This window comes from Mercenaria mercenaria, chromosome 1 (genome assembly GCF_021730395.1).
Source record: "Mercenaria mercenaria strain notata chromosome 1, MADL_Memer_1, whole genome shotgun sequence".
Classification (NCBI taxonomy): Eukaryota; Metazoa; Mollusca; class Bivalvia; order Venerida; family Veneridae; genus Mercenaria; species Mercenaria mercenaria.
In genome coordinates, this window is record NC_069361.1 from 48355367 (window position 1) to 48416314 (window position 60948).

At 34.2% G+C, this 60948-nt stretch overlaps 2 protein-coding genes and 2 long non-coding RNA genes across 4 annotated transcripts; 2 read left to right on the forward strand and 2 right to left on the reverse strand.

Annotated features, from left to right (window-relative positions):
* Positions 1-6889: 6889 nt before the first annotated feature.
* Positions 6890-8260, reverse strand: LOC123545622 (uncharacterized). Its single transcript, XR_006685399.2, has 3 exons — positions 8167-8260; positions 7675-7735; positions 6890-7247 (listed from the first exon to the last, which is right to left on the reverse strand). It is a non-coding gene; the product is annotated as an uncharacterized LOC123545622 (long non-coding RNA).
* A 17273-nt stretch (positions 8261-25533) lies between these two features.
* LOC123539250 (uncharacterized) lies at positions 25534-34424 on the reverse strand. Its single transcript, XM_045323812.2, has 3 exons — positions 34116-34424; positions 27060-27349; positions 25534-26690 (listed from the first exon to the last, which is right to left on the reverse strand). The coding sequence occupies exons 2-3, from the start codon at positions 27330-27332 to the stop codon at positions 26109-26111; spliced, it is 855 nt and encodes a 284-aa protein (XP_045179747.2). The 5' UTR covers positions 27333-27349; positions 34116-34424; the 3' UTR covers positions 25534-26108.
* Positions 34425-44600: 10176 nt separating this feature from the next.
* LOC128555203 (uncharacterized) lies at positions 44601-46845 on the forward strand. Its single transcript, XM_053536848.1, has 2 exons — positions 44601-44888; positions 45283-46845. The coding sequence occupies exons 1-2, from the start codon at positions 44616-44618 to the stop codon at positions 45847-45849; spliced, it is 840 nt and encodes a 279-aa protein (XP_053392823.1). The 5' UTR covers positions 44601-44615; the 3' UTR covers positions 45850-46845.
* A 10553-nt stretch (positions 46846-57398) lies between these two features.
* Positions 57399-59609, forward strand: LOC128555204 (uncharacterized). Its single transcript, XR_008369869.1, has 3 exons — positions 57399-57638; positions 58094-58166; positions 59261-59609. It is a non-coding gene; the product is annotated as an uncharacterized LOC128555204 (long non-coding RNA).
* The last annotated feature ends 1339 nt before the right edge of the window (positions 59610-60948 follow it).

Genomic DNA, 60948 nt, shown 5'->3' on the forward strand with positions numbered 1-60948 from the left:
TTTTAATGGCATGATTCATGGTCAAAAATGGGTGTTATAATGGTATTTTAACATGTAATCCATTAATATTGTGAAACCTGTTAAATAAAGTGATGCAATAACTAATGGGGTTAATTAATGGTTTTTCCTATTTTAATGGATATTTTACAGGGTTTTAAACCATGTTTAATGGTATGTGCATCCAGTAGTGTATGACACATACACATTCACAGTTCTGGAAAACAAACACTGTCATGTCCATACATCAACATATGAAAACTGCCAATATTCCATGTAAAGCTGTAACGACTGAAGGCAAGGAAGGTGTAGGCTGAACTTGAACACATAAGATGTACCTTGAATTATAAAGAAAAAGGAGAGCACAAGCAAAATAAGGGGAGTGGAGGGTGGGATATTAAACATCAGCAAGTTTAAACAATCGCGGATTCCTTCGATAAGAAGCAAAATCAACCCTCGCATCTATTTGCAAACGACCTTCTTCTTCCATGTGCAAAACTGAAAGGACCCAAAAGGAGATTAAATCGCAACAAGTATGTAAATATACAAAAATACATAAGCTAAACGGGCCCTTACAACAAGATAAGAGCTCCTTCAGTAACAGGTTTTGAATGGTAATCATTAAAAACACATTACTGAAGATAGCTTGGCACAGAAATAATAATACTAAAAAGAACAACCCAAGACAGTTGTATGAATACAATACTTTTACTATTAACAATTTAACTATAGCAAGCAAAAAAAAATTAATATCTAATTTCATTTAAATTAATGGTTGGCAGAAATTGGTCACATCTTCACATAAATGTCAATATACAAATACATATGATATAAAGTATATGTTTAAAATGCGGATGTGGAGGCCCTGTGAACAGAGGCCTGATACAGTATACTTGAAACAAACAAACTTCTTATTACACAACGTTAAGATATACTGGTGGAGGCTGACCTAACCGCCACACCGCCGAATAGTAACATAATTTTCATGTTCAACTACGGAATCCTGTTTCCGCCATCGACTTTTCAACTAGACAGATACGCGAAAACTTGAAATTAAGCATCTAATTTCAACTTTTCGTGCTATAAATTAACCGCGAAAAGTCGAAATCTGGAAGTTTTTGACCCGACAATTGTCGTGCAAACGTCAACTTTTCGACCTAGAATCAAGCGCAAAAAGTAGAAATTTAAAAGCACTCCTCGCGCAAAGATGTCCCGCGAAAAGTAAAATTTTGATATAGATTGTTTAAAAATCCATACATCTATCAAACGCAAATATAAAACAACAAAAATCGTATTGAAATAAAAATAATTAATGGGTTTTCAAGTAGTTTCATTTGAAAGTGGGTAAATACAAAATTTTGTACAAATTAATAAATATGTCATTTGTTAAGGGATCTTACGCTATGTTATGGGTCTTCATGTTCCTAAAGTAAATCTCTAACAAAATATACGAAAAGTGAAAAATGTCATAAAATGTTGCTTAAATGATAACTAGCCGCCGTTAAGGACAAACAACAAAGTCTACCAAGACATAACATAAAAACGCGGCCAAAAATATTCCCACTTGAAAATACAATCATATAAATATCTAGTTTTGAATCGAAACGGATCTGTTCACTTACACAAATCCAATATAGGACACGTTGAGCAGCATTTTAATCAAGTCGTGAATAGATAAATCTATATAATAATACCATTTGGAAGCAAAGAACGAAACCAAGAAAGATAATTTAAATATGGTTTGACTGAGTCTGTTCTTGAGAAGTCAATGAAGATTGCAACAACCCTTATGCACAACTAGTTCCAGCTTAAAAAATTAAACGGATTTTTATGTATAATTATTGAATGTGTGATTGTAAGAAATTATTTGAAAGCATAGAACGAAACGCAACCAAGTCACAATAAAACCGTAGTACACGACATTGAAGAAAATGCATTTAATTTACAAAGATATATTTTTTGTTTTGTCACAAAGATGTTTAGTTAAAATGCACAAAATCTACTCATTGTTGCTGGTAATCGACTCATCTTCCAAACTGGTAACATTTGTCTAGAGCTCAGCTGGGAAATAATATTCAAATTATTATTAAATGAATTACTAATTTCCAGTTTTAAACACTTTCGATGCGATAAAACAGTTATGAGACAAAAACTTTTTATTTATAAACATCGTCGCAGGATTGCTCCCAACGGCCGTTTTTGCGATAACGCGCTCTTCTCTGTCCTTTTAACTATTAAATAATGGCTGAACATTTGTAATGTAAAGAGTGTACCATTCCGGCAATACCCAAGAAAGTTGGTCTGGAATTACTTCTGGAGTGATTTATTGTGCCAATTTTCAAAAACAAAGGTAGTCGTTGTGACCCAGATAATCATAGACGTACAATTTATTAGGGATTTATTAAGTTGTACAGTCAAACCTGTATTAAAGACCACCTCTGAACAAAACATCCTGGCTCTACAGACCATATGTTTTGTTTCCCATTTTAACATTTACAGTGTATTTTAACCTGTGAATAAAGACAACCTCCAAATAAACCCCACATTTTGGCTCTCCCTATGTTTATTTATATACAGGTTTGACTGTATGTGAAAACAATTAAATGATATACGCAAGGTTCATATAAATTAATGTTAGTGGAGAACAAGCAGGCCTTAGGAGAAATAATTGTATCGCAGACAATTTAAATATCTGGTGATATATACATACTTGTGTTATGAAGGAAAAACAGGCTTTTATCGACTGTAAGAAAATATTCGACAAACTTAAAAGATCTGTCCTCTCGATGAAATTACTAAGTTTAATCTCGGTTAAAATATGCACATTATATGTATCATTTGCCATGCCGGGTATATACGCACTTGTTTTGTGTTATATAAGTTTCGCATTTATGTAAGGGATTAACTGAACAAAAACTCGAACTAGGGAAAGCCTGCGTTATTCTTTCATTTTCATGCTTTCGAAATTTTTGTTTGTCAATATTACGCCGATGCATTCTCCTACTCAGTGGCCTCCCCTTACATCAAATCCAAGATTTTGATAGATCGCAATTTTTTCATCATTTATCATTAGATGTTTTTTTTTTTTTTACTTTGAAATTGTTTAGATTACATTTCGAAGATTTCAGGATAATGTATGTGATGAAATGAAATGTAAGGTCTAAAATAACAAAACAATATTTGAATTTCTTTCCATATGTCATACGATTTCCGCGATAATCTGGTATTTGTCACAGTAATGATTAATGTAGAGCTAATCGCTACATGGAGTGTGTACATACTGCTGTTGCGTTTCCCTTCACTTCCAGTGCTGCCGAGTAGATTTTTAAAAATTTCTTTTAATCATTCTTATATATTATTACCGATTTTTTGTATGTTTTGAGAAGAAAAGGGACACGATTTTGCAAAATTTGAATAGCCTCAGGGGTTATCGCCTGTGATTAAAACAAACGGTCTGAACACAAACTTACTTTGAGACTACATGTACGTGGATATCTCTGCTACGTTGTATTTGCTCCGCATACATATTACTGAAGAGTAACCGGGATGAATCATTGATGGGAGGGGTGAATAAGTAATTAAACGAATAATTTTAGTCTATATAAGGATTTTGATTTGAATCTATAGCGGTTCCTAACTTCTGACCTAGATAAGACGTTTAAAGATTTAATCTATCTGGTATCCTCTCGTCGGCAAATTTCATCTAGGTCTAAGTCTACAGTAGTCAAATTTATTAATTTCGAAGAGTTTTGGAAAGATGCTTCACAGGTTATGGCCCGACTATTTCGAGACACAGCGCATGTTTGATACGAAGTTCAGCTGAACGAAATTCTTTCCTTTTTTATTGTCTTACTCTGTGCCTAGACAGGTGGAAGTCTCAATGATACACCTTAAAGTCCACTTGGATTGACATGTTTTGACATTTGTCTTCGTTTCTGTGTTATTTGACCCTTAAAGGTAATTGGATTTTGGCCAAGTCATGTAATTGTTCAAAACTTTAGCGTCAAACTATTTAAAAATTATTGCTTAACCGAGACAGAAGTGGGTTTTTTTTAGCAAAAGTAAAAATTTGACGGCCTAGGGTATGATACGAACATTATAGTCAATTTTGTTTTTATATTAAAGGGAGGTTACTACAGAAGTTTATAAAGTAATGAAGTGTAAATTTCTTATGGGGATCTAACCACATGTAATGGATCTGTTTGTTCCTTAGATAAGTCTCCAATCGCAAACACGAAAAGCAAGAAATGCCATTCAATGTCACTTAAATTTGATTAACAACTTTAAATGGTGTTGCCACTGTTGCTCTGATTTCTGCGAACGCATGGAGTATATGCGTATTTGGTTCTTCGGGGATTTCTTAATATTTTACAAGAACATTTTTTGAGCTTTAATAGTAACAATTTTGTTACCAGTCCGTATGCAAGAGATTCATCCGGCGGAGATATTTTCATTTTGTCTTTCCTGTAACTTTTTATCATGATAAAGATAGAGTTTGCACAAAATATCAAGTGGTATTATTAAAATGATTCAAGCTATATTAAAAATCAAAGGTCAATGTCACTATTACCTCAATACTACAAAATGGATTCCCCGCAGTTACGGTCCTGAAACTTGTAAAGTGGTGAGGATAGAGTGAATGTTTGCGCACAATTAACTGGTATAAACTGCCAAGCGGTGTTTTGAAAATGATTTAAGTTCTTTTCTTTTAAAGATCAGTAAATCAATTGCAAAGGTCACAGTGACCCCGACACTTTAAATATTGTCCACTGGAGAACGCTTGAGCCTGTAGCAGCCAATTTCATATGACAATGTATACAACTATCACGAGGCAAAGTGACATTGACATTGGAAATGATTGCCGCACAATCACTGGAGAAGTCAAACTGGAAAAGATTAAGACATGTGATCAGAAAATAATTTCAAATATCTCCTTTTTCACAGTGACCCCTCAATTCTTCCTCCGAAGGCCCACATATCCAAAATGTCAACATTTATAGAAGATCCGCCTAGATATCCGAATGCTCCTCGGCGGTCTGAATAACTATGGACCGGAAGTAAACATTCAAATTGAATGAAATAATGAGTTTGCTGCATAATAACGTCAAACATCGCCAAAAAAAAAATTAAATTAAAACTATCGCTAATTATCATATAAGCCATTGAAAACATAGCTGCCATATGACAATAAAAGTTAATAAAACAATTTCATGTTCAGATTTTATAATAAACTACCAGTCTGTTTTAAAAAAGGATTAGAAATAATGTCAACACAAACTGTGTCAAACAATCTCTCAAATAAATTTTGACTTGCTTTTCCTGTTTCAGTCATGATAATATTGTAATATCGTAATTAATTTCATCTGTTACCTCAATGAATGTTTGAGAAGTCAGCTTTCAAAACATTAAAAATAGTTCAAACTATTTTCGCATAACTTATCAAAGCTATTTTTAAGACGATGTGATAAGGCAACTCTTTATTTGATTAGGAAACACGTAATGAAACCGAAACTTCTAAATCTTTACGACAGGAAATTAAACATTTTATCAGGTGGGTGAAGTACAATTAAATGAACAATAAAACTAAGGCTTTTAATGCCATGCTCTGGTTTTGAGTCATAAAATATTTAAGAAAATTTTATTGTATGATGCGTCTTAAAAAATTCACTATATTGTTAAAAATACCCGGTTCTGGCTTAAAGCGTACATGTTAACATAGCTCAATATATACATTAAGTAAATGAAAATTATGATATATGATAAGAAAAACCTTTCGGAAGCACAAAATACAATCAAACAATATAACAATAGATTTTGTACATGAGAGGTAATGAAACGTGAAATATTCCTCACATATCGTGTGAAATACCTACATTGAATGACTCCCTGGTCCAAAAGGTCAAGAAAATGTTTCGACACTGAATCCAAGTACGGGGAGATATTTTACGGACTTAAGTTGAGATTCTTAATAAATTTTGGTTGTTGTTGTTGTTTCACTTTTTTTTAATATCACACCGATACGATTACAGATCCAGACTTTTGTAGTGGAGGAAGAGCCCAGGTACCCCTCCATGCATTATTTCATCACGAACGGGCACTTGGGTAGAACCATCGACCTTTCGTAAGCTATCTGGATAGAAAAAAAATCGGTTTGATTGAGTACCATACCAACTGTTACCATAGTGTGTAACGTACAAATAGTATTTAAAATTTTAGATTATGAAAAACAATAATTATTAAAGAAATAAGGCTGGTTGCTGATCTGTAACATTTAAGACTGAATATAATAAGTCTTAATTTGATCATTTTGAAGCATATTATTTAAGATTTTCTGAGACTTTCATTTCCTTGCAGCTGCTCTTGCAGATAGTCCTACATGTACCTATCAAGTCAATGACAAATATTTAATCCCCAATTACACCAAAAACTTATCTCAATATAAAAATGTTGTCAAATACGTTTTTATTGTGACATGAGAAAAGTCCAATAAAATAAATTCAGATCCAATATTTAAGTTGAAATTTAGAAATTATATTATTTGTACCACTACACGCATTAAATATAAAAACAAGAAAAACTTTTCAGTTTTTAGTTACTATTTACCATGAAAATTGATATTACAATGTAATGATTTATCACTAAGTTTTTAACCATACCTTTACTCCATTATGCCTATTAACTTGTGCTATGTAAGTGTTCAGGTAAATGCACTATGTCTATGTAACGGAATAACCTGACTAGGATTACTTCTATTTATAATTGGAATCCCAACAGCAAATTATATTAAAGGAATAAGAATATACGTAGTGTTTTTATTACCAGTATAACCCAGTCATTAATGCCCGGCATTCAAACGATGTCGTTATTTAGACATAGAATTAACAAGCAGATTAAGATCTAATTTATTCAGAGTAGGCATACAGTTAACAAACGCTTTGATTAACTTTTGTAAGCAAGTACTCATTAACAAAAAGTAAAGAAATGTTTAATTACACCTTTAGATAGAACTAGAATGCTACTAAATAAATGTTTGAAACTGTATAAATTTTTGAAAACGAAATCCTCCAGTTCCACCGCACTACTGTTCAACCAGTTCGATCGTTTTGGCACAGGAAAGTATGGATTTATTCATGGATTCAATGAGACACATGTACAGCTATCGGCACTTTTTGCAAATATACCAGACGGCGCTCAAAAAGATGACTACTCCAAAAATAGCGACCAAGTATATCCACCATGTACCATCAGAGCTGAAAATAAATAATTGGATATAAATATTTAACCAAATGATGTGAAGTAATTGAATTTTGATAACAATGAAATAATGAAATAACCTCATTTTGCCTCTTAAATGTAAGTTACTTTCTGTATGAACTTTACTTGTGAGCAAACTCTTATTTTACTTTAATTTAAGTTTTAATTCTGGGCTAATCAAGATCTTATTCATCATTACGTGTTTGTTATTATCTTCAAAAAAGTCAATAATTGTGAATAAAAAGTTTTTAAAAGGGAATTGGTATGATGATGTACGGTTATATTTATCCCCGATAGTTATTGTGAATGTCATTTATTCATCTTAAAGAAAAGTCCTGTACTGTTGCATACTCGCAAAAATTAATTCCTTGAAATATTTTCATGTAATTATAAAATGTCTTACGAAGATAATAAGATACTTACGCACTTGACCCCCCTCCACTTCTCACTTTGAACCGCCCACGTCGGCATTCAATTTGATAATCTAAAATTCAACATTAAAATATATACTGTGTAAACATATACAAGAGATATGGCGTGAACTATCATTGATGTTTTAGTACAATAGTAAGTCGGCCTATTTCAAATTGATCAAATGCCATGAAGAAATACTACCGATTTGAGGTAAGACGACATAAACAGGTCAGTAAAGAGATTCATAGAATCTTTTGTACTATCACTATAAAACATGGAAAGCTGCCGTATAATACCAGTAAACATTTACAAAATACAGTTTTATAAGTATTTTCAAGCACATTTGTTATAAAGCATTTTCGAAAAGCATCTGTACAAATTCGAATCAAAATTCATTTGTTTAACATAAAGGGAAAATAAATTAACAAATGATTCTTCATATTATCTACGATTTTTTTAATGTCCCTAACTTTCAGAGTATTCGGTAAATATCACACTTACCTTGAAGCAATTCAGAGAATATCGCAATGAAAACCAAGATGTTTCCAAAACTAAGTGCTAATCTCATTTCTAACTATTTAAGCTGTACACTCTTGAGATTTGGGTGACATGACTGTACAGTTTTGCACACTGAGATTAAAAGTGACTTTCAGTGACCATGAATGTAACCTACTGACCTACTTTCTTAATGTTTTAGCATCAGTTTGACATTTGATACGTGCAGCTCATATAACTCAGGCGAGCGCTCCAGGGTCGTTATGACCCTCTTGTGTACCATATTTGCATTTTGAAAATGGGATGTCCACATAACTGGCCCTTACTTTGCATAATGCGTAAAAACGAATATATTTAAGCAGTAAATGATGTCATTTTTAATTATAGACTGACATAGCATGAAAATGATTTATCCTTTTGAAACAAAATACTGTAGCTTATCAGACCCCTTTTCATTAAATATGTTCGTGAAAAGTAATGAAAAATTCATTGCGCCTCATACACGTGGCTCTATTATAAAATACATCCAACCCACTCCATGATCTTAAAGTTCCAGATATGACACGGATTTCATATAAGAAATATATCTGAGAATCGAATCGCTATAATAATTTTTAATCTTTATATGGGTATAAGGTACACTGCCGTGATCAGTGCGTCGAGATCAAAGGCCATTACGTTAAGCAAAACAGAACCAAACGATATAGCATTACTAAAACTGCAATTCATATCATTCTTACAGTTGCTGCATGTTTTTATAATCCTTTACTTATATGCTCCTTGCCGATTTTAGGGATATGTTGATCGTACAACAGCTGTACGCCCGGGGGTATGCAAAATGACTATGATAATGGTCAATATTTTATACAGTATAATGATTCTCCGGTCTTAATATTATGACTCTTCCACGTGAAGTTAAATGACTCCTTTATATGCAGTATTTTGACCACCATAGAAAATGACATGGTCGTTTTTTTACAGAATAATATTACTCCCCGGTCAATATTTTATATAATATAGTCCCTGGTCATAATATTCTGACTCCCCACAAGAAGTAAAATAACCTCATTTGTAATATAATGTTTACTAAACGGTCTTAGGTATAAAGAAATGATGGTGTTTGAGTAGTACGTGCAATGTATTTAATTACTTCTTTTGCATCGTAGTGTCACCCGCGTAAAAATGCACGTATATATATATTCGTGTTAACATATCTATTAGAGATAGCAAAAATATTCGTGTGTATATATATGGATTACTTAAGTTTGGTTCATTTTAGGATGGTAGTCTTCTAGGCACTATACTTTCAAAGTTACCCTTCAACATATTTAAGATGCTACAACCTAATTTATCACAATCATCTCCATTAGAACTATAGTACCTTTTGATAACCATGGCCCATTAATATGGACATGTAACTTAGTGAGCGTAAAGTAAATACTCATAAACAGAGTCCATATTCTACAGAAATAAACTACCTTCTTGGAATATGTCTCAATTGCACCATCGTTTCCTCATTGTAAGAAGCGATTATATACATCTTAAAAAATCGGTGTATTTTAGTACAATCTACAATTTTATTGGGGATAATCACAGTGTAATATTGACACGTAAGAACAGGGTTCAATCCCGAGATGTGTCAGACTTAATTTTCGTGTCTTACAGTGCTTACTTTATTTATTTTTTTGATATTGGTGCCCAGCTGATAACCCCGTTTATTCTCGCCCATAAGTGGGTACACAGGGGTCGGGGAACAATCCCCTATGTCCCTTACAATGCAATTCATGACACAAATGATAATTCACTTAAGTTATTACATATAATCCAAGTATAAATACATGAGTTATTGAACCTCAAATCAATCAATAAATGAATAATAAAAAGAAAAAAAACAAGAAAAAAAGACAATCATATCCTACTATAGTAGTCTGAAGATGTTTCAAAAAGGTGGTTATGTTATTTTTTAAAAATAATTGTTTCACTTTCTTTCTTGTCAGAGAAATCTAACCAAATGCTAAATCTTTCACATAGCCTGGACCAATTATCACTGAGATACTTGTATTTCGCTATGTATGTTTTTGTTTTAAATTTCTGTTTTTGTTTTAAATATATAACAAAAGATGGAATCGAAGGGTAAAATATACAATGTTCTCTAAGTTTTGATTATTAAGTTCAGTAGCAAAGATACCAAATTTTCTTTTATGATAATCTTTATCGGATGAAACAGGAATTGTTTTTTCTGCGTATTAATATTAATATATAATTATACTCTAAACACATCCGTTTCTCTATATTTGTTAAAAATATGTGTCTATAGTTTCCCTGTCATTTTTACAGTATTAAAGAACATACAAACTCTTTATTTGATTTGTGTAAATCGTTAGGAAACAGGTAATGAAACCGAAACTTCTGTTTCTTTACGGCAGGTGGGCGCAGTACAATTAGATAAACGATGGAAGTTTTTCGTCATAAAGTTAATAAGAAGATATCTTTATTTGATACGTCATAAAATTCCACTATGTTTTTAAAGTAACCGGTGTCTGGCTAAAAGCAAATATTTTAAGGTATTAGAGCACTAATAGTAATGTTTACAAAATGGCCTTTGCTTGGTATATTCTGAAAAATAACCGTGTTTTGCACTATTTTGCAATTATTAAACAACTTTTACCGTGCCGTTTTTTATAAATTTTGTATAACTTATGGTATCTCCTCAAGCTCAAGTAGAGACAAATTTCAAAGTGATAGCCACTATCCAAAACGTTTGCAGAGAACTCATTTTACCATTAATTTTAATAAAAGAAACATCAAACTACAGTGTATTGGTAAACAATTATAAAACACAAAATAAAAATGTCAATATCATTTTTTCTATGGTGCCTCAAGTAAACGGATTTAATGAGACATAATTCATACTTCAACATTGAAAAAATTAGGTTGAATGCTGTGTTTCTGTTTTGAATTTTGCTTACTCCATTTAAAAATAACATTAGGGCAGATGTAAAACCTACCTGAATTTCTTCCACAATATATAATCTAAGAGTGAAAGCAAAATAGAGAACTTTCACCGCGTGTAACTCAATATTTTTAAATATGTGTAACTCTACCCCTTCTGTTTAAGTAGTAAATTCACTTTGAACACCAAGAAATCGCTTATAAGATTCATCTTTTTCCATTTTTGTACAAGAAATCAATAATAAGTCTTCAAAGAAGTAAAAGCTTACTAGAAAAAAAAAGGAAAATAAGGAAAATAAGGGGAAAAGAACTGGTCCCAGTAGGGCTTGAACCTACGCCCCCTAAGAATTGCAGTAAAAGTAGGTTTATGGTAGGAATTGAATACTCTTCAAAAAGGAGGTTTTCTATTACTGATCTAATACCTTAACACACCTTTATATTAATACACAAATTGAACAAAATTATGGTAAATGTTAAGAAAATCTTTTCGGAAGAATAGAACACAGCCAAACAATATATTAACAGATTGTGTTCATGAAAGGTAATGAAATGTGAAATATCTTTCAAATAATTATCCCTGGCATCGACTAAAGCATAATCTAATTATACCTACATTGAATGACTCCATGATTCAATAGGACGAGAATTCCTATTTCGGGGAGATATTTTACGGACTCAAGTTGAGACTCTTAATAATCTAATTGTTGTTTTTGTTTTGTTCTTTTTTGTGGGTGTTTTATGTCACACCAATGCGATTACAGATCAAGCGCTTTGTAGTGGATGAAGAATCCTCCGTGCATTATTTCATCACGAGTGGGCACTTGGGTGGAATCATCGGCCTGGATAGAAGACGATTTGGTTTGATCGAGAACCATACCAGCTGCTACATAGTGTGCAACGGATTAACCTGGTGAGGATTGCTTCTTTTTATTATTGGTATCCCAACAGCAAATGATATTAAAGGAAGTGTATTTATCACCCGTATACCCGATCAGTAATGTCCGGCATTCAAACGCTGTAGCTATGTAGACGTAGAATTAACAAGCAGATTAAGATCTTATTTATTCAGACTAGGCAAAAGATTATACAGTTAACACACGCTTTGAGGAACTTTCCTAAGCATTTTCCATGATACCATGGTTAAATTTTAAAAGTAATTTTTGTAGCACGTGTGCTTTTGAAAACAACTGTACAAAATCTGTTTAACATAAAGGAAACCGGAAACAAATAATTCTCCAAATTATGTATCATTTTTAGCTCATCTGATTTTTTGAAAAAAAAAAGATGATGAGTTATTGTCATCACTTGATCGGCGTCGGCGTCGGCGTCGGCGTCGTCGTCGGCGTTGGTGTTGCCTGGTTCCGTTTTATGTTTAGGTCAGCTTTTCTCCTAAACTATCAAAGGTATTGCTTTGAACTTGCAAGAATTGTTCACCATCAATAGCTGAAGCACAACTCCATCCTGCATTTTGCAAGAATTATGGCCTCTTTTGGACTTAGAAAAAAAAGATTTCTTGGTTAAGTTCTGTGTTTAGGTCAGCTTTTCTCCTAAACTATCAAAGCTATTGCTTTGAAACTCGCAACACCTGTTCACCATCATAAGTTGACCCTGTACAGCTAGAAACGTAATTCTTTCCTGCTTTTTGCAAGAATTATGGCCCCTTTTGGACTTAGGAAATATCAGATTTATTGGTTAAGTTTTATAGTTTTATGTTTAGGTAAACATTTCTCCTAGACTATCAAAGCTATTGCTTTGAAAGTTGCAACAGTTGATTACCATCATAAGCTGACTCTGTACAGCAAGAAACATAACTTCATCCTGCTTTATGCAAGAATTATGGCCCTTTGTGGACTTAGAAATCATGGGTAGGACAATATTTCTATTATACAGAGACAAAAAAAATCAGATGAGCGTCTGCTCCCGCAAGGCGGTGCTCTTGTTTGAAAATGTCCCTCATTTTGTAGCGTTTTCGATGAATTTACACATACCTTGAAGTAATTCAGAGAATATTGCAATGAAAAACAAGAAGATACTAAAACCAATTCGTAAACCCATTTCTAACAATTTAAGCTGCACACTGTTTTCTCCGTTTGTTTTTATCAAATTTCATTGTTGTCTTCTCTATTCGAAATTTAACTTAAAACGAACTAAATAAATTTCCGGTAACTGCGTGATTGATGCGTGTTAATGATATTTGTATTTTGATGATATTTGCATTTATTTTTTTTATTATATTTGCATTTTGAAATTGAGGTGGCCACAAAGCTGGAACTTGCGTAACGCGTTAAAACGAAGTCCTTTTTATGTCTTGCATATCTTGACCAGGTTCGTCCAAACACTGTACAGAAACCTTCGTCATCGTGGGAAGTTATCTAATCGTGTTTTCGCATGACACGTTGCAATATGTATGGGAAAAGTTAACCCCCTTTAATGGGAAAGCTAAACAAGGTTTTAGAGATGAAACTGAGATATCGACAGACAGACGACACTTCCAAAAGTTTATGCTCTGTATTTCTTTCATTAATATCTACCAATATTTATTGCTAGTTTATTTTTTGCTGATTGTCTGTAACAGTGTCACTGCTTTTTGTGTGAAACACCTTTAAAAGTTCAGCAAAGCGTGTATATCTCTCAAGTCACGAAAAAGAATAAATTCTTCGCGTCTTCACCAAGAAACAGTCCTCCTTAATCATCAATATTGTATCTCCGATTTGTGAATGTTCTTTGTCATAGACATCCGTTACCCATTTGTCTCTTTCCCTCTACAATTCTTCCCTATGACTATTAACCAAAGCTCCGTCTAAGATTTTGGCGCTTAAGAACCTGTAGTACTTTGCTGGAAATAAGTTGCGACTTCTAGTATACGGTATTCTTAGAAATCCCTAGCCCACAATATCTAAAACTGTGATACAATGCTAAACCGTGTTTTGCATGAATACTGCCCAGGAGTTGCCACTCTCTTCCGACAATGGTTTATATGCAAACCACTTCAAGCTATCTCGGTATCTCCACCAAACAAGATGTAACTGAAAGTTTTAAACAGATAATTACCATATCCACGCTTAGAAACAGTACGTGCTTGTTTTTACGACAAACGATTCTTGTAAGGACAATCGTCTCTTAAAATGTACTGTGCATATATAGAATTTGAACTGAATTAAAGAGCCATACCTTGTTAATACAAAAGCGGTGGTATAAACAAAAACAAGAACACTATCGTTTTCAGACAATTAAAGGTATGGCATCCTTAAAGGTATGGCATCCTTCTTACGAGGTACAAATGCAAGTCATAATATTATGTAACTCATATAACTCTAGAAACTAGAAAATTTATACAGAAACGATGTTGTAAAAATCAAACAGTCTAGGAGGCTTGGTTCCATTTTATGTATTTGTCAATGAGTAGTTCCATAGTAGTATTTGATCACTTTTTTCTTTGGAACTGAAAACACAAATTGTCTAAAATATCTAAAGGTACGTCTAAGGATAATTTATAAAATCTAAGAATCATTCGGGTAATTTGGTCAAGATGTGAGTCTCACGGCTTCACATGTATCTCTCAGATATCAGGACAAACTTGTTGAGGACATCAACTAGGATTGGTTTTACTTCTACTTTAAGCAGTTATTCTCTGTTTGTCTTAAGAAATTTCTGGTTGAAGCATATATGCTTTGTTCTTTGGAAGAGTTGTGTTCATGGATAGTCTTGCAGGTAATGATCAACTGCCTCAGGTACATCTGCAGTATTCAACAATACATCCTTGTGAGACATTCCTTTGTAAATGCATGATAAGCCGGAATACTTTTCAGTGACATCATATTTAGTATTCAGTTTCCATGTGTGTCAGATAAAAGTGCTTCGTCTTTCATTTTCTCTTCTTCTAGTGATGCTGTATTTGCCAGGTGGACTGCTGGTTTTTTTTCCAAGTATATGGGCATTTTCTGGTGTTCACACAATTTCAATGTGGCAAACTGTCTTGGAGTTCTTGAATGCACATTTTGATATATGTATAGTAGTTGTGTGTCTCCCGGCTAAGTTGAAGTAAACCATAAGCTGACTATCACACAGAGACTTAATCCAAGCTGGGTCCATATATACCACTCATCTTTTCAAAGAAACGCAGGAGCGAGATTAGCTTACAGTTCTCAAAAAAGGCGGTAAATAATAGTGACCATTATTGATAGCAGTTTCCACAATGATGTGAAGACGTCCTGGAGCGTCATGCTTGCGTTTAACCAGCACTACATATACTTTTCAATAAATTAAATGCAGGATGTCCACCATAATCTAAGAGAATTCTTAAAATGCCCTACTTTTTCCCCTAAATTCCTGCTTTTTGATATAAAATTGGAGTTTGGAAAGTATTTTATGGTAAATAGGTTTTAATGTAGTTTTGTAGGTCTTCTTACTCAGTGCAACAGTTTTATCATAATTATAGACAACTGACCAGTAGTTCCATTGGTTCAGTGCATGTTGTTGACTGTAACAATATGATAGAAACGTGGAAAACGTGAATTCTGAATTAGGTTTATACTTTAGTAAAAGTTCTTCATTTTAGCCAGAATATATCCGAGAAATCATAATAAAGTCCTAATTTTTGCCCTAATTTTGGTTCAAAATTGCCCTTATGCCCTAATTTTATGTTAGAATGTGCTGGACAGCCTGAATATTGAGATATCCATCGGTAAGGCTGCAGTTAAAAGTTTTCTATGATGGTCACTTTGAAGAAAGATTCTTTATGTACAATGTCTTCTTGGTTACAATTGTTTCATTCTTGACATTTACTTATGCAAGAACACACCTTATGCCTCCATCTTAACAGGACATTGTTTTAATATTGGTTGGAGTTGTGGGGTGGGGGCAGCTATTGACTATTTGTTTTGAACATGAAACGTTTCTGGTGCCCCTTTGCGAATTATTTCATGCACTGTCAGACATTTGAGTAGAACCACCGACTTTCCATAAGCTTTCAGGATGCTTCCTTAGGTGAAGAATTCTACATGCCAAGCGAGGTTTTGAACCTACATTGGTGACTGTTTATGGTGGTGGGATGGGGATTGGGTGTGTGTGGGTGGGAAAGGGGAGGTAAGTGAGTTAATGTAAGCAACGTTAACCACTCGACTAAGGAAGTTCTTATTCCAAATTAATTTGTCTTCCTTATTTTAATGTCTCTATTTCTATACTGTATCTTCTTTTTTCTTTTGTCGCTGACAGATCTTAATTTGTTTTGACAAGTTGAATTACTTCTGCAGTTGTTTAAAATCATATCAGGCCAGGGCACAGCAGTTCATATGTTTTTTACGTTCAGCAGGGTATACTTCAAGACAGAAATATTAAACATAACTTCTGCATTGTATTGATTGTTTCTTGGTGATATTTATATCTACAATGTCAAATCATGTGACCTTGAAGAACAAAACAGACTTGACCAAACCAAGTATGCAATGAAAAGAATATTTTCAAAAGTGCTTAGAGGCAGGTGTAAAATGTCTCCCAACACGGTTATATTTTCTGTTCCGTTTTAATCAAAGAGTCCATTCAATTATTATGTATGATAGAGATCCACTTTAGTTTGATCTGTCAGGCGTGATGCACATTTCATTTTCTCATTAAGAAACTCAGTCACATGTCCTGTTATTTTGCTTTGTTCCTTGTGCTTTCATAAGATCTTTTATTGAGTCTATTAATAAAGCAATAATAACAGATTGAATATAGATATCAACTTCAATTGTGTGTCATACATTGTATGTCAGTTAATGTCAGTTATAAACACATATTCATAATAGTTAGAGACAGACGATTGAGTAAAGACAGGGCCAAACTGTAAACTGTTGAATGTAAAAGTTGAGTCTGAGTTGAATACACGCCATTTATGTTGACAAAGAGTGCAGTGTGTAAATGCATTCCCATAGGACAATACTGGTTATTTGCTGAAGGAAGTTTAACATTGTCAGTTTGTCTACGAAGTCTTGAAACAAAAATCTTATTCACTTTGGCAGCCATCATGAACACTATTTAGGATATTAGTAATGTTCCATAAAAATAACCCTTTTATCATCCTCTTGACAACATAATATACGTTTAAGTGTATTTCAGTAAGATATATACAATTTAGCACTCCTGTATATCCAACTATCTCCGTATACAGAACTTTTAACAATTTTCGCCGGCCATGCAGTTTTGTAATCTAGAGAGTGAAATGTGTAAATGCATTTCCAAAGAACAGTATCGATTATTTTCTAAAGGAATTAAAACATTGCCAGTTTGTCCATGAAGTCTTGAAACAAAAGTGTTACTCAATTTGGTAGCCATCTTGAACGCCATTTTGGATATTAGTAATGTTCCATAAAAACAACCCCATTTATCATCCACTTGACAACATAACATACATTTAAGTGTATTTCAATAATAAGATTTATACAATTTAGCACTCCCGTATATCCATAAGTCTCCGTATACAGAACTTTTAACAATTTTCGGTGGTCATTTTGGATGCCATCTTGAATATCAGTTATCTACCACACATGATGCAACTGCATCATATAGTTCTGTAATCTAGAGTTCCTAACAAACATTTTGGTGTACAGAAACCTTTGTTTACTGAGATAGACCGGTACCTTGTCAGATATGCTTAGGTATTTGCTGCAGTGAATTATTCACCTTCGCTTGAAAAACGTTGGACATTGTTACTGTCTTACCTTATCCACTAGCCTGAATTACAACGATACTTACATCACCAACATCAGAAAGCTTTCTCTTTTTAATAGGGAATTTTGACGCTCATCCTTACTTTCTGTATTAACAATTTGCTCTTCACACCCAAAATCATGCTTCATTACCGTCACAAACTCATTCTTAGAATCTCTTTCTGTTGCACTTCTATCATCTTCGTCCTCGTCTATCCTGGAAATCGTAAGTCTGCTGCCACTTACATATGAGGGACCTCCGTAGCCTCACTCGGGGCGTTGAAATCTTTATGTGAGGAGGGCATCCAGCTGGCTTACGGAAGATCGGTGGTTCTATCCAGGTGCCCGCCCGTGATGAAATAATGCAGCTGGGGTCTTCCTCCACCATCAAAGCTCGAAAGTCGCCATATGACATTAACTGTGTCGGTGCGACGTTAACCCAACAAAACAAACAAACAATAATCCCTTCCAAGATGTATGTTCCTTTCCCTCTAACTTTTGTCACATGATATAGTTCTGTCTAGCGTCCCTCCTTTTCGAGATGTCTTTCGCGTGTTTTTCACTAGAACCTGGTTGCCGACACAAATCATGTCACTCGTTATAGAAGAATCATAATACTACTTCCGTTAAGCTTATGCCGTTTTCATGCTTGGTGATACATTTTCTCTTCCACATGCTACGAAAGATTCATATCTTTGCCTGCGTAATGTTTTTAGTACCGACCTTCATCTCCTTCCGTTTGTGGAATGTTTATTTCAACCGGCAACTACGATTGTCTATCATTCACAAGATAAAAGGGTGTTTCTTCTTTGCGTTCTTTGAACTTCTGTATGCAAATAATACATATGATAACTTCACATCCCAGTCATTATGTGTTGAGTTGACGGTATGTATAAGCATGCTACATAAAGTTCTAATATAACATTCATTGCGACAATCATACGTATTCGGTTTTTCAGGTCGTTGCAAACTTCCCTTCCTTGGGTCATTATCAGAACTGTCGGCATCTTTGACTAAAGACGCTCATATCCTGTTCTGCTGATATGTCCCGAATTGCCTCTGCTTGTTTATGAAATAGCCTGCAATAACCACGTTGTACTTGTTAACTGAAAAGCAGATTAGATACAAGTTTTCAACTTATCTCCAACTTTTACCAACAACATTTATTTTAGTATTATGCGCATAATTCTTACTAAGGTGAGCCATATTTCTTATTCCAATTCAACATCACATTGACTTTAACTTGGCAATACAACAATACACATCCATGCACATTACTACACACAAACACACACTAATGCATACAAAAACGCACCATATACAACCACCCTACAACCATCCATACATGCATACGTTAACCACAAATTTGAAATAAATATTTTAAATGGACACGAAATATGACGGACAGATTTCACCTTGGCCTAAATTTAACCTTTAAACTATTTAGTATGTGGTCTACATATTTTCTCATCGCCACCTACTTAAATACCAAGTTTAAAGAAATTACCTTGAATAGTTATTAAGTTGTACTTGAGACACGAAATATGATGGACGGCCAGACGGACGGACGGACAAGAGCGTACAAAAAGAAAATGACATCAATATATCATACAAATATGAACATACACTTAAATATTCAAAATGGGTGCACTTTGGACAACTTAAATTGCTTCTTGATGTATTATACATTGTCAGAACTAATCTGCTTACTTTAGGAAAATTTGTGTTTTTTCATAGAGGCGTAGGGTTACACAAAATGTAAGAGGAACTACATGTTATGCAGCCAGTTCAACAAGGAAGTCACTTTTTCCGAATATGTAGACATGTTCACTTTTCGGAGTATTTTAAGGGTTGAATCACATAGCATCTAGATGTAATTCAAATGAATTTGAATAGGCATTTTTGTTAAATCCACCCTGCGGTCGATGTTTTTGTCTCCTAGCGACTTTTTATGATTTTAAACTTGAACGGACACCGGTTTCAGATTTTCTGTGCGAACAGAAGTGTGTCTTGCCAGAATCTGATCAGTATTATATCAAAACATTGATCCCAAATGGTAATTTCTGACTGTTTTTTTTATACTTGAAACATGCGTACCGCTAACGAAGATTATCTTTAATGAATGCACTACAGATTTAGGCAGAGAATCAAATGCCTTTGCTCCTGAGATACTTGGAGGATCCAGCTGTTTATTAAACGTGGCCAAGGATAATATGCCCGTAGACATTGTGAACATGTTTGGTGAACATTGGGTTAGAACTGCTTAAGTTGATATAACAACTCCTGACGTTTAAGAGCAGACACTGTCAATTTTCAAGATTATGAGTAATTCAAGGGCCATTACTCCAGAAAGACATAAAAGAACCAGCTTTTTCCAGCACAGCTTTTTTGAATATCCAGTACCCTAACAAGAGTTTCTGCTGCTTCCATTTTCTACTCGTGTTCAATTCTGTTTCTTTGTTGGGTTAACAAAGTTAATTGTTGTACAGTCTAAAATACCTTTCAACATGGCTTTCAATTAGACAAATTTGAAAGTATCAAGAACACAAATATGAATATATTGATTGCAATTTCATTTTATTCACTGTTGACATCAAAGGTTTGTCTTTGTAATCGTTGCATATTTAGTACCGCAAGACAATTGACAAACCTACATTAGTCATTTTGTTAAAGCAGTACATGAACAAGAAAATATATACTGATGAATTTTATTTTCTGGCTGAAAGACTGGCAATTTCTGAAGCAATATCAACATACAATGCTATAACAGATGCTCCAATACTAAAAGTGGCAGTATGGGTTAGATAGAACAAAAATATTTTGCATAACATTTATAATCTTACGTACTAAACACTATCAAAATATAATTGTAAACACCTGTAATTCATAATTTTAGCATGACATGACTTATCAGAGAGCTGCATTTTTCAAGTACCTTCAAGTTTTCAAGTTTCCACTTGGGTAAAATGAAGCATTTTTACAGTGAATATATAGTGACTTTAAAAAAACAAATGTCACACCATTTCACATATCCTGACCGACATTAAACAACATCAAGCTAAAACATGTTTATTTAATAACAGACGACTAAACCTGTTTTACAGCATTAATATCAACTATACACAAAAGTGGACAATGGTAAACATCTGATGTTGATGAAAAGATTGTGAGTGTTATAATGATGATATGTACATTTTATCAAATGGTGCTCAACAACCTACCACAAATACAAGTACGAAATTCCAACACGAATAGCCGTGTTCCCAGAACACAGCCCTCTAAAACAACATGGCCCAGATGTCTATCATAAATAGAAAGACAATGATCCAACAAGAATAGCTACGTCCTCAGAACTCAGTGTCCTAAAATAATGTGGCCCAACAATCTACCATAAATACAAGGACAATGATCCAACAAGAACAGTCACGTCCTCAGAGCGCAGTGTTCAAAAGTAACGTGACCATGATGTCTACCATAAATACAAGGACAATGATCCAACAAGTATAGCCACGTGCTCAGAATGCAGTGTTTAAAAGTAACGTGACCCAACAATCTACCACAAATACAAGGACAATGATCCAACAGGAACAGCCACGTCCTCAAAGCGCAGTGTTCTAAATTAATGTGATCATGCTGTCTACCATAAATACAAGAACAAAGATTCTACAGGAAAATCCGTGTCCTCAGAACGTAGTGTCCTTAAATAGCATGACCCACATATCTATCACAAATACAAGGACAATGAGCCACGCGCTCAAAAAGGGGTGTCCTAAAATAAAGCGGTTAAAATTTACCATAAATACAGCAAGGTTAGCTCTTACGAGTAAAAAACTAGAAAGTGGCTCGGTTCGTTCTTTTTATCAGGTAACATGTGGACAAGTTCACAGCATATGCACAAACTGTTCCCCGTCGAATGACAGCAAAGCAAAGAGCTACCAATGCAATAACAGTGCATTGCCTACCAGCAAACCTGTCCGTAGAATAAGAATAATCCTGGTGAAATAGTCCGCTCGTATATCTTACTGGTCGTACCATTATCAGTTACCCATGAAGGCTTTATAAGTTTGGTTGTTTCAACAAATTGTCTTGCTTTCTCTTGATTGTGTGGGGCCTAACTTAACCCGGAAAACGTCAGTGTAGAAAGACGCGAAAGGAAACGAAATTAGCACGACTTAACGCAGTTCTGCACTGCGTATTGACTCATGATTTCATATTAGTAATATTACTAATGTCATGTTTATCTAGCAAAGCAAATCACTTGTGTCCTAAATTAGAAAGTTTTCTGTACTTGTGTGACTCAGTCGAGTTCAAGTGCAGTATGCACTAACCGTGGCTCCCGATCAGTACCTTCAGTGATTTGATCTCATGACGTCTCTTTTCGTTTCAAAGACATATTTGTGTTTCTATACTTATGGTCGCCAATTATGGGGCGACATTTATGCTTTGTAAGCCCGATTTCTTTGGTTACTTTGCAAAACGTAATGTTTGGTCTCTGGTGTTTTGTCTTATGAATACGATGAAGCTGAACTCCAGGTTGGTCCTAATTTTCGAAACATTTGGAGTTCTAGGTGTGTTCATGTTGTTTTCTCACTAAATTCCTAACGTAATACCGGCTCGCCTAGGCACGATAATTACTATTAAGGGTTCAACAAAAGCGGGTAGAGCAGTGAGGCATCGAGTTGCAATTTCAAATTCTGATTTATTTCAGTTGAATATGCAATGTTAAACAATATGAAATAAATTTTTAAACTGACCGATTATAAGTTTCGTTTTATTTAATTACTATCATTAATATTTATATTTTCGTCAGGGATTATAAGACAGGGCAAATTGTGTGTCTTAAAAACACTGGAATTTGATTGTAGGCTGTCAAGTTATGTCTCAATGATATGTGCGTTAAAGTTTCAAGAAGTCTCTTGATGAAATGCGTATAAATGAGTTACATGTTCTTATAGGTTTTATTAACTATCACAACAACAGTCTTTAAAGCATTATGTGACGTCTGTAGAAGGTTTTTCCGTACTATGACTCAGTTTTTTACATGTTCTAGTACTTTGGTATCATTGGAGTACATTCAATTTTACGATAATAGATTTCCGTTTACGTCAGTGCGTGCAAGGGGGAGGCGTGAGGAGTGTTACACATTTCACTACATCTGATGAATAGTGTCGGTCAAACAGAGTCTGCTATTATATCATTTCGCTTGGTTGCGTTCTATCCTCCCGAAGAATCTTCGTCAATAACGTTATGACAGGTTTGGTGAATGCTTTACATACGACATCATTTTGAGACACGCCACCCTGGTCAGTTATTGCTAGGCTTTCCATTTTGATTGTGTCTGAAGAAACAGATAAAATATCCTATGATTGTCAATATGAGTCAGTTTGGGCTGTGCCGCTTTGATGCCTGTCTTCTGGTCTGTTGTGCCATAAAGTTGTGTCTCATGTTATTATACCTACTGCAGGGACATTGTGGTTATTACGATTTTCGTTTCATATAACTTGTAACACGAGCAGTTTGTGTTTTACATTCTGCGCCTTTTGTTCCCATTACGTTTTTTAGGGATTAGGCTAGCGGTGAGTACGTTACTTTAAATTACACAGGTCTTACAGTTTGGAACATGGTGGGAATTAAGATTGCGGGTAGCAATAGTTTTTTTTTTCACAGATCATACCAATGTGGTGTCGTGCTGTTTTCATAAGGTTTTTTTTATCCGCGTTATCTTTATGTTTTAATTTGTCTAATAGTTTGCACTTTGTATACATGTTTATCATATACATATCCATTAATTCTTCTTCTTTCTGTCAGGAAAGTAAATTATTTCGCGACAGTTTGGGGTGTAATGAATATTTTATTCCATACAATTTATATGATCTAAAGCATATATTGAAACTTATTAAAAATCCAGTAAATTGTTCCTGACCCTCTTCTAAATGAGGATAGACATCCCTGATACGACGTACCACACAAGATGGAATTGTTCTCCTGTTATGTCTGCCTAATTTTCCATGTATCCATAGAGTGAATTGTCTGTATGCGGTTAAGCGAAAGAATCTAGAAAATAAGAGAACAAAAACAACTAATAAATACATGTATAATGAAAGTATGAATCAACTAGATAAATTATTGCTGCATATCAATCATTTGCCAATACTAAATAAAATTGTAACATTACCATGTTTACCCTTATAATATATTACTACCTATTTGTAGGTAGTGGTAAATGTAAATACAGGTCATTTGTTTTGGGGTTATTGCCGTTTTTCAACAGTATTTCAGTCATTTAACGTCGGGCAGTTAATCCAACCAGTGTTCCTGGATTCTGTACTAGTACAAATCTGTAAGTTAATGCCAACTTCACCACACGGACCAGAGTTGAAGAACTAATGATTTCAGACACAATGTCGTTTATCAAATAGTCACCGAGAACATACGCCCTGCCCGGGGATCGAACTCACGACCCTGCGATCCATAGACCAACGCTCTATCTACTGAGCTAAGCGGGTGGGCTCGCAAAAGCACTATATTGGTTTTCTCATGGAGTGGCTCAAATTTATTATATTGAATATACATTGTTCCTAAACCTATTTGATAATCTCGAAAATCTATTATTCTATAGGACAGGTCGGCTACCATTTATCCGACGGCTAAGATGAAAAATGTATAGATGTGCAAATCAGGTGGCTACACATTACTTTGATTTGATGATCAATCAAGGACTTCGACAAAAATTGTAACACAGAACATATTGCTACATATATATACTCTGGGTCTAGAGGTCCTATTACCAGACCCGTAGCCACTTACAAAAAAAAATATGTTACATTCTGTGAATTTGCGACTTGCAAAACATAAAAAATGAAACTATTTTCTATCACATAGTAGCAAAGTATTTACCTATCTGTCAGAGGATTTGGCAAATTAGTCCGGAACATGGAAGACACAGTAATGGCTGCAACACACAACACATCTCTATCCAGGCACAGGGTGTTGAACTTGGGGTGCTCACATATACATTTCTCCACAATATTGTCATCTTCTTCCTTGGTGAGCACATGCTGGATCTCTCTGCAACAGATGTTCTCAGTCTCTGTTCTCATAATGATGCAGTTACTACAACTGCACCAATCTAAATTGTCCATTCTTAGATTTCCAATTTCGATCTCTGGTTCGCCGTCGGATTCACTCTCATCACTTTCACTTAACTCGTCGCTACTGCCTACTTGCGGTTCAAATCGATAGCCAACGTGCCCAATGCCATTATTTTCTGGAAATTCATCCCCAAACGAAGAATCTGAGTCAGAATTGTCAATATTTTCGGCGAAATTGTTGTTGGAAGCCATGTTCTGTTATTTTGATAAAGTGAAAGTTGCGCGCGCAGGTTAATACTTCCGGGCACACTGACGTCATCGTCCCAGTCATGGCCGAATACATACGCTACGAGAAAGACAAACAGGGGTAGTTAAATTGGATTTTAAACACTATTCGGCTTTTTTCTCAAACAAACCGTGTACTGTTTTCGAATTGAATAAGTCAAATACTTTCATTTTCATTTAAACTACAAAGTTGATGGAAACTCTTTAACATTTCAATTATAGTCTATATTACAATTATTAGAAATCCTGACCGGTCTAAAGGGTAGCAAAGACTGTTTGTACTATTTGCATATATTCAGCATCATTGAAATGCTTCTTTATACACCCATACCGGGTATTAAGAAGTAAAAACATAATCATACATTTATTATAATTTTATTGAAATACAAAGCAACGCAGATATGTAGATACATGTAAATGAAAAAGCAGCACATCTGACATCAGTATAAATTCTAAGACTTAAATGCAAGAACGACGAATATTCAAGTCACCAGAACTCCAGAACTTGGTTAACATATGATATTTATGTTTATACATTGAGCAATCCAACAAATATGTAATGTATCAAACGGTCATAGAATGACCAGAGATATGATAATGTATTTTAACGTACTGTATATATTTGTTTACAACATATAGTATGCTGTTTCACAATGCAAAGTCAATTTTATAGGATATGTACACTGATGAGGTTTTACTTTAATGTTTGTAGCTACAAAATACACATTTAAGACAAATTTCATTATATTCTATTCTTGTTTAGTTAAAATTGAAATTTATCCATATAAAAGCAAAGTCTTAAAAGCACACTTAAAGTATCGATGAATACGAACGCAGCAATGAAAATGAATCTGTATATTTATATTGATATACTTAAGCCAGCGTCAGTAAACTAGTTCAACGTCAGATTTTTCTTATCTCGTCACTTTGACAATCAGGCGGAGAAACCGATACAATGAGCATCAAACTCCTTCACTTCTACCAGCTTCTTCAAAAACGCTGCAGCATCAAGTATCATTGAAATTATCTTCGCAACCAGAGCAGCCCCGCCAGTTGCTATTATGGTTATGATGAAGCACGCAACCTGAACAATGGATATGATAATATCCCACCAAGACATGTCCTGGATGATGATTTTGACAAGACCAAGTATCGGAGATGTTATGAATGAGATGAGATTAATCAAGCATCTCACTACAGCTCTGCCAATAGCTGGGTAGTCTTTTGCTGCTTCAGCTTTAATCATATCATCTACATCACCTAGTAATTCGCTATGTGCAGACATGATTGTAGTAATCACATCGATAGCTTCAGCTAAAACTTTCTGCGATGGAGACACCTTCAGGCCTATGAGATTAAGCACCAGAACAACAGCCTCAAAAATGATCCTTGCGACTAGTATCGAACGGTACTTCTTGTAGTTGCTGGCGTCTATCTGAACGACTGATGGTACAAACTTCAACGGGGTTCCTTCAAGGGAAGCAAACAGCAAACTTATTGTTCCGTCCGTTTGTTTCTGAAATAGAACATCCTAATCAATTAAGAAAGGTAATGAAATGTATATGTACGTACCTCTTAATTTACTTGCACGTCTCGATACGTTAGAGATTTTCAGGATTTTTTTGTTGGATGGGGTGGGGGCGAAAAAATGCCAAACTATTTTTGGTAATGTAATGACATCATTTTTTGTTGTATTTTACTAACCTCTAAATTTAAATAACTAAAATATTTTCATATCCGTAAACTTAATTTGAGTCAAAACTAATTTTAGTCTATAACAAGTAATATTGTATAATTACTAATTACTCATCTAAGCTCTTGAATCACTGGACAATCTAATATTTGTAAGCTACAGTCTATGGGATGCTATTGACCGTTTGTATACCTGAATATCTACATTAAAGCTCTGAAGGCGGAAAGATGTTTTGATCAATTCTTGTCTTTCTGGTGACAGATGCCCAAGTGCTTCGTCAAGGGAGTTGGCATGGCTCAACATGTACATAGATTCATCGTAAATTTCTTTCATTTTGGTCAACGCAATTTTCATCTCCTCTGGATCATTTTCAAGTGCCACATAGTCGACATTATCATCTTTTTTCAGCTTCTCAAACACCTCTTTTTCTACTTCCTCAAAGTCACCACTTTTAAGTGAAGCCATTCTGAGGTATTCTGGCACTATTTAAAAAATATTACATATTAATTAGAAAATCATAGCTATAATATGAAATATTAATAACAGTGAAAAAGTAGATACGTTTATTTTGGTTGATAAAAAAATATTAAACCTAATTTTGAAATGTCTTTTAGATTTGTTATAGGAACAAACGCTGATCATATAGTTTAGGGCAACATGATATATAAGTCACTTAATATGGAAATAAAATGTCTATAGTGAATTGTCTCCCTTTTCGGCTACGATGTGTTTCGAAATCACACTGTAAAGTTAAACAGATATCTTCATTGTATTTGGTGAAACAAAACTCAATTTTAGAATGAGGAGAAATACCAGATCACAGCAATTTGCTTTTAATATGATTTTGCAGTGAGCAAAATTAAGAGGAAAAATCTCATGTAAGCATATATCAACCCCTACTTGTCTCTTCGTATTATTTGAGTTCAAAACAAGTTCTCGCTACATATGACAAGTCTGTGAACATTGTCAATTTTATATACAGTAGAATATACAGGACATTATTTAAAGGTGTGCTGAACCACGAAAAACAGCGACAAAGACAGGAGATTAATTTCATTAAGATTAATTTTGACTGTTTGAAGAAACACACGTTAATTAAGTGGGCTGTTACACTATTTTCTAACTGTTTGTTATGTATTTCCTGAAAAAAACACACATTAAATAAGTGAGTTGTTACACTAGACTGATTATTTTTATTTAGTATATTCTGTTTGTTATGAATTCTCTGAAGAAACATTAACTGAGTAGGTCGTTACTGGTTAGGCTGGATATCTTTTATTAAGTATATTCTATATGTTTGTTATGTATTCCCTGAAGAAACACACGTTAAGTAAGTGGGTTGTTACTCTAGACTGGTTATCCTTTATTACGTATATTCTATCTGTTTGTTATGTATTCCCTGAAGAAACACGCGTTAATTAAGTGGGTTGTTACGCTAGACTGGTTATCTTTTATTAAGTATATTCTATCTGTTTGTTATGTATTCCCTGAAGAAACACACGTTAAATAAAGTAAGTGGGTTGTTACGCTAGACTGATTACATATTATTAAGTATATTCTATCTGTTTGTTATCTATTCCCTGAGGAAACGTTAACTAAGTAGGTTGTTACACGAACAGTTTTACTGTATAAACAGAATAAAAACTACACTATTTAATGAAGTTTTGCTATGGTTTAAGCGTTAATATATGATGTATTCCCCTCTTAAACGTTCGGTACTTATGAAATATATGTGTAAGTTATATCAATAATTTCTATTTAATACGTTTCAACAAATTCTACCTGTGAATGAACTGCTAACATTCCTCAGCATATCTTTATTTGTAGTATATGAAGAAAGACATGATACATTTACGTTAACAAGCGTGTGACCTGACAAATTATCTCAATTGTCTTATTATTATATCTTTTTTTTTCGCTCTGTTTTATATGGAATTTCTGTTATAAGTTAAGGTAAGAGGATTTTTATAGCCCGCGAGGAAGCTGGTTATATGAAATGTCTTACCGGTACCTTCTTACTGACACAACGGACATCACAGAGTGATTCAAAACAATGTATACATTGTCATAAAAGTATAGGATTCTTAGGAATAAAATTAAAAGTATAAAATGAGACAGGAATGTCTAAGTAATTACATATAAAATTCAATACATCCTTCAATTGAGAATGCCAAAAATATAAACAAACAGGGCATTAATTAACACTGATGAGAACCAGACAAGACAAAATATAACTAGAGATGATATTATCCAAAAAAGCTTGGCCCTTTAAAACATGAACAATTTAATGTTTTTTATTTAATTAACATGTTTTAATTTTGGTTTGCGGCTTAATATTGTTTCTATCTAATGAACACACTGAACACACTGTACCCAATAAATTTGATTTCCTCTGAAGAGCGGTTGTTTTTAGCAAAAAAGAGAGCACTTGTGCATGACCCACGGATTTAAGCCTTCAGTTATACAATTACCAATATACCCTGCTTATTATCATTAATTATCAAAAAGAGAGCACTTTTGCATGACCCGTGGATTAAAGTCTGTCAGTTAAACAAATATACTATTAGGTAAACCCGCGAAGAAGCGGTTTATATAAAATGTGTTACCTTCTTATTATTTTAACTGACAACACGGTCCAATGCAACTTCAGTGATGAAAATTACTGATAAAACAAGTCGAAATATATAGATAATATCTGGAAAATAGAACCCCAGCATTCCTTCTAGTACAAATTAGGCTAGATGTATTTTCTTGCCATTTATTTACAGAGTTTTTTTAAAACAGTGTTTACGTTATCATCAAAGTATAGGATTCTTAGGAATAAATCTAAAGAACAAAATGAGATAGGAATATCTGTAAGTAAATGCATATAAATTCCAACACATCCTTCATTTCAGAAAACCAGAGCGAAAACAGGCAGGATATTAATTTTATCCAAATTAAAGCCAAATCGCCCCTTCCAGCTGCACCAATTTACTTTTTTAAATTTAATTTACATATTTTTAATCTGTTTGCATCTTAATATTACTGTTTCTATCTTACGTGCCCGCTGTACCTAATAAATTTGATAAACTGTTAAGAAAAGCACCGTTGTATGACCCATGGAATAAAACCTGTCTTTTATAAATAACCAATATACCCTGCTGCCTATAACAAAATTGTATAACTGAACAAACATGGACATTTGTCAATAACCAGGAGACGGATGTACAGGTCAGCTCCCGCGGAAAACCCACTTTCCGTTTTTTCCACCAAAGCCATAATGCATTTGCATTATACATATGAATCAAATGAATGTACATTCCTTGAAAGTTCAAGTGTTCGTGTCATTGAAAATGGTCTACATAGCTAAACAAGCAAAAACTTAACAGTTCGAAGGGGTGTAAAATCGATGTAAACGCAGAAGGTGTGCGTGGTTTGATATTGCCATATTTTAAAAGGAATAATTTGAATTCAGTTGTCCATTTAAATTCTATTAACAAATCTTTATGTATTCCTATTTTTTTAAAAAATTGAATATCATCCCTTCCTTTCGCACGCTACATGTTCAAACTGGTAGATTACTGTTAAAGGTGAACGATATTGTATATACTATAAACTTCATGATGAATTTATTTTAACATGTCCCTGTCAAACAGATATAAAAAAAAAAGTATTTAAAACGGTGTTATTACATAAGACCAAGTATGTATAATTATACATACGTACACTTCCTAGTTGGTTGACAACTACTAACTACTGAACGAGGTACTTAAGCTTCATTTTATTTATTTTTCAACCTCTCCTCACATGCATTTTCATTTTGGAATTTTTATACGTCGAACTAAATTGTTCAGAACAAGTAAGAGAAGCTTTATAGAGAGGCCGATGTGTTTAGGAAACATAGATTTTGTCTTTTATAAAACCTATTTGGACTGTCCATACCTTTTGGTAAAGATCACATATATTTGTATATCTGTACTTGCGGTCTCAACATAATGAATAAAAAAAACAATTTTTTTTCAAAAAAGAATAACTAGGTTTCTGTGTACAAGAAATGTGGTGCAATACACATTTTTTGTTTTGTCTAGATTTAGTAATATTCCGTTGAATAAAAGCTTGTTATTTTGACATGCGTTATGGTAATAATGTAATTTATTAGCTAATGTTGATTTGTTATGTGCCATACCGACAATAAATAAAATTTGTATTGTATTGTATTGTATTGTATTGTATTGTATTGTATTGGTTACTATACTGTATACATAGAGTCTACATATATATTCAGTCCATATAGTTACGCAATGTTGTGTGCGTCAAATTACAATATCAGTGCGTGCGGGGGTACATTCATCACCTTCAGTGATAGCTCTAGTTAATTATGCTTTACACAGTTTGCATCAATAAAATTGTGATCTATTTCTATATTGAAGTGAGACTGAGATCTAGTTTTTACTTTAGGAATCTTTCAGTGGTTATAGCTATTCAGTGCAGATAAACATATCTGGCAGACCCGAAGCCACTTTGAGACACACAGAGGCAGTTGCTCGGTTAAAATGTCCATAGCAGAAAAAAATGCAAAAGAAAAATTCCTTAACGGTAGATCTTAGCTTTGTACAAAACGTGGACTTCTGATAGGCCAGTACAATATATGATACCTCCAATATCCTACTAAAATAATCCACAGTGAGGGCAAACATGACTTATCAGTTCTGAATATACAATTTTCACAATTACATGCATATTGTCTGATCTATATTTAAAAGTGCTGCAAACGGTCCTCACTCACTCCGATCCTAGATGGTTTTGAAGAGTAGATTAAGCTAGTACACTTTCAATTCGTACGCTAAGTGAAATAAGAGACGATTTGTCAGGTCAGGTAGCAGCTGATACTTCCAGTTATTTGCAGGCAATGGTTCATAGTGGTGGCATTGTTTACAATAAGGCACGCTACTAATATGATGGCGCATGGAGGTTGGGACTGGAAGCATTTGTCATGTATCAGCAGGAAATCAGTGGTTTAAAATTTATGTAAGTGTTCGCCAATATAGAAAACTCAAGACTAAATAGAAATATTTTGTCTGTTCCCATCTGAAAAGGGATAATAAAGGTCAAAATTGGAACTTAGAGTTTGTCAACTGCTTTCATTTCAATGTGATAAATTTTCATAATAAACGTGTTTGCAGGGAGAAGGATAATATTGAATACCTTTATGTTATGTTTAGACTATGAATTTATTGAAAGATGGGAAAAACAGATGTATACGAACTATACGAACTCGGAAAAAAACAAGCTTAGAATTTATTAGATTTTAAGCACAACTTTGAAATTTAATAGTACTGCAAAGTAGCTCTTAACAAGTCCGTCAGAGGAGCCTTTCTCAAATTTAGAAGTGGGATTGTTCCAATCCGTATTGGGACCGGCATGACTAATGGACTTGATATATTGTGCGCAAAATTAATCTTAATTTTACTGTGTTAAATGATAATAAAAACTCCATATATGCTCTCAAATTCCTGAAATAGCTTTTGTCATAGCCAAAGCCCATTTTGATAAGAAACCTTCGTGATAATTTTTTGAGTCGGCTAAACGATGAAATCGTTTTGACGAGTCCTTGCTATCCAGCGATTCTCTAAGTCTAAATGGACCAAATAACACAGTGAAGGGATGTAGTTCCATTAGATTTCTCAAACTTCAAACAGTTCACTGCATGAATGAAGTTAAGTTGTGTCAATTCCCTTTGCTATGACCAATATACGATGTAATCTGTTATATTTATGACTTGTAATTGTGCAATTCTCGAATGTAACTCATTACGCATAAATGTGCATTTTAAGAATTGCACAGGCTTACAAAGCTTGGGTAACATCCAGCGAAAGACAAAAAATAGTTCCAGCAGGGCTCCAGATAAGATGCGTATTAGTGTAAATTACGTATAGAAATAATGCAAATACGCATGTCTAATAATTTCTAAGCGTATAAAAACGTATATAAAATTACAGAAACGCACACAATGCTTTTTCAAAAACAAAATCTGAATCGTCTGGATGCGTTAGGTAACATAGCCGATCAGCCTTAATTCTCCCACATTGAACGTAAACACGCATCGTATGATTTCTATAAACTTTGCGTGGGTTTAATTTTGCAGTCAGTAAACGGATAAATTATCGGAAGAAGAAGCTCTTACTGGTTTGTTTAGTTACTACTGATATTAAAAATGATTTTAATTCTTATTTTTCGAGAAATAAACAAATCGGCGAAACATTAAATTGTATTTTCTTGTAGTTTTTGAAATCGAAAGTAGATCGTCTATGTTTGGCGAAACGAAACAACTTTTTTATGAAAAGATTTAAGTAAGAGGTAATTTAACCGTAAACTTCAATGCCAGATACTGCCAATTGCTGCTAAATGTCTTCGTATCATCACAATTTGTAAAATATATTGTTCAAACTGGAGAAAAGTGTAATCGTATCCGGATATAATATTTTGGGTAAATATCGAGCTGTGTTATGAAATTTTAAGAAAAAAACTAAAAACAAACTGAAACTGGTAGACTATACTGTCAGTACATCAATCATTAGCCGACTCAGGCCATTCAGGCCTTTGATTGTAAATCTTAGGTTAGTGTATATATGTATAGTATTCTATCTTTTATGGTTATAATAACATTTTTAAACATATTGTAGCATTTGAATGTCAAGTTGTTTTGTATGTCTGATACAAAGTATGTTAAGTTGAGCCCCACCATGAGAAAACCAACATAGTGCATTTGCGACCAGCATGGATCAAGACCAGCCTGCACATCCGCGCAGTCTGGTCAGGATCCATGTTGTTCGCTTTCAAAGCCTATTGTGATAAGAGGCTTGTCTGGATCCATGCTGGTCGCGAATGCACTATGTTGAGTTTCTCTCATGGTGAGGCTCCAAGTATGATAAAATAGTGCCAAATCGCAGAAGACTGTTAAATAGCAAAACCCAAGCGTATTGCAACAATTCGTTAAAAATCTAGTTTATACAGATATGTCAGATTTAGATCAAAATATGATATTTTGAAAAAAAAAAAGATTTCTGTTAGTACAAACAAGAAACATATTAATTTATAAGTTGAAATACATTAAGGTACATACCAATAAATATCGAAAATTGGAATACAAGAAAATAAATATTGTCACATTTAAAAAAATAAATTTGTATTCAACTGTCAGTTTAAGACTTCGTATAGGCTATAATTTTTAAAAACTTTATAAACTATAAAGATTCCAGTACTTACAGTCCACAGTGTAACCTTGTCTGTAAAGTATAAAAACGATTCCAGAATGATGATTTTGATTGTCGCCCTATGAAAATATATATAGATATATATATACTTCTGATACACCTGCCAGAAAATGACAGCCAGTCAAATTCCCCCCAGAAAAATATTTACCACAATCCGGATTTGCAGTCAAATTCTTTCCAGAAAAAAAAACTTTACCACAAACCGGATTTGTACAATACAATTTTGTACAGCAATTTCCTAAAATGTACGCCTACGGACGAGCCATATTCAACAGGTTCACTAAATCCTAACAGCGTTTTATTGTTAACTGAAGTAATATTTCAATCTATGTAGGATATGATTTAGTTTGTATATTTGTTTGTTGCTTGTTCGAGTTCTTTAGCAAGAAATATCTCTGTTCCCCTGCCGGCAGTGCAATAAAACTTCATTGTCTCTTGTACCTGAATAAAATAAACATTTAGTATCATAAACATCACTTTTTAACCCTAAGCCTGCTGCTAGCAAGTCATTCTGCCTGCTGGCGGAAAGTGATTCTGCGTTCTGGCGGCAAGAGATTCTGCCTGCTGGCAGCAAGTGATTCTGTCTTTGTAACTAGTGCTGACCAAGATCAGCCTGCACAGCTATTCAGTCAGTAAATTTAATGAACATCCCTAAAAAATAATAAATAGTACTGCCCACATTGAATTATGGACCAGTCCATTTTAGAAATTAAGCAGGTTAAAGGTTAAGCAGCAGGCCAAGGTAGCAACACAATCTGGCAGCTTAAGGCTGGAAGCTGCTTAAGACAAGTTAAAAATAGAACAAAAAGTTGAACTGAGCCGTGCAATGAGAAAACCAACATAATGGCTTTGCCACCAGCATGGATCCAGACCAGCCTGCGGATCTGTGCAGTCTGGTCAGGATCCATGCTGTTCGCTTTGAAAGCCTATTACAATCAGAGAAACCGTTAGTGAACAACATGGATACTGACCAGTCTGCGATGGTGCACAGGCTGGTCTGGATCCATGCTGGTCGCAAAGCCACTATGTTGGTTTTCTCATGGCGCCGCTCATTTGTGAAGTTAGCTGACTGTCTGCTTAAGGCAAGTGGCTACTTTTACAGGTGGCCACTAACGCAGGTTCAACAGTACATGTAAGGCAAGAGGCTTCTCTAAACAATACAAGAAATTAGTATTTTAAATTTTACCAAAACATTCATCCAAAGTCTAGTTCTGGAATACTAGAAGGATTCATCCTACATGTATTGCACGTTAAGCTGAGCACCAACAAGGTATAAATTCAAAAGCTCTGGTGACGACTATGTACATGTAATATATTAATTTATACCCACTATACTAACTCAGTTGTGACTGAAGAAAGCTCAATACTTATTTGAAAATTAATTATACTGAAATGAAAAGTTACTATATATAGAAAATCTTGACACAAGCTAAATTTTGAAAGTGTAGTGTATTTAGCAAAGAAATGAATAGATGAATTGATCTCATATTGCAACATTAATATTTTGCTTTCCCTTTCATTTCAATTTCAAGAATATACATCTAGTAATAGTTAACTATATTTATATATAACAGAAGAAAACTGTCTCTACTAATAAAACAAACCTTCAAACATTTTTTCATTCCTTGCCATTATGATACCTTAACATATTGGTTGGTAGGGTCAGTTGTTATATATCTTTTTGTTTGTTTTTTAAGTGAATAGGTGAAATACCTAAACAAAGCCTTACTCATTCAAATTATTAATCAATAGTATTACAGTCTACTTGGGTATTCCGAATCAGTCTTAAATGTGGGCCAGTCTAAACGTTTTACAGCTGATGGCAACAAATACTCAAGCAACAACTAGAAAATTTTAACCTTTACCCTGCTAAATTTCTAAAATGGACTGGTCCATCATTCAATTTGGGCAGTACCATTTATTATTTGAAGGGGTGTTCACTGAAAATTTACTGACTGAACAGCGAACAGTGCAGACCATGATCAGACTGCACGGATGTGCAGGCTGATCTTGGTCTGCACTGGTCGCAAAGGCAGAATCACTTGCCGCCAGCAGGCTAAAGGTTAAGCATCTATGCATATCAAATTACCATAGTTTATAACATTTACCTATTTTTTTTTCAAGCGATTAACACAGTTTAACTTAAGTATGTCGTATACTGACTTGAGATACTAATTTTTGCCGAGAAAACACAGAACTTTTCTCTGTAAGAGATGCTTACTTTATTGTCTAGTGATGCACACAGATAAATAATACAATTACATGCTCATGATGTACATTATACACCTATCACAAAATGTAGTCGTATGAATTTTTTAACATTTGTTATTAAAGGTTGTTTGTATTAAACAAAAGTCATTGAATATTGAGTATTTCACATCACCACACTTTTGTTTTATCAGTTTATTCTAGATCAAATAGTTGTAAACATTTTATAGGGATATCTAGCCATCAGCTAACCAGACCCCTAGCCTGTGTTCTAACCATCTGGTAACAGTACACCTAGCCTTTCTGCTAGGTTTTTTTCTAGCAGTCAGGTAATCAATTTATTAATGAATTATACGTATTTTACAGTTAAAATGTTGTTCTTAAATTTAGATTATTAAAATTGCTAACCTTCATATAATATAATTATAATAATCAATATTTGTATTAAAAACGCTGGTTATATTTTAACTTTTGTTGCTTAAAAGTGTTTCAGTAATGTTTTTGTTGTCCCGAAAAATATCTGATGAACAGTAGTTTCAATAACAATGTGAAGATAGAGTGTTGCTCCAGAATATTTGGTACATAAAAGTATTAATGAGAAATTATAAAAAATTTTTAGTATGTTCACGGTATGCCCTAAACATGATCATAAACAAGAGGGCCATGATGGCTCTATATTGCTCACCTGTTATCATTGCACTTGAGGACAAGAAGGTCCTCAGAAAAAATATCTAAGTCCAAAGGACAGGAACAACAAAGGGAAGAAATTTAACCAAAAAGAAAAAAATTCTTACAAGGTATAGATATGTCAAAATACACCTAAAAATTGGAGGTACCATCCATGTTATACCACAGAAAAGTGGTCTCGGTTTTTCCCTACGGCCAACAATAAAAAAGTTACTAAAAATAAGCTATTTATAGTAAGGTAAAAAGGGAAGTAATTAAAAAAAATAATATTGTAAGTGAACAAAAGAAGGATCTGCCAAATAAATCTGTTGACATAATGAAATTTCAGATCAGTATCTTCATTAGTTATGGAGATATACCCATTTTAATTTGAAATAAAGGGAGGTAGTTTGACATAAAATCAGCCCATAGTCATCTACCATGATTGTCTCAGTCCAACTAATAACAATAATGAAATTTCAAATAAGTCCTATAAGTACTTAGTGATATTAATTCATTTTGATTACAATCAGGGGAGATAATCAGATATAAAATAACTCTGGAACCTACGATTGGATCTGATTTGTCATGGAATCCAAGATTTATTGTTGTTGAAGATATTTTGAAAGTTTGTATCAAATAAAACCATAAATGAAGTCTCTATATGGCTGCAAAAGCCAAAATAGCCAATTTTAGACCTTTAAGGAGCCATAACTCTGGAACCCATGAAGGAATCTGGCCAGTTCAAAGGAAGCAAGATCTTGTGGTGATACAAGTTGTGTGCAAGTTTGGTTAAAATCATCAAATCAAAAATGAAGCTGCTATTGTGCAGACAAGGTCAAAATAGCTAATTTTGGCCCTTTCAGGGACCATAACTCTAGAACCCATAATGGGATCTGGCCAGTTCAAGAAAGGAACCGTGATCTTATGGTGATACGAGTTAAGTGCAAGTTTGGTCAAAATAAAACCATAAATGAAACCACTATCGTGCAGACAAGAAATTGTTGACGCACGGACGGACGGATGGACTGACGACGGACGAAAGGTGACCACAAAAGCTCATCTTGTCACGTTGTGACAGGTGAGCTAAAAATGACAATATATGTTTTATAAAATGTCATCACATATTTTCTAGCCATTATCACATTTGTCACACATCTGCTTTTACCTGTTGCTCAGAAAAAGAAATAATTTTTTGTTGAAAATTTGGTCTGATTTAAGCCCAGTATAAATTTTGTGTACAGGTAAATATTGTTGTAACTGGCAAACAAAGTATGATTAATTGAATTATTTTATTACACTGTTAGTTGTTTACCAGACGGCTAGAAAAACACTAGGGGACAGGCTAGGCATATGGTTACCGACCAGCTAGAACACAGGCTAGGAGTCCAGTTACCGGATGACTAGACACTTCCTTATTTATAACACATGCCTGATTTCTACTTCATAAGAGTTAAATATGTACAAGTGTCACCCCATTCATTTGAAAATGTTTTGAACTCATGTCAATAGTTAGTATAACCAATTAACATGCTACTATGTGTTTAATACAAAAAAGTGGAGGAAATTTCCAATGAAATTGCCATTACTGCCGATTTGGGTATTAAATACTGATTTTGTTGCGAATATGAAATAAATTCAAACTAGAAGATTCTTTTGTAAAAATGCGCATGTCTCCCCCACTGCATAGTCGTATATGCCAGAAGTCAACAGGGGAGAAGTGCAAAAGTAAACAAGAGCACCGCCTTGCGGGTGCTGACGCTCATCTGATTTTTTTTGTATAATAGAAATATTGTCCTACCCATGATTTTCTAAGACTAAAAAGGGCCAACATTCTTGAAAAAAGCAGGATAGAGTTATGTTTCTTGATGTACAGTGTCCACTTATGATGGTGAAAAACTGTTGCAAGTTTTAAAGCAATAGCTTTGATAGCTTATGAGAAAAGTTGACTTAAACATAATATTCAACCAAGAAAATGATTTTTCTAAGTCCAAAAGGGGCAATTATTATTGCAAAAAGCAGGATGGAGTTATGTTGCTTGCTGTACAGGGTCAGCTTATGATGGTGAACAAGTGTTGCAAGTTTCAAAGCAATAGCTTTGATAGTTTAAGAGAAAAAGTTGACCTAAACATAAAACTTAACCAAGAAATCTGATATTTTCTAAGTCCAAAAGGAGCCATAAATCTTGCAAAAAGCAGGATGGAGTTATGTTTCTTGGTGTACAGGGTCAGCCTATGATGGTGAACAAGTGTTGCAAGTTTTAAAGCAATAGCTTTGATAGTTTAGGATAAAAGCTGACCTAAACATAAAACTTAACCAAGAAAACTGATTTTCTAAGTCCAAAAGGGGCAATAATTCTTGCAAAAAGCAAGATGGAGTTATGTTTCTTGATGTACAGGGTCTGCTTATGATGGTGAACAAGTATTCCAAGTTTCAAAGCAATAGCTTTGATAGTTTAGGAGAAAAGTTGACCTAAACATAAAACTTAACCAAGAAATCTGATATTTTCTAAGTACAAAAGGGGCCATAAATCTTGCAAAAAGCAAGATGGAGTTATGTTTCTTGCTATACAGGGTCAGCTTATGATGGTGAACAAGTATTCCAAGTTTCAAAGCAATAGCTTTGATAGTTTAGGAGAAAAGCTGACCTAAACATAAAACTTAACCAGGCAACGCCAACGTAGACGCCGACGCCGACAACCGCTCAAGTGATGACAATAACTCATCATTTTTTTTCAAAAAATCAGATGAGCTAAAAAGACAATGATGGTTGGCTGCAACAGAGATCACCTATTTGGCAGGTCCAATCATCCCACTAAGTTTCAACATTCTGGGCCTAGTGGTTCTCAAGTTATGAATTGGATTTGGTTTTTCCATGTTCGGGCTGCTGTGACCTTGACCTTTGATCAAGTGACCCCAAAATCATTTGGGGTCATTTACTCTGCATGTCCAATTATCCTATTAAGTTTCAACATTCTGGGTCAAGTTGTTCTCAAGTTATTGATTGGAAAGAGTTTTCTATGTTCAGTCCCATGTGACCTTGACCTTTGATGAAGTGACCCCCGAAAACAATAAGGGTCACCTACTCTGTTATTCCTATCTCCCTATGAAGTTTGAAGGTTCTAGGTCAAATGGTTCTAAGTTATAAACTGGAAATGGATTATCATTTTCTGTCCACTGCGACCTTGACCTTTAATGGAGTGACCCCAAAATCAATAGGGGTCATCTCCTCTGCATGACCAATCATCCTATGAAGTTTCAACATTCTGGGTCAAGTGGTTCTCAAGTTACTGACTGGAAATGGTTTTTCATGTTCAGGCCCCTGTGACCTTGACCTTTAATCAAGTGACCCCAAAATCAATAGGGGTCATCTACTCTGCATGACCAATCATCCTTTGAAGTTTCAACATTCTTGGTCAAGTGGTTCTTAAGTTACTGACCGGAAATGGTTTTCCTTGTTCGGGCCCCCGTGACCTTGACGTTTAACGCAGTGACCCCCAAATCAATAGGGGTAATTTACTCTGCATGATCAATCATCCTATGAAGTTTCAACATTCTGGGTCAAGTGGTTCTCAAATCGGAAATGGTTTTCCATGTTCAGGCCCCTGTGACCTTGACCTTTGACGGAGTGACCCCCAAAACAATTGGGGTCGTCTACTCCATAAGTCCTGCCACCCTATGAAGTTTGAAGGTTCTAGGTCAAATGGTTCCCAGTTATTGATCGGAAATGAAGTGTGACGTACGGACGGACGGACAGGGCAAAAACAATATGTCTCCCCCAGAGGGGTGGGGCAGAGGGGAGACATAATAAAACTTAGATGTATCAAAAGGAGGTTCAATTCGTCACTGATTTCCTTCTCGAAATATTGGGGTGGCGCCTACGCCCTTGATCTTGTTTTTATTTAACAAAGCTGAGTGTATATATTACTGCTCTTACTCTCTTAAATTAACACATGAATATCATGTATCATGTAACACAGCAACATGCTTTTAACAACTGCCCCGACCTCCCAGTTATGATCAGAAATTGATTGTTGGAAATATTTCCGTAGATGTAGATGACTTGTGTAAAAATTATCACATAATTTCCAAAATTACGAATTTTCTGGTGATTTAAATTTACCATGTATGAACTGTACACAATTACTGTTTACCGCGTCTACACAGCAATATGCGCAAGCGATAACACCAGTAACTTTACTTGACTGTGTACTGTGATTTATCATCCATTACTTTGGTCCTTCTAAGTTTTGACGGTTGGACTGCCCGTCACAAATATAAAACAACCGCCCGCTTAGCTCAATAGGTAAGAGCGTTGGTATACGGATCTGGGGGTCGCGAGTTCGATCCTCGGGCGGGGCGTATGTTCTACGTGACTATTTGATAAACGACATTGTGTCTGATATCCTTAATCCTCCACCTCTGATTCATGTGAGGAAGTTGGCAGTTACTTGCGGAGAACAGGTTTGTACTGGTTCAGAATCCAGGAACACTGGTTAGGTTAACTGCCCGCCGTTACATGACTGAAATACTGTTGAAAAACGGCGTTAAACCCAAAACAAACAAACAAACTGACCGTCAAATTAACTAGAAAAATCCACGTTGACATTGTAACAACAAGCATCCTTCATAATGGTCTTATTTTTTAATTTAAACATGTAAACTTATCATTTTGTGAGATCTGAAAGATCATAACATTTGCCAAAGAGGTATAAAATACACAGAATGGCAACTGGTTGTAATCTCACGTGAGCTCGTGTCAGAGCGTGATTCGGCGTTATCTTACTAAAAACAAACATCGGCGAGCATGCAGTTACAATTTGTACCTTTAAAACTACATTTAAAATACATGTTAGCTTCTAAAACAAAATTAGTTTAATGAGAAATGGTCTTAAGACACGAAGTACAGGGGTTTTTTTGCCATCGAAAGAAGCGTGGTCATACGGTGATAATTATTTTACCGATGAATAATTGCTTTCGCATACAAAATGGCACGTGGAGAAAGCGCCATTTCTGGTAACGAAAGGTATGGACAGTCCAAATAGGTTTTATAAAAGACAAACTCTATGTTTCCTAAACACATCGGCCTCTCTATAAAGCTTCTCTTACTTGTTCTGAACAATTTAGTTCGACGTATAAAAATTCCAAAATGAAAATGCATGTGAGGAGAGGTTGAAAAATAAATAAAATGAAGCTTAAGTACCTCGTTCAGTAGTTAGTAGTTGTCAACCAACTAGGAAGTGTACGTATGTATAATTATACATACTTGTTCTTATGTAATAACACCGTTTTAAATACTTTTTTTCTTATATCTGTTTGACAGGGACATGTTAAAATAAATTCATCATGAAGTTTATAGTATATACAATATCGTTCACCTTTAACAGTAATCTACCAGTTTGAACATGTAGTGTGCGAAAGGAAGGGATGATACTCTAGTTTTAGAAACAAGTGTCCTCAACAAGTCATTACTATACTAGCTTGTACTTCCAGGCGTTTTCAGTATTTATTCAGCATTTGTCTGTCAAAACAAGAGACCATATTCCAGAATTGCGTAATTTTTGTTCGGTTTAGACAAAGACAAAATTAGGAAACGTTCTGTTAAAGCATTTGCAAGAAAATAAGATGAACTGTTTACAAGTACAACCATTTCTCTTTGATAGAGAAAAAAGAATAATAATTTTTGTATACTATTAGTTTCCTTTCACAAAATAACAAGTTAAGTTTCTTCCTAAAACATGACACAGACGCGAAAAGCAAATATTCTACTACATCGCGCAATGGCTAGGCATATAATGCACTTTTTTCAATGAACAATAACTTGTTTATATACTAGTATGACATAGATTGTTCTATCGTTATAGGTAAAAAACACAAATACCCAATTTAGTCACACCAACACAGATGACGAGAAAGTTGGCAGTAACATTCGAGATTAAAAAAGAACCCAATGAAATAAATGCCTGTACGAGAGTCTTAAAAGATTACAAGCATCAGTTTATAAGACATAGTAAATCCCGAGTGCATTTGATTACTCAAACATATTTATATCGTATATTTGTAGATCTCATCATGATTGAAATCTTAAAATGGTTATGAAATATAGGTGTACAGTGAAACAGAGATGAAAATTATTCTACCGTTAAATGAATTATTCTTTTATAGGGATATTTGAAACGTCTGTTAAGGGTCCATAACAGTTTTAAATGAAATCAGTCTATTTTTTAAAAGTATTTGCCATCGCCCTCATTCATCAGAAATACATACATTTTGTTTAATTTCATACATTTTTTCTTTATCAATGCATTTTCTCTGTTCACATGATATCTCGAATGTTTTATACTTACGCAAGCATTTTAGTATTTGAATGGATACAAAAAAGGCCAATTAAAGACAGTATCTTGTTAAAGCGACCAAGCAGCTTAATTTGATATGAAAATGTACTAGGGAAGAGAAGATTTCCTTGAAGCATAGAGCATAATAAACATAGCCAAAGCCATACGTCCAACTATAACATTGCAACTGTACATATGTAGCAGAAAATATACCAGACGTGTACTTAAAAATCAACAAGTACATTTTAAGTATATAAAATATACAAAAATTGGCATGGGGTAGAGAAAGGGATTGAAGTGTTGGTGGTGGAGTGGGGGGAGGGGGGGGGGGGGGGGAAAAGGAAAAAGAGTAAATATTAAAAAGTGAAAAATCAAGCACGGCAAACGAAGCCTCAGTAAACCACATCAATGTAAGCATGGACGTGCACAATGCCAACACACAACATGCACGTACGCAAGCACGGACGAACACTCAAAGACAAAATGGACAACCAGACAAGAAGGGCGAAACGAATAAAATAAAAAGGGGGAAACAAAATCGGGCACCGCGCAGGGATGGCGGGAGGGAATATCACAATATGGAAGCTCCAGCTATTATATAGTGGATACTATACCTAACTCTTAGTAAAAGGAGATGGGGCTTTAAAAATGAGGGCGTCGTAGGAAATTAGAAAAATGGAACAAAGAAAACATATTTAATAAAAAGGCGATATAACATATCCCTTAAAAGCAAAGTCTGTTCAGATATCTCCAACCATTTTTTTGACTCCGGATTACCGTTCCCCGTTGCCTAAATTTGGTTTAAACATATTTATTCATCTATATTTTATCGCATAGCAAATAACAATTATACAGTTTTACACATAGTGGATTGAATTGAAAGCTTAAGCTTAAGCCTAAATTTCCATATGTCATTACATTGTGTATACTATGTATACACAAGTTCATGCAAAATGATTAGTTTGAGAAATGTTGCTTTAAAATAGTTTTGTTTTCCATACATAAAAAGAAACATCAATTATTTTGACATAAAATATAACTTAATCATTTATTTAATCAAACATATTTTCGCTATTTGAAAAACTAATTATTTTTAGGCATAGCTTGTGATACTATCTACAGAATTTCAGAAAGATTTAATTGTTCGTAAATTCTTAAGCATCTGTCAGAAGCCCTATTTAAACTATGAACGAAAAATTTATAGACACTGTTAGATATGTTACTAAACATCAAATTAAATATTCGCATTTTATACTTTTTCAGAGTGTTGCAAGAAATTTAACAATGGCGTCACAAGCTGAACCAGACCTTGAGCAAGTACGACGCGAGGTGTTTCAGAAATTGAAGACAGATGACAATGCAGACTATACAAGATTTGAAAATGATCCAGATGCACTGAAACAAGCCGAGTCAGCAATTAAACAGACATATAACGAACTAGAGAATATGATGACTCATGCAAACTCGCTTGACGAAGCGCTTGCACATCTGTCACTAGAAAGACAAGAGCTGATCAAAACAACTTTCCGCCTTCAGAGCTTTAAAGTTGATATACAGGTATGACAAACTTTCGCTAAAAGCTGCGTCATAAACTCAAAAGCAAATTGTTACTGGCCATGAAGCTCTAAGCCAAAAGTCTATCCATTTATGCTGAAAATGTTCAACAATTGAAGGAAGGAGTAGAACAAAATAGAAAAAGTAGAGGCTTCACAGGCCTCCCAACACTAAGCAAAAATCTATGTCACACACTACTATATTCAAATGTGAGCTTATGCAATGGTAGTAGTAGTAGTAGTAGTAGTAGTAGTAGTAATAATAATAATAATAATAATAATAATAATAATAATAATAATAATAATAAAGAGTGTATTATTGTTTGAGATGTCACTGATCAGTTGGATTAGAGTATATGTTTTGGCATAGGTTTATATTACATTTTTCTTTGTTCCAGCGCCAGGCTGACGGATCTGTAAATCTACTGTTCGAATCTGTAACAGGTACCCCGTTATCGTTTGTTCCATCCATTGTGAAACTGGACGACAAAAACTCCACGGAGACCCGCGTACTGCTGTACGCAAGAATTGTCTATGAGATCGTCGCTATGGTTTTGAATCTTGTCGGTATTACTGTGACACCATCATCAGAGGCTACTAAAGAAGCTATAAAGTTTATCACTCGGACTTTAACTGCATACGACAGAATTTACCAAGATTTGGATAAAATGATTGCTGCCGCAGATGAAGGTGATATGTATAAAGTTGCTAGATGCATAGTCGCATGTTTGATCGACCTGTTTACAATCGTTGGAACTCCAATACTAGCCTTGGTCAGAATTTTTGTCCAGGATATGTCTTGGATAAACATCATCATCTGCGTATGTCAAGCATTATGCTTCCTTGCACTCCTGTTTTTAACAGGCGGTGCTGCTGTGCTTGTCAAGGTAATTTCTTGGGTGTTGAGAGCAGCCTTCTTCATTAACAAGTTAACACAAATGAACGATTTTAAGAAACTCATGTAGCCCAGCTGTTCTTATTGACGTCTATTCGGATACATCGACCGTTACCATGCAAACTCATACAGACATGGCTAATTTGATTTATACCGGTAATGATTGCTTGTAAGACGTTTCATTTAACCTTTCTTGTTTTATATAGACAGTCATAGAGATATAGATGTGCATTAAATTGAGCGTTGAAACTTGCTTCGTACCTTTTAGTTTTTACGAATTGAAAGCGCTCATGTTAAAAACTTTAATAAGACTGAATAGATCTATTGTTTATGAATAACCAAATGAAAATGTACAAAACGCATTCTTTGATAGTAATCTGTTTTATCTTTTATTGCAACCGTAGCTGGGTCTGCTGTAGTGGTGGCAACTTGGAGCTACAAACTAAAAATGTTATAACGTGACATGAAGTAAAAGCTGTTCAAGATATCAAACTTGTTAGGAAAGAAAGGAAGTAAAATGAACACAGCATAATATTTCTTTGTTTTATTTGCAATTTATATTTTTTGTAATCACAAGATTATTTATACATGATATATCATCATTCTACATTAGCTTCAAAGACAGTCTGAATATGTCAAACCTGAATTTTTAGAGTGCTTATTGCTACCAAATGTGAGTATTTGAGCGAATTATAATCATGACAAAGTATATAATATTTAATATTCATTGATCTGCGACACTAAAATGTAATAATGAATAATAAATAAAAGACAAAAATACTATATTTGAAGAGATAGATATATAATTTACTGTTTGAAATACTTGAATGTTTCCAAGGACTGAATAAAAGAAGTAAAAGTGTCAGTTTCTGAGACAACATTGACAGAAATTCTTGTATAAACAGAAAAGCTACCATCGCCACTAATAAGTCGTAAAAAGAGAAATAACTACGTGAGACTATTTTTGTCCATGCTTTCTAAGAGATAACATTTCCTTTTCAGCAGCTAAAGAATTAACGATTTTAAATTGATTTTGGCACGTTGATAGTCTAAACACGGCTTTTCTGATCTGAATGCTATACTCACATTTACCCTCTTAGTGTAAGGGTTTTCTTAATTTTTAAAGATGAGAGGATGGTCATGTATTTGATATACATACATGTAGTCATTACTATGTCTTTACTTGTTTTAAGCATGTATAAAGCAGTAACAATAACTTACAATATATTGATGATTCAGGCCGATCAGTAAGCATAAGAATAAGATATATTATTATTTCACTGAATTCTATTAGCTGAATAACTTTGTAAAATATTGCTCACGTACATGTTTTTAATTAATGCTATTAAATAACATGCTTGTTTAGATAAAACAATAAAATATAAAACTGTTACGGATGTTATATTATTAATCAAGATATCAGAGCTGCAGAATATATATTTATTATCAAACGACCACGTATGAGACTTTCAGTCCAGTTTTGCATGTTTCCCAAGTATTTCCTGCATCACAATGATCAATAGTAACGAGACCAGACACTTATTTTTAAAATAAGAATAAATTTCTATGGCGTACCAGTTGTACCTCCAAGCTCAATTGTAAGCCTGCAAGTACAAAGATATACATTCAGGGGCAAATAATGAAATTGCAGTACTCCTTTGTTTTGAAAAAAAGGTATACGCAGATGCAAAATTTAAATATGCAAGTTTGAATATTTTTGTAACTGCAGACTGAATTTTAAACCGACATGCACATATCTCATTACTTAAAAAAGTTCACCTACAGGTAACAAATATATTTTTATGCTCCCAGAAGGGGTGTCATATAGTGGCCACCTTGTCTGTCCGTCTGTCTGTCCGTCCATCACACTTCTTGTCGGGAAGGATAATTAAAAAGTGTTGTAACTTTATACAATAACAAAACTTATGAAGAGAAGGTGCAGTGACATGAAACCATTACTGTAGGTAGTCCCATTTTTGAATTATCTCCCGTTTTTGCAAACCTTGTCCGCGGCATAACTTGAATACTATGTATTGTATTGACTTGACACTTTTCATATGCATAGAGTGAAAGTGGGTACAGTGTTAAGGAACAGCAACCCTTTCTCACATTTCTCCTCAACCTCGGTGACTGAAAAGCCCCTTGCGCTACAGTATTTTCGGGGAGCATCTTTTGGTGTTACCAGTCGCCTTGTTTGTACCGACAGGCACAAAATAATACATGCATATAGAACGGTATCTTTAAGTTCATTTTTGATCAGAAAGGAACGCCAAAGTTTTCAGTGGTTCGCACATCATATTCTCCAGTATATGGTGCAACAAGAAGTAAATGGATGAGGAAATGATATCCCTCAACACGGATAACCCTAGTATGCAGGAAAAATACATGGATACTTAGAACAAAGACAATAAATGCGGTTTACATGAATGTTTAAGAAATATTATACTAGTATCCGAAAACAGTGATTTGTCTTTGAATATTGTCATCTTAAAGACAAACATGACTTTATCCAAGAGCTAATCACTGTTAAGATATATTGTTTCAATTCTATCACTTTATCAAGGATTATTATGTACATTCTTAACGATGTCCATCACATATTTGCCTGTTTTTGTGTGTTTCTTTACCAGCGTGCCGCTATCAAAAAACAAATCGATAAAATTGTTTTTTAATTTCTATTTTATAAAACAGCCAAAGATTTTGTTTAGTACTTTTCTTAATTGTTAGAAATATTTTCAAACTTTTAATATCTCTTTCTTATTCTATTTTACTGACATTTTACTAGATTGAAATATATATTAAGTTGTGAACTACCTTAATGAAACGTGATCTGTGTCATGAATTAAAATGTATAAACCATAAGGGTTAAATTTTCTGCCAAAGCCATCATTCGTAAAATATTGATTTTCTGATAGGAAAATAATCACGTTTATTTTCGTTAAAACACGGCGACATTGGTGACGGCGTATTATTTGGCGCTGAGCAGGCGTCGAGAGGGATTGCTTCTGGCACGCGTAACCTTTTTCGCCGTGTTTAAATATTACGAGGTCCTCGTATAAAATTCTGTGTAAACACGGTCATTTTAAGGTCACTATACATAAGAAATAGTTCTAAAAATCCACATATTTTTTTTCATATAAAAATACATGTTAGAAGCGATACATGTATATGTATACATGTTTATATGCTGTTTAATGTTCATGTGAGACAACCCTTTCTTTGTGTGATTTGGTGTTGTTGTTTTTTTTCTTCTCAAAATGTAAGGCTAAGCGTTAATATTATCGGCATTTTATTTTTGACTACCCTCAATGTTTGATTAAAATTCAGCATATTATTGTAAACATACGATTAATACCTTCATCCCCTGTAAGTTGATGGCTTTTTAAAAGAAATAATCCAGTTAACACATCTATTATTTCTCATGGCAAAGACTATGTTAAAATAATGGCCATATTGTGCAATTTATTTCGTATAATGAAAAGTAAGCTAAGAATCAAAACAAGATAAAATAGATGTGCGTGTGATACATATTAACACAAAATTACACAAACAAAATAAACCATATACTAAAAAGATTCGAGGATATATATCCAACAGGGGATGCTACAATCCATGGACGCATCCTCCCAAATAGCAACTCACGGCATATTCCTTTCTTCGATAATCGACTTCGAAAAAGCAATTTTCTTTAACTGGCACAGTCAAGCCAAGGGGAATCATGTCTGTCGCCTGTTGCGGCCAACCGGCCATGCACTTTTCAAACGAGTTTCCGGTAAGCTCAGATGATCGAATGCCAACTTACTTTCACGCGGTGGCATATTTGAAACGTTCCCATCTATGTACATCGGCATACATTCTTCATCTAAACAGATTTCTGTTGAATGTTTGTAATATGTAATTCATTATATAAAACTATAAAAAATCTATTATAATACTTAATACAACCCTCATTTAAGCAAAAATGATAAAAACACATTTTAGCAATTTTTTTCTCATAAATGGCTATAATCAAGTTTATTTTTCTTTGACATTTGGTCCCAACTCACGATCTGGACTTGGAAGAGATATATCAAGTTCTCAGAAAAGCCTTCATATAGTAAAAAGATGCAAAGCAACTGCGAAATATTGCCTGTTTACTTTTATTATCATTGTACACCGACATAAATAAAAGTAGCTTTATGCATGTGCAAATGTTTCTGAAAATCATCCAGTGAGATACAAAAATACGGATTTGACACGAAAGTCTGCGTTTTTGACCTTCAAATATATTGTCCGAAACCGATCCTGACCCGACTACTGAAAGTTTATGTCAGATGATTTTGAAACCCATCAAAGGTACAGAGTGCCTAGCCGACTTTTAATCCCGCTACTCAAACTTTATTTAGATGACATGATTGAAAACTTCGTTCTGCAAATTGTCTCAATATTATGTGACCGGCGTATCATGCCTTCTGGAGAGGACACTAAGACATGTTGAAGAGCGAAAATTGGCAACCTTTCCTGTTGGTTGGTAAAAACGTCAAGTCGTCTCTCTATACACACTGTTCCATATGTGTTTTCATATATTTTCACTTGAGCTTCTTTAGGCTTTATAATATGTTCCTCTTACAGATGTATGTGATTCAACTTGCGGAGAGGAACGTTAGCCTTGAAACACGGGAATATGGTGGAGGTTAAAGAGTTAGGGTTGGTGCAAATAACCCGGGTTTTTAACTGCCCGCTGCTGGTTTTGCCACTGACCATTCAAAGTTGGTGCTCTGCTATTTTCCTTCATGATGTATATTTGTTCGTGACTTCTGTTATTGTATCCAGTTTGGTGTTTATGTGCGTACGCTCAGTACGTCCACACGTTTATGCATTTTATATGCCATCTTATATACATGTGGATTATTGAATATGCGTTACTGATTTTGTTTTAATGTGGATTGTCTTGTTGGACTTTTGTCCTTGTTTTTCATCTTGTGTTGGTGATTCGTTTGGAAGAATTGCCATCATTAGGTGTCTTTGAACGCTGCAGATCAATACTTTTTATGTATAATGGACAAAAACCAATACACTATATATCTGATTGAGATATATTTCCTCATTGATTTTGGTAAATCCTGTTTTACAAAGGTGTAATTGTTTAAAAGTATTTTTATTTATTGTAGACTTGTTTGCAAACACATATAACCGGAACAGACAGTGATCACTACGCAAGCACTAAGCACACGTGATGATAGAACATATACTTTATGTTTGTCTTTTTCTCTACCACAGTGTGTGCCATGAATATGATTCATAAATTTTAAAATGATAACAATTAGCATTTGTAAGGATACAGAGGTGTACATGCTGACCAAACTCTAATTGAATTCTAAATAATGACAGGGAAAAGAGTGATTTGTTTTTGCCATGATTCTCTTTCTGATAACAAAAATTACTCGTTTGTAAATTCTGGATGTCTTTATATTCTTGCCATTTGCTAAATTTTAAGGTCTAAAAATGAACAAATGATACAAGATATACTTGTTATGATTTTGTTGAAATTCTAAAACGTTATCTCAACACATTTTTCCAAATGTCAAATAATGTTCTCAAATGCACCTGTTAAGAACAGGATGTTAGGCATTCATTGTCTAATTCTTTTCTAAACCACATGGCTTTTAAACCGGATGTATGCAGCTATCTTTTTTTAATTAAAGAGTGTTAATTTTTTACTTTATATTGAATTTTAGTCGCGTTTTAAAATAACATCAAGTTATATAATGGTGGTAAACTAATTATCATGTCCTCCGTGTCGTATTAAGTCGTGTGTGTATTATACATCTCATGTTCTTCGAAATATTTCTTGTTTCATATTTTTTTAAAGTTTTGTCGTTGACCGTTTATAACAACAAAATGAACCAAAACTGCAGAACAAGACAAGAGTATGAAAACTCTCGACGTTTTGCGGGGCGACGTTTGCCGGGGCGCCATAACGACGTTCGGCGGGGCGACATTCAGCAGGGCGACGTTTGGCGGGGTGGGGAGCCATAACGACGTTTCTCGTTGTATCGCTGCGACAGAACGAAAAAACGCAATGGCACAAATGCGGCACCATACTCGTCAGCAGTAGTACATTTATGGAAGTTCATATCCACCATTAGGGCCAAGTTTTTCTGGGAGGAATTATGATTGTCTCTTTTTGTTACGTAGGTGTATTTAGCTCGTATATATATATTGTGAAAGGGAAGTAAAATCCTCCCTTGTACTCTACAGGAAATATTACACTGCAGAATGTAAGTAATAGAATCTTCGATTTTTGTACATAATAGGAATATATAAAGATTTGTTCATAAAACCTAAATGGACAACTGAATGAAAATTATTCTTTTTCAAATATATCGCAATATTAAACTACGCGCACTGTCTGCATGGATCACATTTACATCAAGTTTACACCGCTTCGAACTGATAAGCTTTTGTTTTTTAGCTATATAGACTATATCAAACGTACACTGGAATTCAAGGAATGAACATTCATATGATTCATATGTATAATGCAAATACATTATGGCTTTGGTGACACATCTTGACAAAATGTCCATGTTTGTTCAGTTTTACGAAATTTGTTTTAGACAGCAGGGTATATTGGTAATTATTGACAAATGTCTATGTTTATTTAGTTTTACAAAGTTTCTTATAGGCAGCAGGATATATTGGTAATTGCATAATTGAAAGGTTTTAGTCCATGGGTCATGCAACAGCGCTTTTCTTCACAGTTTATCAAATTTGCTAGGTACAGTGGATTCAATAGTTGGAAACAGTAATATTAAGAGCCAAACAAAATAAAAATATGTAAATTAAATTTAAAAAAGTAACTTGATTGGCGCTGTTTAAAGGGGCGATTTGACTTTAATTTGGATGAAATCATCTCTGTGTACATTTTGTCTTGTTTGTTTCTTAAGCAGAACTAATTTATGCCCTGCCTGTTTACACTTTGTTTGGCATTCTGAAAGGAAGGATGTATTGAATTGTATATGTATGTACTTAGATATTCCTAGCTCATTTTGTACTTTAAATTTATTCCTGAGAATCTTTTACTTTGATGACAACGTAAACATTGTTTTGAAACACTCTGTAAATAAAACTGGCAAGAAAATACATATAGCCTAAATTGTACTAGAAGGAATATTGGGGTTTATATTTCGACTTGTTTTATCAGCATCAGTGTAATTTTCTTAAGTGAAGTTGAACTGGACCGTGTCCCCGCGGGTTTACCTATACATGTACTTCATAATTACACGGGTCATGCAAAAGTGCTCTCTTTTGATAATTATTGACGTTCAGTTGAACAAATTTTGTCATAGGCAGTAGGGTATATTGGTTATTGTATAACTGGAGGCTTAATTTCGTGGGTCATGCACAAGTGCTCTCTTTTTGCTAAAAACAACCACCCTTCAGAGTAAATCAAATTTATAAGGTACAGTGAGTTCATTAGATAGAAACAATATTAAGCGGCAAAACAAAATAAAAACTTGTTAATTATACAAAATTGTAAACTGGTGATGTTTAAACGGCCAATTTGGCTTTTTTTTGGATAATATCATTTTTAGTCATATTTTGTCTTGTTTGGTTCTCATCAGTGTAAATATTAATGCCCTGTCTGTTTGAACTATTTTTGGCATTATCAATTGAAGGATGTATTGGATCGTATCTGTATTTACTTAGACATTCCTGTCTCATTTTATACTTTTAAATTTATTCCTAAGAATCCTTTACTTTAATGACAATGTATACATTGTCTTGAATCACTCTGTGATGTCCGTGGTGTCAATAAGAATTTACGACAATTCAAATAACCCGCGCCTTGGCGGGCTATATAAATCCTCGTACCTATACATATGACAGAAATTCCATATTAAACAGAGGGCAAGAATAACGATATAATAACAAGACAAATGGGATAATGTTGTCAGGTCACACGTTTGTTAACTTAAATATATCAGGTCTACAAATGATAAAAGCTGAAGCAGCGAAAGATTACCCTGCTTTTGGCAGAGCTGTAAAGAGATGCTTGATTAATCTCATCTCATTCGTAACATCTCCACTACTTGGCCTTGTCAAAATCACCATCCAGAAAATGTCTTGGTGGGATATTATCATATCCATTGTCAAAGTTGCCTGCTTCATCATAACGATAACAGCAACTGGCGGAGTTGCTCTGATCGCGAAGGTAGTTTCATGGACACTTGATGCTGCAGCGTTTTTGAAGAAGCTGGTAGAAGTAAAGGAGTTTGATGCTCATTGTATTGGTTTCTCCGCCTGATTGTCAAAGTAACGTCATAAGAAAAATCTGACGTTGAACTAGTTTACTAACGCTGGCTTATGTATATCAATATAAATATACATATTCATTTTGTTTGCTGCGTATTTTCATATTTATCGATATCTTAAGTGTGCTTTTTAGACTTAGGTTTTATATGGTTAAATTTTAGTTTCAATTAAACAAGAATAGAATATAAGGAAACTGTTCTTAAATGTGTATTCAGCATCTACATTAAAGACATTAAAGTAAAATTTCAGCTGTGAACATATTCTAAAAATGATTTTGTATTGTGAAAGAGTATCATACTTAGTTTCATACTATATGTTGTTTATAAATGTATACAGTACGTCAAAATACATTATTATATGTCTTGTCCTTCTTTGACCGTTTCATACATTACATACTTGTTGGTTTCCGCAATGCATAGTCAAAAATATCATACATAAACAAAGTTCTGGTGACTTTAATATCCGTTGTCCTTTCATTTAAATCTTAAAATTTATAGTGAAGTAAGATGTGCTGCTTTTTCATTTACATGTATCTACATCTCTACGTTGCTTAGTACTTTAATAAAAATATAACACATGTATAGTTTTGCTTTGTACTTCCTAATACCCGGTTTGTGCATATATAGAAACATTTCATTCATGCTGAATACATGCAAATAGTGCAAACAATGTTTGCTACACTTAAGAGCGTGCAAGATTTATAATAAGGCTATTAGACAAATTAAAACATAAAGATAACGTCGGTGAAAAGACCAGATGAAGAAAAACAGAACGACACCACACTGGTATGGTCAAGGAAAGAAAACACAATATCTATTCCCACCATGTTCGAAACTGTAAGAACAGTGGAAATAAAATTAATGTATTCACCACTAGGCGAATCCCTAACAAAGACCATGGGAAACCACAATGCCCATTCAGTTCTTATAACATAATGAGAAACGCCTTAAATACCCAACAAAACTGACCTGAGGACAGAAATCAAAGCGACACAGCCGCTGTGGACTCAAACGGCACATCATAGGATATTTTATCTATTCCGTCAGACACAATTGAAATGGGAAGCCTAGCGAAAAACTGACCAGGTAGAAACGTGTAACACCCCTCACGCCCACCCCTCCAACCCTTGCACGCACTGGCGTAACCGGAAATCTATCATCGTTAAATTGAATGCTCTCCAATGATACCGAAGGACTAGAATGAAAACCTTTCACAATCGTCAAGTAATGCTGTTGTTGTGATAATTAATAAAATCTATAAGAACATGTAGGTTATTAATACGCATTTCATCAAGTGATTTCTTGAAACTTGAACGCTAATGCCAATGAGACATTACTTGACAGCCTATTATCATATTCCAGTGCATTTAAAACTCACAGTTTGTTCTGTTATATAATTCCTGGCGAAAATATAGATATTAATGACACATGGTAATTAAAGAGAACGAAATTTATAATATGTCAGTTTTGAAAATTTATTTCATATTGTTTAATATAAATGTTACATTTTCAACCGATATAAATCAGTTATTGAATTGGCAAAACAACGTTGTATTGTACGACTGTATAGTAGTCAAAGAAATACCTTTAAAATTTCACTTGGTGTACAATAAAATCTGCCAGATTTTAAGTACAATAATTTTTTTACTGAAAAACACTTGAAATCATTATATAATTATTATAGCTGTAGACTTGTAAGTAATTAATTTGAGAAATAATGGAAGTAATTAGTGACGTATTGTAATCACGTGACGTATGAACTTAGTAGCACATATAATTTGTATAAGTAGGACGTATTGTTTATGGGAGCCTACGGAGGTATGGTGTACCCAAAGGAGCAGTTTTATGTCCTTAATTATTTGTTTTGCTATGGTGCTTACCATATGTTATATATTTTAGCTTCTTTCACCAGACGACTTTTAACTGGTAAAGATGTCACGACCCGGAAGTACAATACCCGAGGTTAACTGGTCTTCACTCGCCTGGATGTGATTTTTCCCAGCGTAGAGCTTTCGTCCCATGGTTGTGCCGTAACCGCAAAGACGATGAATTTTGTGATCCACTGAAGTCAGCTCATGGATACAAACACCTACCAACATAGGGAGTCAAAAAGGAGTCAACGTTTTCACGGTTTAAAGGAACTTTATTTGAAGATATGTTGTGTTTTATTTAGTGCTACTTTAAGTTTGAAGTAAAAAGGAAACACCTGTGTCACGTTATGTTAAAAAGGAAGTGTTAGTTTGAGGACTTTACAACTTTTCGAAAACAGATAATGAGCTCAGATTTTTTTTGTTTGGTCTTTTGTGTTCTTTCCTTATGATAACATTTTTTTTCTCTTCATTCATTGTAAATAATCATTTTCTGTAATTAAACTTGTAATTATTGTAATGGGTGTTAAGTTGTTCTAGTAGTTGGTGTCCTAGGTTCGTCCATCCTGTCACATATTAAAGCTATTGCTTTCAACCTTGCAACTCCTGTTAAACATCAAAAGCTTACTCTGTATAGCAAGAATCATAACTACATTCTGCTTTTTGCAAGAACTGTGTTCATTTTGGACCTAGAAAACCAGATTTCTTGGTAAATCATGGGTAGGACAATATTTCTATCATACAAATACAAAATATCAGATGAGTGTCTGCACCCGCAAGGCAGTGCTCTTGATTTTTTTAGACAGCAACTCATTCTTTATCCTTTTGATATGCAGTGTTTACTAGTTTTTGTACCTAACCCGAGTCAGGTTTCGATTGTTATTGCATTTTTGGGCCGCTTTATTTTCGTCATTCATTAAACAGCATACGCTCGTGTGTATTTGCATATTCCTGGCTACGCCCATGAAAAACATCGACTGCAGGGTGGGTTTGACCATAATGCCTAGATGCTATGTGATCCGACCCTAACCGTTAAAAGACTCCGTAAAGTAAACATGTCTAAATATTCGGAAAAATGACTTCCTTGTTAAATTGGTTGCATAACATTTTGTGTAACCCTACCCATTATGAAAAAAATGCACATTTTCTTAAAGTAAGCAGATTAGTTCTGATGATGTTTAATACATCAAGAAACAATTCAAGTTGACCAAAGTGCACCCATTTTAAATATTTGAATATTATTTTCATATTTACATGATATATTGATATAATTTCATTTTTGTACGCCCTTGTCCGGCCTCTGTCCGTCCATCATATTTCGTGTCTTAAGTACTTAATAACTATTCAAGGTACTTTAAACTCGGTACTTAAGTAGGTAGCGATGAGAAAATTTTAACGCGTTCCGCATAGCATGTTTAGCTTTGCGGACCCCTCGATTTCAAAATGCAAATATGATAAAATAGAAATACAAATATAAAAGCATACAAATATCATTAAAAAGCATAAATCACGAAGTTACCGGAAATTTATTTAGTTAGTTTTATGTTAAAATTTCGAATAGAGAAGGCACCATTGACATTCGATGAAAACAAACGGGAAAAGCAGTGTGATTCTTAAATTGTTAGAAATGGGATTACAAACTGGTTTTAAAAACTTCTTGGTTTTCATTGCGATAGTCTCTGAATTACTTCAAGGTATGTGTGAATTTATCGAATACGCTACAAGATGAGTGACATTTTTAAAAAATGATACATAATTTGGTGAATTATTTGCTTTTGTTTTCCTTTGTGCAAAACAGATGAATTCAAATCGACCAGTTTGTACAGTTGCTTTTCAAAAACACACGTTCTACAAAAATACTTTTAAATTTTTAACCATGGTATCATACGGCAGCTTTCCATTTTTAAATGGTACAAAAGAGATTCTACGAGTCTTTTCACTGTCCTGTTCATATTGCCATACCACAAGCCGCCAGTACTTATATCTTTATAGCACGGAAGAATCCCTTTATGGGTTTGAGCCCTACAGTGAGGTAAGGCGAGCAATTTAAAATAGGCGGACATATTTTTGTTCTAAACATAAATGATAGTTAAAACGATATTTATGTTATTTATGTTTACAAAGTATATATCTTAATGTTTAATTTTAGATTACCAAATTGAATGTCGACGCCGGGGGTTCAGAGTCGGAAGTGGGGTGAGAAGTGGAAGGAGATCAAGTGCGTACGTATTTTAGTAACCTCTTAATTTTCTTATAATTACATGAAAATATGTTATGGCATTAATTATTCAATTTACTTAATTACGTAACAGAAATAGCATAACCTTTCTTTAAGATAAATAAATGACATTCACAATTATTATCTTGGATGAAAATTCTAAGTAAACAACATCAAACATTTTGTAATATTTATTTAGTTAACCTTTTGGAACTTTTGCTAAACATGTAAATTTGGCTAAAACATTATGAAATCAAAATTATAATACCTCCCAGACATACCCAGACATGTTCAAAAAGTAACATCCGGCCACCTTATACATGTAATATATTAATACGGTTTGGAACACCTGCCGGCATCGACTTGTATTTTGATAACTTGTCTCAAAATTCATATTTCGCTGGGTCTATTATTATTATTATTATTATTATTATACCAGATTTATATAGCGCCCTTTTCATGATCAATTTCACGTTCAAAGGCGCTTTACATAGTTCAAATGCAGCCACACAGGGCGCATAATTCATCCTCTACTAGTACAGACACAGAGCGATCTGACCAGAGGGACAGAGTGAGACAAAGCCCCCACGACAGAGAGATCAGAAATCAGATACAGGCTTGTCCGGCTAACTTAGCCTAGCTCGTTGCGAATAGACAGCCTGGTTCTTTAACGTGCCCAGTGTATAGCACTGATACACGCAAGGATTGCCTGGGTTCCTGACCAGTACACCTCTAGTCTACGATCTATTACTTTGGCCGAAAACGGTCAAAACTACATACCACAGCTAAATAAATAAGATTGAATACAATAAAGCAACACAATGTCACTAATGGGTATAAGCCTACTTTATCATATCAATTACGTTTAAAGCTGTTTATTGACAATTATGGACAATTTTTAAAATAATCACACACACGTAATGATGAATTATATCTTGATTAGCCTAAAATTTAAAGTTGAATTAGTGTAAAGTATGAGTTTGTTCACAAGTAAATATTATAAGGAGAGTAACTTACATTTAAGAAAATAAATAAGGTTAGTAAATTTATTGTTATCAAAACTGTCATTTGGTTTAATATTTATATTGATATTTTCAGCTATGGGACTATCTACGTCTCTCAGATTGATAATTGGTGGATATACTTTGTCGCTATTTTTGGTGTAATTATCTTAGGGTGCGCCGTCTGGTGCATTTGCCAAAAATGCCGTTCTCATTGAAACCACTTTCCTGTGCCTAAACAATCGCACTGATTGAACAGTGGAGGATTTCGTTTTTGACAATTTAAGCAGTTCAAAACATTTATTTAGTAGCATTCTAGTTCTATCTAAAATGTAATTAATCACTACTTTACTTTTCTTAATGAGTACTTGCTTAGAAAAGTTCCTCAAAGCGTGTGTGCAATGTATAATCTTTAGCTTTGTCAGAATAAATAAGATCTTACTCTGCTTGTTAATTCTATCTCTACATAAGTACAGCGTTTCAATATCGGGCATTAGTGACTCGGTATATGGGTGATAAATACACTTTCTTTAATATCATTTGCTGTTGGGATACCAATTATAAATAGAAGTAATCATCACCAGGTTAATCCGTTACACACCATGGTAACAGCATGGTATGGTACTCGATCAAACCAAATCGTCTTCTATCCGGCTGGCTTACGATAGGTCGATGATTCCGCCCAAGTGCCCGCTCGTGATGAAATAATTTACGGAGGGTTCCTCATCTACTACAAAACGCTTGACCTGTAATCGCATTGGTGTGACATTAAACAAAAAAGAACAAACAAAAACAGAAGAAAACAACAACAACAACAACAACAACAAGATTATTAAGAGTCTCAACTTAAGTCCATAAAATATCACCTCGTACTAGGACTCAGTGTTGTAAACATTTTCCTGTCCTATTGGATCATGGAGTCATTGAATGTAGGTATAATTAAATTCTGCTTCAGCCGATGCCAGGGATAATTATTTGAGAGGTATTTCATATTTCATTATCTCTCATAAACAAATATTATATTGTTTGGTTGTGTTCTATTCCTCTGCAAAGATTTCCTTAACATTTACCATAAATTTGTCTAATTTGTGTATTAATATTAAGGTGTGTTAAAAATGTTTGCTTTTAGCCAGATGCCGATTACTTTAAAAACATAATGGAATTTTATGGCGCATCATAAAAAGAGATCTTCTTATAGACTATATGACTAAAAAAAATCACCTTTCAATTAATTGTACTGCACCTACTTTATAAAGTGTTTGATTTCCATCGTAAATATATAGAGTTTCGGTTTCGTTACCTGTTTCCCTATAACGATTTACAACAAATCAAATAAAGAGTTGCCTTATCACATTGACCTAAAAGTAGGTTTGATGATTAATTCGAAAAAGGTTTGAACTATTAGCTGACTTCTCAGACATTCAATGAGATAACAGATGAAATTAATTACAATATTATCATATGATTGAAACAGGAAAAGTAAGTCATGTCTATTTAAGAGAGTTTTTGTTAACATTATTTTTTTATCCTTTTTAAAAACAGACTGACCAGTATTTTATTATAAAATCCGAACGTGAAATAGTTATATTAACTTTGATTGTAATATTGCTATGTTTTCAACGGCTTATATATTAATTATTGATAGCTTTAATTTAACGTTATCTCGGCGATATGTGACGTTTTCTATGTAGCAAACTAAATATTCATTCAATTTGAATGTTTACTTCCGTCCACAGTTATTCGGACCGAGGAGCATTCAGATACCTAGACGGATCTGCTATTAAT

Coding starts and splice junctions, on each gene's coding strand:
- LOC123539250 (XM_045323812.2), bottom strand. CDS start 27,332: ATGGCTTCACTTAAAAGTGGTGACTTTGAGGAAGTAGAAAAAGAGGTG. Junction 26,691..27,059: donor GCTTTAATGTAGATATTCAG/GTATACAAACGG, acceptor GTTCTATTTCAG/AAACAAACGGACGGAACAAT.
- LOC128555203 (XM_053536848.1), top strand. CDS start 44,616: ATGGCGTCACAAGCTGAACCAGACCTTGAGCAAGTACGACGCGAGGTG. Junction 44,889..45,282: donor GCTTTAAAGTTGATATACAG/GTATGACAAACT, acceptor TCTTTGTTCCAG/CGCCAGGCTGACGGATCTGT.